This window comes from Hevea brasiliensis, chromosome 11 (assembly GCF_030052815.1).
Source record: "Hevea brasiliensis isolate MT/VB/25A 57/8 chromosome 11, ASM3005281v1, whole genome shotgun sequence".
Taxonomy (NCBI): Eukaryota; Viridiplantae; Streptophyta; class Magnoliopsida; order Malpighiales; family Euphorbiaceae; genus Hevea; species Hevea brasiliensis.
Genome location: NC_079503.1, coordinates 1,232,036 through 1,304,124, shown reverse-complemented (window position 1 = coordinate 1,304,124; position 72,089 = coordinate 1,232,036). Strand labels below are relative to the sequence as shown.

The 72,089-nt window shown below is 36.2% G+C and overlaps 4 protein-coding genes across 5 annotated transcripts; 1 reads left to right on the top strand and 3 right to left on the bottom strand.

Annotated features, from left to right (window-relative positions):
* Positions 1–32,788: 32,788 nt before the first annotated feature.
* LOC110668963 (cytochrome b561, DM13 and DOMON domain-containing protein At5g54830) lies at positions 32,789–36,502 on the bottom strand. The gene has a single exon (XM_058129585.1). It carries the CDS (start codon positions 36,485–36,487, stop codon positions 33,458–33,460), a length of 3,030 nt encoding a protein of 1,009 aa, XP_057985568.1. The 5' UTR covers positions 36,488–36,502; the 3' UTR covers positions 32,789–33,457.
* Positions 36,503–37,968: 1,466 nt separating this feature from the next.
* LOC110668975 (probable CCR4-associated factor 1 homolog 7) lies at positions 37,969–41,067 on the bottom strand. Of its 2 annotated transcripts, XR_009141233.1 has the most exons (4): positions 40,889–41,067; positions 39,849–40,767; positions 39,053–39,138; positions 37,969–38,351 (listed from the first exon to the last, which is right to left on the bottom strand). XR_009141233.1 is itself a non-coding variant. In XM_021830399.2 (2 exons), exon 2 carries the CDS (start codon positions 40,616–40,618, stop codon positions 39,794–39,796), a length of 825 nt encoding a protein of 274 aa, XP_021686091.1. In that variant the 5' UTR covers positions 40,619–40,767; positions 40,889–41,066; the 3' UTR covers positions 39,582–39,793. The 2 variants fall into 2 exon arrangements, 1 of the variants encoding a protein (XP_021686091.1); XM_021830399.2 differs by lacking the exons at positions 37,969–38,351; positions 39,053–39,138 and having other exon boundaries at positions 39,582–40,767; positions 40,889–41,066.
* Positions 41,068–49,596: 8,529 nt separating this feature from the next.
* LOC110668964 (U-box domain-containing protein 12) lies at positions 49,597–52,010 on the top strand. Its single transcript, XM_021830385.2, has 2 exons — positions 49,597–50,431; positions 50,897–52,010. The coding sequence occupies exons 1-2, from the start codon at positions 49,824–49,826 to the stop codon at positions 51,825–51,827; spliced, it is 1,539 nt and encodes a 512-aa protein (XP_021686077.2). The 5' UTR covers positions 49,597–49,823; the 3' UTR covers positions 51,828–52,010.
* Positions 52,011–57,899: 5,889 nt separating this feature from the next.
* On the bottom strand, positions 57,900–60,807 carry LOC110668965 (stromal cell-derived factor 2-like protein). The gene is made up of 6 exons (XM_021830386.2): positions 60,388–60,807; positions 60,087–60,227; positions 59,588–59,728; positions 58,940–58,989; positions 58,729–58,858; positions 57,900–58,188 (listed from the first exon to the last, which is right to left on the bottom strand). The coding sequence occupies exons 1-6, from the start codon at positions 60,526–60,528 to the stop codon at positions 58,108–58,110; spliced, it is 684 nt and encodes a 227-aa protein (XP_021686078.2). The 5' UTR covers positions 60,529–60,807; the 3' UTR covers positions 57,900–58,107.
* Between the last annotated feature and the right edge of the window lie 11,282 nt (positions 60,808–72,089).

Genomic DNA, 72,089 nt, shown 5'->3' with positions numbered 1-72,089 from the left:
GCGATCTTCTTTGCAGGATTCTCAGTTAACTCCTACAATCGTCCTAACCTTAGGTTAGCTTCGATTCTTTCACTAGCTTGGATGATATCTAAGAAGCTGTTGGAGGCATTTCCAATCATCAGATTGAAATATGGGGCCTTTAATGTTTCAATGAACAGGGAGCAGAGTTCATTGTCAGTCACTGAGGGATTCACTTCCGCTGCTTTCTCTCTCCATCTCTGGGCATACTCCTTAAAGCTTTCTCTTTCTTTCTGCCCCAAATTTTGGAGGTCTCTCCTTATGGGAGTGACGTCACAGTTGAATTTATACTGTTTTAGGAAAGCGTCGGCTAAAACTTTCCAGGAGCGTAGCTTGCTCCTATCTAGTTGAATGCACCATCTCAGGGCTGCCCCAGAGAGACTCTCATGGAAGAAGTGGACCAGGAGTCTATCATCTTTCGTAAGGGCGGACATCTTGGCGATGTAAGTAGCTAGGTGAATGTGAGGGTCTAAATTCCCGGTGTATTTGTCGAAGTCTGGGACTTTAAATTTGGGTGGCACCACCACATCCGGCACCAATCTTAGTGATGAAACATCAACCGAACCATACATATTCAGAACCTCTATTGCCTTTAATCTTTCTTCAAGAGCAGAGAGCTTCTCATTCTCTCTTGTTCTGCTCTCTCCTGCTGCATGAGCTACTCCCGCTGTTGGGAGATAAGAGGCAGGGTGAACTGGAGGGATTGGGATAGAAGGGTGCAGATCGGTATTAGAGACAGCCGGATAGTAGGAGAAAGGTAAGTCATTATTTAAGAGGGTCAAATTGACAGTGATTATCGGATCTGGAATAGGCGGCTGAAAAGTAAAAGAGGTTGAAACTTGGTGAGAATCAACCGTTGTAGGAAGTTGGGAGAGGTAACGACAAATTTGGTTCTGAGGGAGGCTTGTTCTGGGATATCTCTTTCATTAATTTCATGAGCTCCGAGACTTGATCTCTCAATTTGGAAACTTGTCCCTGTAGGTTCTGGACTTGTTCCTGATCTTCCATTATCTTCTTCGTTCGTGATCTTGTTAAGTACACTCGTCTCGATCGAACTGCTTATTTGGTCAGGCTTGCTTTGCTTGAAGCAATGTTGATTTCCTGTGAGAGAAATCATTAGATGAATTTCAAATTTTGTTAAAAATTAAAGGTGCTAATTTGGACAAAGGATACGGTGGCATCTGCAAGCCAAGAATGGGATCTATAGAAGGATAATTGCATTAATTTTATCATGGCATCACTCAATAATCTAACGGTGAATGACTAGATCGAACGTGTGTCTATGATACTTGTCCATATGGCGCATTTGTCTTTTCGCATAACCCTAGCGAGGATAATTCCTATGGGAGCCACACTATTCATTCACAATTTTGCTAAACAACAGTCCAAAGTGATTTTATTGATCGAATAGTTCATACATAGCATTTTACAATTGCCTAGGCTCAGGAAGAATTTTTAGAATGCAATGGCATCTTTTGAGATACTCGCAGAGCCTTTCCTCTTGTCGGGCGGGGTTGAATGTTTTCAAGGCATATTTGGATTCTGGCAAGAGCTCTTGTTTCCCTCGAGCTATCATTCTCTCCAGCTGGTCAATATTTTCTCTCAGCTCCTGATGGAGAGTAGCTTGTCTTTCTTTTTTCTTTCTTTCCTTAACATACCCCTTCAAAATATCATTGATAAGCTGTGCTTGCTCTTTTAGTTCGAGCTTCTTCTTTTTGCTTTCTTGTTTATACTCTTCGATGAGTATCTCTTGGTATTTCATTTTCTCTTGCAATTCATCAGTCCGAACTCCTGCCTCCCGTACTGCGCCTTGGAGGGAGATCTTTTTCCTTTCCCATCGCATTTCTTGTTTCTCAAATTCTCCCTTTTCTGTCATTGCTTCTTCCTTGAGCCTTTTTACCTCCCTTTTAAGGATTTGCTATCGGTCCTCCGACTGCCTTATCTGTTCTAGCAATTGCTAATTCTCGGTATCCAATTGTCGCAAAGAGCTGACCAACTGAGCATTAGCTTCTCTTGAAAGAACATTTTGATGGGGGATGCTATTTTCAGGTTCTGTTGGCTCGGCAGTTGGGTATCCTTGCTCCCTGTTGGCCCTCCATCTAAGGTAATCTTCCGTGGCACCTGGCCCTTTAGGCGATCTTTCCATCATAGTGATGCTTTCCTAGGATTTGCAAAATACTTTCAATTCTTCCTCGCTACCGAGTTGATGATAAAAATGACCTTGATGGTATTCTTTAATACTGATTGCGAACTGGGTTAAACCGAACTGCCTTATTACCAATGCCGGGACGTAACTCGTGTATCCGGTCACTCCGATCAAAGATACCGAATAAATACTCCCTGTGCTGAAAAAAATAGGAAAACGTGACGTCCACAATTTCCTCCAGCAGTAGTTGTGACTGTTAAAGCATAGAATCCACTCTTGCCACTGCAGCTCGTTCTTTGGGCTGATTACTAATCTGGCTATTTTCTCGATAAGAGGCTGGTTGGGGTACCAAGTTAACCCCTTTGTCTCCAGAGGACACATGTGACTGAGAACCCAGAGGTGTAACAATTGAGAGTAGCACTTAATAGATCCCCTGCCCTGTTGTCAACAATAAGTAAGAGTCAATAAAGTCTCTGCAAGGATCACTGGTATTGGGTACTGCCCAGAACATCTCCGTGACACTGCAGGTTATAATTCCCAAAGGCCCAGGGAATAAGATCAGGCCATAGATCCCCAAAGCTAGTGTTAATGAAGCTTGCTCCCACTGTTCATCCTGGATGTACAGGTCCAACCGCTTCTTGAGGTGGGTCCAATACCACCCATGTGTGCTCCCTTTGATAGTTTCTCTTGCCTTTGCTTCCTTTAGGGGGATCCCCAACATATGCGCGAACCGTTTCCAAGTCTGCCTATGCTCGAGGTGTAGGTAGATCCGATTCTGTGCCACATAAGGAATTTTTAGCAGCGCCTATGTCACACCTTACCCCTCTGTAAGGCATAACATGATCCCGTAGAATACCTAATGAATTACCGAACTTCACCTACCGATAACTCATTAAGTATCCTACAAAGGATTTTAAAATAATTTTCTTATTTTTGGTAAGTGGTGAGCATTTTCTAATAGGTATTTAAAACATTTAATTGAAATTAAAAGCTAGTTAAAACTGTTGGCCCATTTTATTTTTTCGCAAATTTTATAAAAATTTTGACAGAGTTTCATTTATATTTTGAGAAAACAGTTCTTCAAATACCTGTAAAAAAAGCACTTCCAAAAATTTTATCAACCACTACTTCAATTTCACAATCAATCTCAACAATTTCTCAATACATTTATCAACTTTCAAAATTCAAATCCACTATCCAATGATCATCAAAATACCAGCAATCCAGTTCATTCAAATTAAATAAAGTAGTTCCATTCATAATTCATTAAGGACAAAACAATTTATAAACATCCTTACAAATTTACATTAAGAGAAATTCAACTAAAATTTATTACAAACTTTACACAAGCTTTATACAAGCTGCTCAAGACCGAATTTACATGTCCATACATTTATGTGCAATACATACATCAAAATAAATATTTATAGGCAGAGTATAAATTATACCCGATAACTTCAAGCTGATAGATCCTCAATCCTCAGCAGCTCAGTCTGCTGCTCCTCTAGTCACTAAATCTGCGACAGCAATAAAAGCTATCGCTGAGTACTAGGACTCAGTGGTGCACAACATACTAAATTAATCTTTATGCAGAACTTAAATCACATTTATTCAAAATTTGAACTGAGCATGCGAGTTAAACACAAAACATAATTTATGAGATTTTAATCCCAAACAATTTCATTTTGAAGTATCAAATCACATTTCATAAAACCCACAGTTAGATCATACCATTTGAAACAAATAGAATCTCAATAGCCAGAAGCTAAAGAGAAATCACATCACAAGGCTAGCTAGCTCAAATACATGGATATCCATTCACATCCTCTTCTACTGGCACACCTCAACACTTCTCCAGAGAAGGAATCAAAATTCGAAACTGATTACCCCCACTAGTCGTGCTAGTGAGGTGTTCAAATATATGGTCATGACACTGTGGTTTCAAAACTTATCTTAACAATTTGCTAAACATTGTCATTTCAAATATACACAATAACTTTCAACAATTTAAATCAAATATCATAGATAATGTCACAAATAAACTTTCACAATTCAAAGCAAAAGAAAAATGCATATTTCATTCACTTTATCAATAAATTTTAAAGCATAGTGATGTTGTGCACAAACCTAAAGCGAGTCGCCTCTTGGCCTTGACTCGACTCCTCGGGTTCTTTCTTGGTATTCTTTTCAACTGAAACACACAATTTTACAGTGTTTCAATACCATAACTTAGCATAAATCCAAAAATAAATTTAACTTTACTTTTACCTAACTCTAACATGCTAAACTCGACGTTCTTGAAATTTTGTGTTTCGGAGTTACTATTCACTACACTATTCAAGTCAAATTGTTGACTTTCTAAGACTTAATAGGTATGGGAATTCCAACTTCACTCACATACCACATTTTGGTCACTAAACTTGTTGGTTTTGGTCATTTTCTCAAAACTTAGGTCTTTTAGGCAAAATTGCCAAATTTTCAGTTTTGATGTCCCTAGTTACACTGTTCCATTGGTCATCTTTCCGTTGGAATTTGTCAAAATTTTTTTCATAGAAAATGTTCCCTATTGTCTTAAGTTTATTCTCCTTTTTGAATCACTCCAATTGAAGTTTTGTAGCTCAAGTTATGTCCAACATACGGTTACTGTTCATGCTGCAGATTTTAGTTCTGGCAGATTTATTGATCCAACTTCGTTCAGCAATATGATCAAGTTAAGTCCATAATTTGGTCTAATTTTCTCATATAAAATGTTTTACTATGTCTTAGGTTTCCATCGGTTAAAGAATCGCTTAAATTGGAGTTTTCTAGAGAGAGTTATAGCCATTAAAACTTTACTGTTCATATGGTAAATCTGCAGTCCTGCAGATTCAATGATTCAACTTTACTCAGTAATTTGATTGGGTTAACTACATCATATGGCTCATTCACAAATTTTTCTCCCTCTTCAAATCTTCTTTCTTTCCTCTTCTTTTTGTTGTCAATATGCTTGTCAAGATTCAAGAACAAGATTTACTTAAAGGAGTTAGGGAGTTTATAAAATAAAATCAAGCTTTGAAAGCTTGAGATGGGTGTTAATGGTGGTAAGGAAATGAGAGAATTGAGAGAGAAAAGGGGTGACGGGAAAAGAACAAAAGAAAAAGTAAAAAATGTTTTTTTTTTCTTTATTCTAGATATTTATCTCTTAGAAAGACCCAAAAATCCAATTAATTAAATTCACAAATTCTTATTTTTTTATGGCATCATGCATGAGGTCATGCATGATGTCATCACCTTTTGACTTTTCCATTTTTTTTAATTTATTTTTCTATTAGTTCTTTAATTTAATTCTCGATTTTGAAGTTTTCTTTTCTCCGATTTTATTTGACAGTTAGGTCAGGAGTCAGCTCTCGGGGTCAATTGACCAAATTGCCCCTCGCCGGTTCATCCCGATTTGCAAATAATTCAATATTTCTTTCGGCTCACTGACCTAATTATTTGACTGACCTAATAGTTCTTTTTCGTGATTTCTCTTTTCCACTATGTTTATAAGGGTCCTAAGGACCGCGGCGTCACATTTTACGGTTCGAAATTTGAGTTTAAAATGACTTCACAATCCTTCCCGAGAAAGTCACCCATCGCTATGACTCTCGGCTCGTTTAACCTCTTATGTTCTCTTTTTCTTATTTATACTTAACTAATTGACAATTACTAATTATTTGTGTTTATGGCTTTTCTGGTTGTCTTAAGTGTGGTTCTAATCTCCTTAATTGTCCGGACCGACACCGGTCACCAGAACAGTGAAATATACCAGGCTTTACAACTTGGGGTGTTGATATTCTTCCATAGTGGGGGTCGTATCGATGTCGTTGAAGGAGAACACCCCATACTTGAGATTCCAAATTGACAGCATGGCCTTTAGCGTCGGAATTTGGACTTTGATCGTATCAAGGTCGCAATCCCCTCATATTTTTCCTCGAACTTCGCCTTCACGTGATTGGGAAGCGATTTCCAACTACTGGATAGACCCTCGATACCGGTCATTCTAATTTCAACCTTGCTTGGGTCTAATGGAGGTAGTAGGCCAGTATCTGCCCCGGTGACATCACTTTGTGGGGACACTGAACTATGAGGCAGTCTGGACCATGGTCTAGCATTCTGTTCTTGTCTAAGAACTTCTTTCGTTGACTGACTCGAGGATGCCATGTTAAAATTGATGATTATTCTTTTACAGACCCTAATTCTGTGATGCCTATGGGAGAAAACTCGTTATCAGGACAAATTCATGTAATTTCGAATTATACCATTAGCAGGGCGATACCTACACATCTATCAAAGTAGGAAGATGAGTAGATCGTTCTAATATTATAATTCAAAATTACCCTCAAAATTAATAAACACAAGAAAACACAAATAGAGTAGGGTGAGAGCAAGTATGTCCCTTTTGTCCTAAAATAGGGAGAATCCTAGTACCGGGTAAGTGCCTCCTAATTGAATAGTTCTATCCTATGAGGTAGTTTGCTACAGCTTCCAGTTATTGTGATAGTTTAGCTCAAGGTCTAATTTTCTAAAAGCCACAGGTTTCCAAACTGCCCTTACTATAAACAGTAGAGCCCCATTTCATCACCATGATACTAACGGGAGAATTTCACGGGTATCGCAGTAGATGGAACGAGTTTCAATCTGAGCAGAAGTCTTCACGGATACTAACGGGGTAAAACCCACAGGTACCACTACATGACTCCCTCCTACTTCCCTAAAGGGTCAGAAAGCCCGGGTATAGGGCTGAAGTGTGTGAGGATATTATGTAAGTACTCAGTGTGTGAAGGGACATATTTACCTCTTCCCTTCGTGGGGGATTTTTACACTTTTTTTTTTATGAAAGTTGCTGTGGGAAATAAGATAATAAAAAATGGTTAGAATAATAACAAATCAACATATTAAGATTTTCGAATTTCACAAATTAAACCCCCCCCCCCTAATTACAAATTCAATTTATATGAGCATATAACTAAATCTATTCTTGGACCTCTTAAAACAGGGTAAAAAAAAACCAAGCAGTCCCCAGTGGAGTCGCCAAGCTGTCGCAAGGTATCTTGTCGTCGCCTGGATAAAACTCTTCACAGAAGTGGGAAAAGTAAAGAATCGCCACTCTAATTTTGAAGAAAATTAAAGAAAACCATTTTGTGAAAATAAATTAAAAGGAAGCCACTTCAAAAGAAAAAAGAGATTCTAGGTTCGGGGTCTGTATACAGGCGGGGAAGGTGTTAGGCACCCCGTCTTGTCCCTCAGTGAGGGTGAACAGATTTAATGTTATGCTCCTTATAAATTAAAAAGATAATTAGAGGGTTGGGATAGGGGAGGTGTTAATCCTTTATGCATAATAAAGGAGTGTTCGATATTTCACTTATTTTGGGTTGCTCAAGAACACGAATTCGTGAGACGGCCCTTTAGTGAATAGGTGTCAAATAGAGTTATCTTGTATATTGGAGTTGTATTATTTTAATTTTGATTTCGTTAAGAGAGCTCGGATAAGAAGTTTCTACTGATCTTTAGGTATGTTTTATTAAGAGTTTTAGGCGGGAGATTTCGGATAAGAACTCTCCTCCGATCTCCACATATTTTATTGAGGTTTTGGTTGAGAAACAGGTAAGAACTCTCCCCCGATCTCTTAGAGTGTTTGGTTCAAAATTTTAATGAAGGATCTCGGATAAGAACTCTCCTCCGATCTCCGTATTTTATTTAAATGAGAATCAGGTAAGAACTCTCTCCCGATCTCTTAAAGTGTTCGGTTCAAAATTTTAATGAAGTATCTCGGATAAGAACTCTCCTCCGATCTCCGTATTTTATTTAAATGAGAATCGGGTAAGAACTCTCCCCCGATCTCTTAAAGTGTTCGGTTCAAAATTTTAATGAAGGATCTCGGATAAGAACTCTCCTCCGATCTCCGTATTTTATTTAAATGAGAATCGGGTAAGAACTCTCCCCCGATCTCTTAGAGTGTTCGCGATATAAGATCGAACTTTTCACCGATCTCCCAAGTGATTACCTTGTCAGAATTCTTTGGCCAGCTATATCCGATCTCTTTCTGTTACTAGTCTAGAATCCAATTTTATCTCCATTCCCGCTCTATTATGCTATCTCCTAGACTCATTTAGGAGCTCGACCTCATAACTTTTTCCTCTAATCTTATAATTTAACCTTTGGTTATTTTTATTTGTTCGAAAAAAACTTTCACGTTAAGATACTTCTACCAATATTTTATTAAGTTACCTACAAGTTGCCCACAACCAGAATACCTATTTTCGAAGGAAATGAAAACTGAGGAGGAATAAATAAAGTTTATGGATGAATAGAAGAAGTAAACATCGGAAAATAACTATTGGCCTTAATAATCTACATTGGGACTTTAATGCTGCTGAACTTGATGGAAAAATAAAAAAAAAAAATAAACTGAAAAATGAGCATTCAGTGAAATAATAGTATAGACATTTACCTGTGGGAGGTTGAGGATCTTGAGTGAACTCTAGTGTCCACAAATCTTATAAAGGTGGAAGTTGATGGTCCAGGGACTAATGCTTACTTTGAAATAATGAGAACCAGGTCAGAATGCAATTGAGCATGAAGCGACGGTAATCGAGTCAGAATGAGATCAAGCTTGGAGATTAATATGGTGGTATTAGGGTGATGAAGACGAAACTAACAAATGGTAGAGCAGAGTAATGAACAGACTGAAAATAAAGAATTCCAGGGTCCAAAGCTCCTTCAATGGAGATACTTAAGAGAACTTGTTTCTGAAGTTTCTCGAAAGCTCAGAATGGCAAAGTAGCAAGACTGAATTAGATTTCAAAGCCTTTCCACTATAATCACCACCCTTTTTTTTTTGCCCGTCCCTTCTATAATATTGCATGCAGGTATTTATAGGGAACAGGTGCTTCTAATGAAGGGTCAGGATCTCTCCTGGGGAGACGAAGGTCTGGATTTCAAAAGACATGATCTGATGTCTGAAAATTAAAGAGAATCAAAATGGACGGTTGGGATCCTATTCAGAATATTCGTCCTTTATCTTCCTAATCCAACACCTCAGAATCTTGCCTTACAAGACGGATTCGATGGCTGAGAATGAAAGGCGCTGGACTTGTCATCTGCTTTGATCCAAGGGCTCCGGGTTTGTCCTTGCAAGTATGATCAACAGTGGAGATTATGATGTACAGAATTGCAATAACTGTTTTTGGCATCTCTCAACAATGTGGGCAATTCTGTAAATGAGGCGTGCAGTGAAGATTTAATCATGCCTGCAACGCTTTAACTACCTTGGCTCTGATTATGTAGAGAGTTATTGGAAGCCATCTCATCTTCTTCATGCTTTTCGATCTCTATTCCTTCCGATCTCTCTATTATGACCCTCTTCTTTTCTGATCTTTCTCATATTGGGTCCCTCGTTGCTTCCCGATCTCTCCCATTCTAGAGTTTTCCTCTTTATTTGACCTGCCTTAGTCAAAGTAATTAATTCTTCAATTACCAATGCATCCGCCTCAGTTTCTGTATGCAATAAATGCTCAGGCCCTTATTTATATGCACCAACGAGAAAACTTCTCCACACTTTATTTCTCTTTCTTCCATTTCTCCACTTCTCCTATTCTAACTTCTCCGGTAATAATTTCGACTATGGTGACTGCATTTGATCTTTTTCCAGCTGTTTTCTTTGCCCCTCGCCTGAAAATTTATGATCCTGACGATCGAAGAATCATGAGAACAATATCTGATGACAGTGAGGGAACCGGACTAATTTACCGACCAAGATCGAAAATGATGATCGTGCTGATCTCGAATCGGTCCACCAATATAATTGGTAGGCGGATCTAGGGCAAGAGTACTGCTAATTTCGATCTTAATGTCGGTGACCGCCTTTTGAAGTTCATTTGGCTCTTCACCACATCGGGCGTCCCGACTGCAGCTCGATTCTAGTCGATGACATCAACGATGTCTCCGTTTACCATCATGAGAGTCATAGTCACCTCATCTGAGCTACACATCTATCCAACACTTGTGGCGGGCTTTCTGATCAAACACATCTTTTGATTCAGCCACAAGACTAGGCTTTGACATAGGTCCTTACTAGGTAAGATGTAGTGCTGATCTTTAGAGATCGTCCAAATGATGTAATCTGACCTTTAAAGGTTTTCTTAATGATGTAATCCAATCTCTTGAGATCGCTCAAATGATGTAATCTGACCTTTTGGAAATGAAATGAAATTTTATTTGAAGATTATTATTTAATTATTGCATTGGTTGTTTTTCCTATCTCTGATGTGCATATCCAATCTGATCTCTAACTAAATCATCATTAGCCGATCTGCGGCTCTGAAAATTCACACAATCTGATAACCCTAACTAGCCAATCTCATTTTATTCGATTTTATTATTGTGTTTCTGGAACTTTCCCGCGACGTGTCAAGAAAGCGGGTCGATTCCGCTAACCGATGCGCCGCTTGGGACTTCGTGAGCATTAAATGCCCAGACGGATATAAAATTTGGGAGGGCCGATCAGTTGCTTCCTTATGTCACTTTGAGCATTTTGCTAGAAATTTCAAAATTCTCTCATTTCTTCAAGTATTTCAGGCACCGATCACATTTCGGTAAGGGTTTTGATCATTTTCTTAGTTAAACTTCTTTGGTTTCTTTGAAAATGAGCGGCACCAAGGGTTAGAGAGCTGCGAGTCTGTCTTCTGTCCATGTTTTGTGGACCTCGAAAGAGGGCGACGTGATTAGATTGGGTGGTCAAACCAGCACAGCCCTCGTTCTGGTAACTGGTTCGACTGCCAGACCGAGGTGAGGGGCATCTTTGAGGAGAGACAACTTGCCAATTAATGAGTTGCCTGCAGTCTTGAGAGAAACCAATCTCCAATCTATAAGCCAGGAGTAAAATCTGCGGATCGACTCCTTTGAATTGATCAAATGCCAAGGCGATCATCGAGCCGACCACTTCTTTGATGAGGGCGATCTCTTCATGGTGTATGAAGAGCAACTGAAGGCTAGGCTCCGTTTTCCCTTAGACGAATTTTACAAGGCCGTCCTAAAATTCCACCATGTCTTGGTAGCCCAAGTGCATTTGAACTCTTAGCGGACTCTAATAGCCTTCCGGGGCCTCTGCCGAGCTAAGGGACTAGAACCCACGGCCAAAGTCTTTGCCGAGCTGCATAGGCTCAGCCGAAGGAAGGATGATGAGTTCTGGTTCTTCCAAGCTAAGCCCCATTGTTCTCTCTTTACTGATCTCCCTTCTTCATTGAAGAATTGGAAGAACTGGTTCTTCATTTTGAGAAGCAAGATTCGGAACGGCTTTGAGGGCATCCCACGGAGTTGGCAACACCTGGTCGCTCCGATCCCAAAAAAAATTACCTTAAATAAGGACAAAGATGCCATGGTGAAAGAGTTTAAGTCTCAGGCGTCCACTCAGAAATTCTCTTACTTAGACACGGTGATGGCCAAACTAAAGTATTAGATGATGCGGCTGATCACTGACGAAGAATACAAGCTTCAACTCTCTGACCTCGGCCCTGGTACTACCCATATCTCTGGTCTCTGAATCTTAGCGAACTCACTGACTTCTTTTTTGTGCAGGTATGGCGGGTGGTGATGCTTCCAAGGAGAGCCTCAAACAAAAGAGGAAAGTCTCCAGAAAAGTGAGGGCGATGAAGGGGGCCACCACTGCTGATGCTCAGACCCCTCATCGTGAATCAATAGAGGAGCCAAGCTCTCCTCCCCGATCTCAGAAGCAACCGATCCCTGAGGTAGAGGTCATCACCCCGGCTCCTCAACAAATCGAGCTTCCACCTCCCCCTCCTCCTCCGACCTCTTCTAATATAGAAGGGGAGTCTTTCGCTCCCACGGTCAGGACACTTTCTTGGATGAACGAGCTCGCCCCAGAGGCCGAAGACGAGAGCGACGAGGAGCCCAAGAGAGAGATTGTCACGACCCAACCTATGGGCCGAACCGGCACTAGGACCTGGGCCAGCCTAAAGCCCCCGAGGCCCATAGTAAGCCTAACTATTCATTTATTTAACTCTAAGGCCCATTTGGGCCCAATTTCAAGAAATCAACCGGACAGAGTCCGGCCATAAAGTGGACCTTTCAACCGGGAGTTTTTGACTCACCCGACCTGTAAACAAAATATATCATCAATTGGGGAGCTCAGCTCACCCTCCACATACTCAAATCAACATAAAGATAAATGGGAGCTCAGCTCTCTCATCTAGTCCATCAAACATGCATATAATAATTTTACAGGTCCACATAACAATTTATATTACAGACCCGAATCATTTAAATATTTCTAACACATGCGGAAATTCTAGGAGTAAATAAAATTACACAAATATTGATAAACAACCTGCGAAGGAGAAAAGCAGGTTAATCACAATAAAATCCTCCGGTAGCCTGAAAAAATATTGAACAGGAGTGAGCGTTCGACTCAGAGAGTAAAATATCAATTTTAACCATAATCTCTATAACTGTCTAAAACTAATGCACCCTGTAGAGTAAAATGCAACACCAACAATAATTTCATATCATAACATCAAAAAGGTAATTTGGAGCACTCACACACCCAATAATATTAATCATAATATATGGGAGCTGATCCTCTATACAGCTCTCTTAATTCCATCTGTGCCAGCAAAGAACTCAGCTCGGACTTCCACTTAATAACCAAATCGGGGTCCCAGCGAAGAACTCAAGCCGTGTCTACCCCGAAGGACCTAGTCCCAGCGAAGATCTCAAGCCGTGTCTACCCGTCCTATCCATAGTCCACACCACATCACACGCACGCCAACGCACGCACACTACTCCAAATTACCACAACAACATACATGGCACTTTCACAGTTATGAATGCAACATAAATCGTGCCTAAAGTTTATCTACATAGATATATGCATATAAGTGATGCATGGGCATGCTTGAACATATAATAATAGTGAAATTACAATTAAAATTAATATTTTACTCACAGATTTGACAACGGTCACTGTGGCGGCTTGGCGGAGGAAGAAGGCTGTCCCGGCTCACCTGATAATTACATTACAATTATTTAATACAAATGACTCAATACAAATCAAGAAAAGACCAAATACGTCCTAAGTCGTGCCGAAAATCCGGCAGAGTTTCCCCTATACCTAGGACCTACCCAACCTGCAAAAGGGCTCAAAATACACTTCTATATTCGCAACTCATATAGCCACAATTCAATCACATCACACAGCCCCTCCTGGGCTCATCAAATCAGTCATCCATCACAATATGTAAAATTTTAATTTAGTCCTTATAATTGATCATTTTTGCAAAAACTACCCAAACAAGCTCTAAAAATTCTAAAACTTTGCCCCGCGGTCCTTAGCAATATTAATAGGCTATTGCAAAAAGAATCATAATTTTCTGACCTACCACGAATATTTTATGAATTTTTAATCCTATATAAGCACTAGAAAATTACGAAAAAGCAAGGTTCGGGTTTACCTTTGCCGATTCCGACTTCGGGAACGCACTCGGGATGTCTGACAATGGTGGGGTGGCCAAAACCTCGATCCAATTCGGAGACTTTTTCGGTAGCGGGTCTGTCTGGCCGGAAATTCACAGACCCGGACAACTGTCGAATTTTCGCGAATTGAGGATACCTACACGAAGCCCACAACACGGGGGTTAGTCCATAAATTTTACAAAATTTTCTAAGCTCATTTAATGCTCGGAAAAACACTACGAAATTCCATGGGACCCACCGAAAAACGGTATCGAAAAAATTCAAAATTTATGTCGCCGCGAAGCTCTCGATGAGTGGAGCGCTCTGGTACTCTCGGTTTTCTCGTGGGGTTCACGGTTTGTGAGAAATCAAGCCCAAAAGTCAAAATGGGCTAAAATTTCCCAGGCAAAAATTGGACAAACCGCTCGATGGATTTCGGTGTTCTTGGTGTCTATGAAAAGCTCTCGACGAGTAAATGAGTTTAGACACAAGTAGGGCTGAGCAGAATTCGGTTCAAACCGAAAAATCGAACCGAACCGAATCAATTCGGTTCAATCGGTTCGGTTTTAAAATTAAATCGATTCGGTTCGGTTTTAATTTATAAAAATTTTGGTTATTTCGGTTCGACTTGGTTTTGAAGAGAAAAAAATCGATTAAACAGAACCGAATAGTGATTTATATAGTCAAATCGAGCCGAATTGATTTTTGAATTAATTTATTTTTATGAAAAAATTATGTATTATATTTAATTTTATATATATTAATTGTTTAATTTCATTGATTAATGATTATTAGGTTCAAATCAAAGTTAAAATTAGACCAAATAACTTGAAAATCAAGTCTAAATTAAAAAATAATCAAAAATCAAACCGATCGGTTTAAACCGAACCGAACCGAAATAAAGCTGTTCGGTTCGATTCGGTTTTTCACCAATTTCGATTCGGTTCGGTTTCGAAAATTGACAGTTCGGTTTTCATAATTTAATTCGGTTCGATTCGGTTCGGTTCGGTTTGAACCGATTGCTCACCCCTAGACACAAGACCCAGTTCGATTGGTGGCCGGATCTGCCGGATTTTGGCCGGGAAGACGAACTGTCGCGCGCGCGTTGCTTCAGGAGCCGTTTCCTGCGTTCAGTCGCGGCCGTGGGAGGGGTGAGAGCACGGCCGAGTGGCAGGTGGGAGGTGGCGGCGCTGCAAGGGGAGGAGGGAGGAGAGAGAAAAAGAGAGAGAAAGGAAGAGGGTTCGGGACGCGCGGGGAGGAAGAAGGAAGAAAAAGAAAAGGCCGGTTCGATCCGGTCCGGTCCGATTCGGCCGATTCGATTCAGGATACAAAATTTTGAATTTTTACTCTGCCTCGGGACCGAAAATGAGGTCCAAAAATTTTGAAAAAATTTTAAAAAACTCAAAAAAATTCGTAGACTCCAAATATATTTTTAGTTTTGCCACGTGGTCTTTAAATAAATTTTTAAAAATCATCAAAGTTTATATTTTTGGAAAATCGAACCCGATTTTTAAAATTCGAAAAATCTCAAATAATTTCTTAAAATTTAAATAAAATTAAAATATCAATAATACTCATAAAATAATAAAATTTAAAATTTTGGGGTGTTACAGAGATGATGATGTACTTAGAGAACAGGCTGGGGGAGACCCTCCAGTCGAATGACTTATAAATTTTTATTTTGAAATGAAATGAAGTTCTCTCTTTTGTTCAATTTCTTAATGAGATCGGAAAGCGTCCCAATTGTATGAGTACTTGATTGTTTGAATGTATTAGAACATCGAACTTAAAAGCAACTATTAATCTAAGTATAAAAGGTCGGAAAAATATTGTAAGCATGAGATCGGACTAAGCTATGACCAAACACCGAGTATAACTTTAGAACATTAGAATTGGAAAGACTTGACTCGAATTCTTAAGATCGTAATCATCATTAAATCGGACAAAAACCTTAACTTTGTTTTAAGGAATATCTAGGATATACAAGTGAGGAACCTGATTCTAGCATTAGCTAAACGACTTTCCACAATATTTATAAAGAGAGAGATCGGGAGGCAAGACTGGAGGGTATGGAGACCTGAAATTGGTTCGAACCTCTCTAATAAGAGATCGGAAAACAATTTATTAAGTGTAGGATCGGTTTATTTCACGATCGAGCAATCAATGTGTTTGGAAAAGTCATTTATTGATCGAAGGACGTCAGCTGGGAGTCAATTTAAAGTCCCTTGACCTCGGTGATCGACCAAAATATGGTGTCGACAGCTATAGTTCTCTTGAGATATCCAAGTTTGGTTGTCAAAACCTAGGACTTCAACAACCATAGTCGCCACTCCCCAAATAAGGCATTTCAGGATTAGGATGTCAGCAGCTGAAGTTAGTTCTTCCAACTTTATTTTCCTTTTTGTTTTAAGGCTTGAAAACTAATTTTTATGATCCAAAAATACCTAGAATAAGTTGTTTAGCATGTTTTTAGAGTTTTGAGCTCCGAATAACTCTTTAAGGTCCAATATTTATAAGAAAGGACTTGAGGGACTCGAGCTATGGATCCAAGGATAACTATTGTTCGTGTTAGGTAGTTAATAAGCTACAAAAGGTGAGTAACTCTAACCCTAATGAATGGAACTTATCTAATTGAAATCATAATCATCTTCTTGTATCTTTACATTATTTATTAGGATGTTACTATTGATACTGATGGATGTTGGATGACCCACTAGTTTCCCCATGATGCAATTATGATATATGTTTATAATATGCAAGATATGATATAATATGATGTGATAAGACTAGGTAAGGCCTAATAAGCCCCTGGCTCACTATGTTTTTAAGTGGAAGTCCTGAGGAGCCTCTATATGAGTCAGGCACAATGAAATTGTTATGTATTCAAGCGGAAGTCCTAAGGATGCTCTGTATGAGCTAAGCACATTGGATATTGGAAATCATTAGCGACAAGTCCATCTTACATGAAATGAATAATTTATGTTTGGTTGGGTTACTCATTAAGCTCTTTAAAGCTTACCCCTTTTCCCTAATCCCAAATGTAGAGTTGCAAGGATAAAGGTGTCTTCAAGGAGAGCTAGCAATAGCAGAAGCTTTAGCAAGTTTTATGTATATTGAGTTTATAAAATGGACATGAAAATTATAATAGTTAGATATTATGCTTGACTGTAAAGAATTGTGCTATGTCTTGTTTAAGTTAAGATATGCATGTATGTTTACCTTAATTTATAAGCACACTCAATAACTTTTCATAAATGTACGAAAAGATTACACTTTAGTAGTTACGAATGATTTGAAAGGGTTCAAATTCTGAACCATTTTAAAAGAAAATGAATTATGTTTCAATGTAAATGCTAAAGTGTGATTGGATATGAGTTGCGTAGGTTTTGGTATATGTATGGAATTGTCGGGGGTCGTAGTAAGGTGTAAGGTGAAATATCATCAACTAGAATTATATAAAATACACTAGGTAATAAGTACAAATATATAAATACATGTAATTAATATATGTTAATATATCTTAACTTATCTTATAATGATAACTACTTATTATAATATTAAAAGGTAACTATTAAAGAACTTATAATTTACATATACAGTTGGGAATTAATCATTTAATTATAATTTAAGGTGATTAAATAATTAATTATTAAAAAATAGCGAAATTTTAATAGAAAAAGTTACATGGCAATATAATAGAAAATGTCATATGACAATATCATAAAATAGAATGCCTGTATTAGTCTCTTAACAATTAAGAAAATTTAATAGAAAAAACCACATGATAATATAATAAAAATATCGCGTGGCAAACTATTTGGAACACCTTCCTACTTTATATAGATTTATAGACGTAGGACAATTGATGAGCAGAGGATTATGTCTTTTATGAAATTATATATATATAATTTCATATTAAAAATATTTTTATTTTGAAGTCATTTATGATTTTAAATTATAGTATTTAAATTATAATGTGTACAAATTATCTGTATCATAGTTAAGTGAATAGAAAATATTTCATTTCATGTTTTCATTGTCAAGTCAAACGATAAATTGCCTTTCTCTTAGATGTAACATGTGGTAATTTAGGGAATGTTGGGCTTAACTTGAGAAAATTATCTTATAAGCACCTTGTGTTTAGTGTTTATGAGCTAATTTAAATTTATAATTATTTAAAATTTTAAATAGTTAGTTAAAATGCTTATAAATGATTAATAAATGGTTAATATATTTAGTAAAAAATAACTTATAATACTAAAAAAAAAAAATAAGATTAGCAATAGACCGAATCGGTTGTTAATCTATTAAAATCGGTTGCCAATCAATTTAGCAACTGAATCGGTTGAATGCAACAAGTCTACATGCAAATATCAACCAACAGCCAAATTGGTTGCTAAATTAATTAAACTTAAAAAAAATAAAACTTTTGGTAAAAAACTATTAATTGCTAGTAACAATTGATTTAGCAACCCAAATCGGTTGTAAATAGCAATCAATACATAATCAATTGTAAAAAATTTGATGTCTTTAATTTTATAATTTTGCAATTATTTTATAAATCATTTGCTATTTGCAACTAATTTAGCGATCGAAAAGTCGGTTGCTATTTTTAAAAAATTATAAAAAAAAAATAAATTTTCAAATAAGAAATAAAAAATTCAAATAAATAAAATTTTTCAAAATTTTTAAAATAATAAATTATTAATGAAAATTAGTGCTAAAAATTAATATAAAAATATTATAAAAAATTACTAATAATAACTATTATAAAAAATATTAATAAAAAATTAAATATAAAAACATATTTATAAGACAAATTACTAAAAAAATTACTATATATATTATAACAAAAAAATTACTAAAAATTAATACTACAAATAATCTACTAACGAAAAAATATATTTGTACAAAGATTTTTGTCACGACCCAACCTATGGACCGGACCAGCACTAGGACCTGGGTCAGCCTAAAGCCCCTGAGGCCCGTAGTAATCCTAACTATTCATTAACCTAACTCTAAGGCCCATTTGGGCCCAATTTCAAGAATTCAATCGGACAGAGTCCGACCATAAAATGGACACTTTCAACGGGGAGTTTTTGACTCACCCGACCTGTAAACATAATATATATATCAAGTGGGGAGCTCAGCTCACCCTCCATACACTCATAACAACATAAAAATAAATGGGAGCTCAGCTCCCTCATCCAGTCCATCAACATGCATAAAATAATAATTTTACAGGTCCAAAATAATAATTTATATTACAGACCCAATTCAATAAATACTTCTAACACATGCGAAAATTCTAGAAGTTTATAGAATTACACAAATATGAATAGATGACCTGCGAGAGAGAAAAGCAGGTTAACCTAAAAAATATCCTCCTGTAGCTTGGAAAAATATTGAACAGGAGTGAGCGTTTGACTCAGAGAGTAAAATATCAATTTTAACCATAATCTCTATAACTATCTAAAACTAATGCACCCTGTAGAGTGAAATGCAACATCAGCAATAATTTCACATCACAACATCAAAAAGGTAATTTGGAGCACTCACACACCCATTAATATCAATCATAATATATGGGAGTTGATCCCCTATACAGCTCTCTTAAATCCAACCTGAGCCAGCGAAGAACTCAAGCCGGACTTTCGCTTAATAAACCAAATCGGGGTCCTAGCGAAGAACTCAAGCCGTGTCTACCCCAAAAGACCGGGTCCCAGCGAAGATCTCAAGCCGTGTCTACCCGTCCTATCCATAGTCAACACCATATCACACGCACGCCAACGCACGCACACTGCTCCAAATTACCACAACAACATCCATAGCACTTTAATAGTTATGAATGCAACATAAAACGTGCCTAGAGTTTAACTACATAGATACATACATATAAGTGATGCATGGGTATGCTTGAACATATAATAATAGTGAAATTACAATTAAAATTAATATTTTACTCACAGACTTGACGGCAATCACTGTGGCGGCTGAGCGGAGGAAGAAAGCTGTCCCGGTTCACTTGACAATTTTATTACAATCATTTAATAAATTTGACTTAATACAAACTAAGAAAAGATCAAATACGTCCTAAGTCGTGCCGAAAATCCGGCAGAGTCTCTCCTATACCTAGGACCTACCCGACCTGCGAAAGGGCTCAAAATATACTTCTATATTCACAATCCATATATCCACAACTCAATAACATCACACAGCCTCTCCTGGGCCCATCCAAATAGTCATCCATCACAATATGTAAAATTTCAATTTAGTCCTTATAATTGACTCTTTTTGCAAAAACTATCCAAACGAACTCTAAAAATTCTAAAACTTTACCCCGCAGTCCTTAGCAATAATACTAGGCTAATGCAAAAAGAATCATAATTTTTTGAGCTACCACGAATATTTTACGGATTTTTAATCTCATTTAAGCACTAGAAAATTACGAAACAGTAAGGTTGGGGTTTACCTATGCCGATTCTGACTTCAGGGACGCGCTCAGGACGTGTGACAATGTTGGGGTAGCCAAAACCTCGATTCAATTCGGAGACTTTTCCGGTAATTGGTCTGTCTGACCGGAAATTCACAGACCTGGACAACTATCAAATTTCCATGAATTGAAGATACCTACACGAAGCCCACAACACGGGGGTTAGTGCATAAATTTTACGAAATTTTCTAAGCTCATTTAATGCTTGGAAAAACACTACGAAGTTTCATGGGACCCATCGAAAAACGTTGTCGGAAAAATTTGAAATCTATATCGCCGTGAAGCTCTCGACGAGTGGAGCGCTCTGGTACTCTCGGTTTTCTTGTGGGGTTCACGGTTTACGAGAAATGTAGCCCAAAAGTCAAAATGAGCTAAAACTTCCCGGGCAAAAATTGGACAAACCGCTTGATGGATTTCAGTGTTCTTAGTGTCTATGGAAAGCTCTCGACGAGTAAATAGATTTAGACACAAGACCCAGTTCGATTGGTGGCCGGATCGATCAAATTTTGGCCGGGAAAATGAAGCGACGCGCTTGAGCGTCGCGTCGCTTCGGGCGCCTTTTTCTAGCGTTCCAAGCGGCGGCCGGCGAGCTGGGGCGGCTAGGGACGTGCGCCGGCGGGCTGAGGTGGCAGGGGAGGCGGCGGCGCGGCAAAGGGAGTAGGGAGGAGAGAGAAAATAGGAGAGAAAGAGAGGAAGGTCAGGACGCGCGCAGGTAGAAGAAAAAGGAAGAAGCCAGTCCAATTCGACTGGTCCAATCCGGTCCGATTCGATTTGGCCGGTTCGATTCAGGATACAAACTTTTGAATTTTTACTCTGCCTTGGGACTGAAAACGAGGCCCAAAAATTTCTAAAAAATTCAGAAAACTCAGAAAAATTCATAGACTCCAAATATATTTTTAGTTTTGCCACGTGGTCTTTAAATTAATTTTTTAAAAATCATCAAAGTTTATATTTTCAAAAAATCGAACCCGATTTCTAAAATCCGAAAAATTTCAAATAATTTCCTAAAATTCAAATAAAATAAAATATCAATATTTACCCAAAAATAATAAATTTAAAAAAAAATTAGGGGTGTTACATTCTTCCCCCCTTACAGAAAATTCATCCTCGAATTTTACACAACGCAGAATAAAGTACAAGATTACACATTGAACAGATAAGGATACTTGCTACGCATGTCCCGTTCTGACTCCCAGGTGCACTCCTCCACTGACTGGCTCCTCCACAAAACCTTAACCATAGGGATCTGTTTTGATCTTAACTGTCTCACTTGGTAGTCCACTATGGCTACAGGTTGCTCCTCAAATGTCAAGTTTTCTTTTAGCTCTATTACATTCGGCTGTAGTACATGAGAAGGATAAGGAATGTATTTCCTGAGCATGGAGATGTGAAACACAGGATGAACATGAGAAAGGTTGGGTGGTAGCTCCAACCGGTAGGCAACTGTTCCAACTCTATCAATAACCTCAAAAGGTCCAATATACCGAGGTGCCAACTTGCCCTTCTTTCCAAATCTCATGACTCCCTTCATCGGAGAAACCTTTAGGAATACGTAATCGCCTACTGTAAACTCCACATCCCTCCATCTGGGGTCTGCATAACTCTTCTGCCTACTGAAAGCTATTTTCAATCGTTCCCTGATTAAAGGAACTATCTCTGAAGTGTACTTCACTAGGTCTACATCATGCACCTTCGCTTCTCCCATCTCCGTCCAACACAGAGGAGACCTACACTTTCTTCCATATAGTGCCTCATAGGGTGCCATCCCTATGTTGGAATGGTAACTGTTGTTGTAGGCAAACTCCACCAAAGCTAACTAATCATCCCATTAACCTCCAAAATCAAAAACACTCATGCGAAGCATGTCTTCCAGTGTTTGGATTGTCCTTTCGGACTATCTGTCTGTCTGAGGGTGGAAAGGAGTACTAAAGTTCAACTATGTGCCAAGTGCCTCCTGTAACTTCCTCCAAAACCGAGAAGTGGCCCTCTGTCAGATATTATGGAAGCCGGAACTCCATGCAATCTGACGATTTCTCGAATATAGAGTCGGGCGTACTGTGCAACAGAATATGTAGTCTTCACAGGTAAGAAGTGAGCTAATTTGGTTAGGCGGTCTACAATTACCCATATCGAATCATATCCTCGCGTGGTACGAGGCAACCCAGTCACAAAATCCATAGTAATCATTTCCCACTTCCATTCTAAGATAGGGAGCTCTTGCAGCTTCCCTGACGGTCTCTGGTGTTCAAACTTCACCTTCTGACAAGTCAAGCACTTGGACACAAAATCTGCTATGTCTCTCTTCATGCCATTCCACCAATAGCTATCTTTCACATCATGGTACATCTTGGTGGAGCCTGGGTGGACATTGTACAGTGTATAATGTGCCTCTCGTATGATTTCATTTCTGAGATTGTCCACATCGGGCACACATATCCTAGAACCTTGCATAAGGGCGCCATCATTGGCAAATCCAAACTCTCTGCCTTCACCTTGCTGTACTCTTTCTACGATCTTCATCAATTGTTAGTCTCTGTGCTGAGAAACTCTAACTCTGTCTCGCAAGTCTGGCCTCACTGAAAAATGAGCCAACAATACCCCCTCATCTGAAAGATCTAGGATTAAACCTTGATCCATCAACTCATGTACTTCCTGAATCAACGGTCTTTTCTCTATTGAAATGTGCGCCAAACTGTCAGAAGATTTTCTGCTCAAAGCATTTGCTACTACATTGGCCTTCCCAGGGTGGTACTGGATAGTGCAATCATAGTCTTTCAGAAGCTCCATCCATCTCCTTTATCTCAAGTTTAAATCCCTCTGTTGGAAGATGTACTTCAAACTCTTGTGGTCGGTGTATATCTCGCACGCTTCACCATACAGGTAGTGTCTCCAAATTTTTAGTGCAAAGATTACAGCCGCCATTTCCAAATCATAAGTGGGGTAGTTCTGCTCATGCCTCTTCAGTTGCCTTAAAGCATAAGCCACTACTTTTCCATTCTGTATCAAAACACACCCTAAGCCAACTCTGGAGGCGTCACAGTATACTGTATATCCTTCACCACTCATCGGTAGTGTCAACACCGGGGCGGTGGTTAGACACTCCTTAAGCTTCTAGAAACTCTTCTCACAGTCATCTGTCCAAACGAATGAAACATTTTTCCGAGTCAATTTAGTTAGGGGAGCTGCTATCCTGGAAAAGTCCTGCACAAAACGCCTATAGTAGCCAGCTAGGCCCAGAAAACTTCGCACCTCAGTGACTGTTGTAGGCCTAAGCTAATCAGTTACAGCTTTAATTTTCTTGGGATCCACTTGAATACCTTCACTAGAAACCACGTGTCCCAAGAATGAGATACTTTCTAGCCAAAATTCACATTTTAAAAATTTGGCATATAGCTGGTGCTCCCTTAAAGTCTGCAACACCATCCTCAAGTGCCATACGTGTTCCTCCTCGGTCCGAGAGTATACCAAAATGTCAATTATGAATACGATGACAAACGGTCTAAAAATGGCGTGAACACTCGGTTCATCAAGTCCATGAAAGCTGCTGGTGCATTAGTGAGTCCAAAGGACATCACCAAGAACTCATAATGACCATATCTTGTCCTGAATGCTGTTTTGGACACGTCCTTATTCCTGATTCTCAACTGATGGTAGCTTGATCGCAAGTCTATCTTGGAATAGAATCTAGCCCCTTGGAGTTGATCAAACAGATCATCGATCCGAGGAAGTGGATACTTGTTCTTCACAGTCACCTTGTTTAGCTGTCTATAGTCAATACACAACCTCAATGAAACATCCTTCTTTCTCACAAATAGAACAGGAGCACCCCAGGGTGAAGTGCTCGGACGTATGAAACCCTTGTCCAGAAGCTCCTGTAGTTGCTCCTTTAACTCTTTCAATTCTCCTGGTGCCATCCTGTAAGGCGGCATTGATATGGGGTTCGTACCCGGCACAACATTAATGCAAAATTCTATTTCCCTTCCTGGTGGAAACCCTGGAAGCTCCTCAGGGAAGACATCCATGAATTCTCTGACAACAGGAACATTCTCCATGTTGACACCTCCTATAGATGTATCTCTCACCAATGCCAAATACCCTTGACATCCACGCCTCAACATTTTTCTAGCACTAATTGCTGACACCAAATTATATGGAGCCACGCTCCTGTCACCATCAAAGCTAAACTCTTCCACACCAGGTATGTGGAAATACACCTTTTTGTTCCTACAGTCTAAAGTGGCATAATGTGTTGCCAACCAATCCATTCCCAAGATTACATCAAAATCCATTACTGGTAGAGGAACCAAGTCTGCTGGGAGGATCTTTCCGTCCACTACTACTGGGCTACCTGGAAAAACCATATCCACATCTATGTTGTCACTAAGCGGGGTAGCTACAGACAAAGGGTATTCTAAAGTTGTAGGGTTTCTACCCAATCTCATGGCAAACACAGGGAAGACAAATGAGTGCGTAGCACCCGGATCTATCAAAACACGAGCCTCATAGGAACAGACTAGAAGAATACCTGCCACAACTGCATTGGAAGCCTGAGCATCCTGAAGGGTCAGTGTGAAAACCCGAGCTTAACCCCTACCCTGAGTGGCAGAACCCTGATACTGACTTCTACCTCCTAATCTGCCTCCAAATCCATGTCCCCCTTGTCCTCGGCCCTGTTGGCCACTAAACTGACTGCCTGCCATGCTGGAAGCACCAGGATACAACTGACCAGGAACATTTGCAACAGAACCTTGTGACCCCATCTGTGGCTCGCTGAACACGGGGCATTCCCTAGCAAAGTGACCTGGCTGGCCACACCTGAAGCATACTCCTGAATCTATCATACAAGGTCCTGAATGTCCTCTTCCACACTGTGCACAAGGTGCCAAGGAAGATCCTGACCTGCACCTAACTACTGTACTCGAACCGTGACCATCACTTTGGATCGGTACCACAGTGCGAACCCTCGGGATTTGTGTCTAAAACCACTCTTCTTATTCCTACTTCTTCCTCTGTAATTACTCTGGCCACCACTATCTGGAGCACCCAAATGGGGAACACCTGAAGAACTCTCTGCTCTATTTTTCTTTGCCCTTCCACTGTCATCCACAGCATAGCTAATCTCAATCTGTCTGGCTCGATCAACTACCACATCAAAAGACTGATCAGACATCATGGCCAGGTTTGCATACCTCCTGTCAAGCCCCTTTAGGAATCTCTTCACCTTTATAGTTTCTGTAGTTACTGCTGTAGGGGCATACCTGCTCAATTCTAGAAATTCTGTAGCATATTCATCTACAAACCTGCCATTCTGCCTTAAGGCTTCAAAGGCCCACTGCTTTTGATCTCTGAAACTTTCTGGTACAAACTGGTTGATGAACAGTTCCACAAACTGAGTCCACGACAAACCCTCCATCCGAGGTAATGTGTAGTCATTCATCCATTGTCTTGGCATAGGCCCCATGACATGCTGCATACACTTTATAAGTCTTCTGTCAGTCAACTGTAACTCTGTTCTTGCCTATCTATAGGAATCCAAAAACCGATATGCATCGTTTGACACATCATAAGTACCAGGCACCAACTTCTTAAAATTGATTATCTATTTGTAAGGTTCTCCTCTTAGTGCGGTGGACTGCTGCTGTTGTGGAGGGTAGACCATATACTGCGCCATAATATTGATGGTTCTCTGCAACCCAGCTAAAGTAGCTGCCATTGGGTCCATGGGACCCAGTGCCATAAACAACTGATTCTAAACTGGTGGCAGCTGCTCTTCTACTTGAGCAGCTTTTGGCCTCCTACCCCGCCTCCTCGGGGCAGGCGCCTCATCCTGTGCTGATACCTCGTCAGGCACATCTGGTTTTGGTGCAGTGACAGCTCTCCTGCTTCTATGCATTTTCCTGAAATTCAGCAGCATTAGACCACAATATTCAAAACAATATGTTACACAGCTCTATAGACTCATATTACACACAATTATATGAAGCAGAAACTAGAAGCAAAGATGACAATGCAAGACGAATGTGGACCCTATTTTCTGCATGTGACTCCTAGTAGACTCGTCCCAACACTTTAGACAATTATTCCCTATGAATCTGGAGCCTAAGCTCTGATACCACATTTGTCATGACCCAACCTATGGGCCGGACCGACACAAGGACCTAGGCCAGCCTAAAGCCCCCGAGGCCCGTAGTAAGCCTAACTATTCATTAACCCAACTCTAAGGCCCATTTGGGCCCAATTTCAAGAATTCAACTGGACATAGTCCGGCCATAAAATGGACCTTTCAACGGAGAGTTTTTGACTCACCCGACCTGTAAACACAATATATATATATATCAAGTGGGGAGCTCAGCTCACCCTCCACATACTCATAACAACATAAAAATAAATGGGAGCTCAGCTCCCTCATCCAGTCCATCAACATGCATAAAATAATAATTTTACAGGTCCAAAATAATAATTTATATTACAGACCCAATTCAATAAATACTTCTAACACATGCAAAAATTATAGAAGTTTATAGAATTACATAAACATGAATAGACAACCGGCAAGGGAGAAAAGCAGGTTAACCTCAAAAATATCCTCCTGTGGCCTAGAAAAATATTGAACAGGAGTGAGCGTTCGACTCAGAGAGTAAAATATTAATTTTTACCAATCTCTATAACTATCTAAAACTAATGCACCCTGTAGAGTGAAATGCAACATCAGCAATAATTTCACATCATAACATCAAAAATGTAATTTGGAGCACTCACACAACCATTAATATCAATCATAATATATGGGAGCTGATCCCCTATACAGCTCTCTTAAATCCAACTTGTGCCAACGAAGAACTCAAGCCGAACTTTCGCTTAATAAACCAAATTGGGGTCCCAGCGAAGAACTCAAGCCTTTTCTACCCTGAAGGACCGGGTCCCAGCGAAGATCTCAAGCCGTGTCTACCCATCCTATCCATAGTCAACACCACATCACACGCACGCCAACGCACGCACACTGCTCCAAATTACCACAACAACATCCATAGCACTTTAATAATTATGAATGCAACATAAAATATGCCTAGAGTTTAACTACATAGATACATACATATAAGTGATGCATGGGCATGCTTGAACATATAATAATAGTGAAATTACAATTAAAATTAATATTTTACTCACAGACTTGACGGCAATCACTGTGGCTGCTGGGCGGACGAAGAAGGCTGTTCCGGCTCACCTGAAAATTTTATTACAATCATTTAATAAATTTGACTCAATACAAACTAAGAAAAGATCAAATACGTCCTAAGTCGTGCCGAAAATCCGGCAGAGTCTCCCCTATACCTAGGACCTACCCGACCTGTAAAAGGGCTCAAAATACACTTCTATATTTACAATCCATATATCCAGAACTCAATAACATCACACAGCCCCTCCTGGACCCATCCAAATAGTCATCCATCACAATATGTAAAATTTCAATTTAGTCCTTATAATTGATTCTTTTTGCAAAAACTATCCAAATGAACTCTAAAAATTCTAAAACTTTGCCCCGCAGTCCTTAGCAATATTGCTAGGCTAATGTAAAAAGAATCATAATTTTCTTAGCTACCAAGAATATTTTACAAATTTTTAATCTCATTTAAGCACTATAAAATTACGAAAAAGTAAGGTTCGGGTTTACCTATGCCGATTCCGACTTAGGGGACGCGCTCGAGACATTTGACAATGGTGGGGTAGCCAAAACCTCGATTCAATTCGGAGACTTTTCTGGTAATCGGTCTGTCTGGCCGGAAATTCACAGACCCGAACAACTGTCGAATTTCTGTGAATTGAAGATACCTACACGAAGCCCACAATACGGGGGTTAGTACATAAATTTTACAGAATTTTCTAAGCTCATTTAATGCTCGGAAAAACACTACAAAGTTCCGTGGGACCCACTGAAAAACGGTGTCGAAAAAATTTGAAATTTATATCCCCGCGAAGCTCTCTACGAGTGGAGCGCTCTGGTACTCTCGGTTTTCTCATGGGGTTCACGGTTTGCTAGAAATCTAGCCCAAAAGTTAAAATTGGCTAAAACTTCCCGGGCAAAAATTGGACAAACCGCTCAATGGATTTCGGTGTTCTTGGTGTCTATGGAAAGCTCTCGATGAGTAGATGGATTTAGAAACAAGCCCCGGTCTGATTGGTGGCCGGATCGACCGAATTTTGGCCGGGAAGACGAAGCATCGCGCTTGCGCGTCACATCGCTTCAGGCGCCTTTTTCTGGAGTTCCAGGCGGCGGGCGGCGAGCTAGGGCAGCTGGGGACGTGCATCGGTGGGCTGGGGTGGCAGGGGAGGCGGCGGCGCGACAAGGGGAGGAGGGAGGAGAGAGAAAACGGGAGAGAAAGAGAGGAAAGTCGGGACGCGCGCAGGGAGAAGAAAAAGGAAGAAGCCGGTCCGATTCGATCGGTCCGATCCGATCCGGTTCGATTCGGAATACAAAATTTTGAATTTTTACTCTGCCTTGGGATCGAAAACGAGGCCTAAAAATTTCGAAAAATTTTCAGAAAACTCAGAAAAATTCATAAACTCTAAATATATTTTTAGTTTTGCCACGTGATTTTTAAATTAATTTTTTAAAAATCATCAAAGTTTATATTTTCGGAAAATCAAACCCGATTTCTAAAATCCAAAAAATTTCAAATAATTTCCTAAAATTCAAATAAAATAAAATATCAATATTTACCCAAAAATAATAAATTTAAAAAAATTAGAGGTGTTGCAATTTTAATTTTATGTCAACGAAAAATAAATTAAATAAAAATGATGAGAAAGAAAAAGAAAATGAATAAGAAAAAAGATGAGGAAAAAAAAGAAAATAAATGAGAAAGAAAAAAATGATGAAGAAAATATATGATAAAGAAAAAGATGATAAAAAGGAAAATAGATAAGAGAAAAAAAATGAAGAACAAAATATATGAAAAATAAAAAGATGAAGAAAAAAAATAAATGAAAAAAAAAATGATGAAGAAAATAGTTGAGAAATAAAAAAATGATAAAGAAAATATGTTAGAAAAAGAAAAGAAAATGAATAAAATAGATGATAATGAAAAATATTATTAAGAAAATGAGAGAAAAGAGAAAAAAGAGGAAAAAAAAAATAATAGTAGGCAAAGCAAATGAGTAATAATTTATATAAGCGAATTAGCAGCTGATTGTCAGTTGATAATTTCTTTTAAAAATTGGGCTGGAATTTTTGGAGGGAAAATTTTACAATCAATTTTAATTGGTTGCAAAATTAGTTACTAATAACAATCTATTTCAATCAGTTATAAAAATCAGTTGTTGTTAGCGATCGATAAGCAAATCGATTGCAATTCAAAATTAAAAAACAAAAAATCGATGGGAATTTTTTGGAGAAAAAAAAATTGGTTGTAAAATTAATTGCTAATAGCAATCAATTTAATCAGTTTCAAAAATCAGTTGTTACTAGAAATCAATTCGCAATTCAGTTGCAAATAAAAGAAAAAAGAAAACAAAAAAATTGGTGAGAATTTTTAAAGGAAAAAAATCGACTGCAAAATTGATTTTAATCAATTGTAAAAATCGGTTGCTAATAACAACCGATTTGCAAATCAGTTTCAAATAAAAGAAAAAGCAAATAAAAAAATTAGATAATAATTTATGCAGGGGAAAATTGATTGTTGTTCGCAACTGAATCATAAATCGGTTGCAAGTCGAAAAAGAAAAAAAATAAAGCAAAATTTTTTGAGAAAAAAAATTTAGCAACCGATTTACAATTTATTGTAAAATCAGTTGTTACTAGCAACTAATAAAAAATCGGTTGTAAATAACAACCGATTGCAAGTCGGTTGCTAATTTTTGCTACCGATTGTAAATCGATTGTTGACTCTAGAGTCAATTAAAATAATTTTTTAATTTAATAATTAATTTTCTAAATCGATTATTGTTAGCAACTAATTTTAAAATTGATTACTATTACCAACAGATTTTAGTAACTGATTTTTTAATTGGTTATTAATAGCAATCAAATTTAAAATCGGTTGCTAATTGTATATTTAAGATTTTTCTAATATCGATTAGCAATCGATTTAGTAACCAATTATAAATTAGTTGCTAATAACAACCGATTTAGCAACTAATTCTCGAATCGATTGCTAATTTTTTTTTGAAATTAACTGTTTTATTAAAAAAAACTAAAATCACAAATTGGTTACAAAATTGATTGCTAATAACAATTGATTTCAGTTAGCTGCAATAATTGATTATAAAACTAATTGTTTTTTATAGTGTAAGCATATTTATTATTTAAATGATAAAAAATATATATTAAATGAGATTTATGATGAAATTTAAAAAATTAAATAAGGATAATATTATAAAATATTTAGTCAAACTGACTTACAAGTACTAAAATAAAAGGTTAAGTCCACAACTTATTTTTAGTTTACAAGCTCAACTTACAAACCCAGAAATTATAATAAATAAATAAGTCAATCTATTTTTAGCGTTTATAAGTTAATTTGATCGACTTATAAGTTATACAATCACTCTCTTAAATTCATTTGCCAAGTATGAAGAAAATTTTGGTATTTTATTTATGTCTTTATTTAAAATTTTTATCTAATAAAACTAAACAATTATAATGAGGTTATTATAATTGAAAATTATAAGGAAATCATTGTACATACATCTGTTTTATAATATAATTTTTGTTTAATTCGAGTATTTATGTTTGTATTGCTATTAATATAAAATGTGAAAATCTCAACTATTACTATGGAATTAACATTATATGCTACGTAAAACCATAATTATATAAATTTAAATGGGCATTTAGTCTTTAAAATAGCACAGTAAACTCGGATCATATTGTGATTTACATTATTGAATTAAAAAAAAAAAAACCTATTAAATAGCAATGTAATTGGAAACATTAAAAACTAGCATTGCATTACACAACACCTTCAAAATAAAAATATTTTAATTTTTAAATTAAAACTTTATTTTCTTAAATTCCTAAAATACATCTCAATTTTCAACTTAAATCTAAACAACTTTAGTAATGTCATCAATATTTAAATGACTTATATTTTGTCACCCTAAAAGACGTAGTACTCCCATGTTCATTAGGGTATTTCATAAAATTTCTCTTAATTATATTATTCTTTTTAAAAATTTATTAAGTGTATATAAAGCATTAAATTTTAGTATTATTTATATTAGCATAACTATGAGTTCTTTCATAAATCATGAAAGTGAATTCCACTTTTTTCTACAAGTGAGGGAGTACAGAGTGTTAAAGTCACATACTATACTTATATTTAAAATTTATCTTTTTTTTTTTCTCTAAATTAATCTTAAGAATTACTATACAAATAATGTTTCGATATGATTTTAAAAATATATGAAAAATTTTAAAAATATATGAAATTCACAATCATTAATGATTATAGTGAAATCATTGTATTGGAGTATTTATATCCCTGTCACTATTAATATAAAATGTGAAAATCTAAATTATTGTGTCAAGTCTAAAGAAAGACTTTGTTATCTATCTTTTAAGTCTAATGCTTGTGTTGTTTTTATTGCTATTATACAATAATAGGAATTAGTTTTAGTTTGCCACGTGTGGGGAAAGATCTGATCTCATATTTTTGTTATTATCGATATAAGATGCAGAAATCTGAATTGGTTTGCCAAGCGCGACTAAAGATTTGATATCTTGTTTGTTTTCCTAAGTCGAATATTGATGTTTCTGTTGTTATCTATGTAAGATGTGGATATCTGAATTACGTGCCAAGCGTGAAGAAAAATTTAGTTCCCTGTTTCTTTATCGAGTCATACATTCGTGTTATTGACAAGGGAACGGCAGCTTGTCGGAGACGCAGGAGGCGGAGCAGCACAGGAGCTACAAGGGAAATAATTCATAAAAAAAAAAAAAAAAGGCGTTCAAAATCAGCAGGTGAGACCGGAAAGCGATGTAACCTAAGGCTCCTCTTGTCAGAGGTTTGCTGACTAAGAAGAGTCAAAACGGTTGAGCTCTTGCTCTAGACCTAGACCTCCTCTTTTCACAAGCCTTAAGGGCAATCCAATCGGTTTGACGTTTTCGGTCAATTTGATAAAAATGACTGAAATAAACTGAAAATCTCATTAAAAAAATTAATGGAATCGAATATATTAAAATAGTTTGATTTAATATGATTTTTCAATCATAATCGGAAAACTGCTCACTTCAAATAGAAGCAAGATTCCGCCTTTGAAGAATATCAACATTACCCATAAATTTTTTAACCATCGAATTCTACTAAATTTGCAGAAAAGCGAAATCTTGAAATTGAAGTACAGTTCCCAATCCCAGAGAGGAGAATGTGAACCAAACCCTTCCGATTGATACAAAAGCTTTTGTTGAAAAGAGGACAGCATTGACATGGGTACCAGAGAGAGTTTTCATGATTGGAGGAAAATGTAATTTTCAATCTTTAAACAGATGATCAAGGTAGCAAAATTGATATGGGAACAACCATTGGTTAATCTTGTCGTCACAATTAATAAAGATCCGAAGGAACATAAAATAATTGAAAAACAAAATTTTAAGTCTTCTAATATTTTACTGCTAAGGAAAATGCAGTTGCAACTTAAGAAGATAAGGAAGCAAATATATTTTATTTATACAAATTTCTTTGACAATTGGACAACAAAAACAAAAAATTAAAAACAGAAAGGATACCAAGCAGGCCAAAATAACAAAGCAAAGATAAAACAGCAGTCAACCGTTACAGATACAAAACGGGTAAACCATGATGAGAATTAGCTTTCTTTTACACCAAGTCTGAGCACGTCTGCACGCCTATCAAAAGTCAGTTGCTTAACTTGCACGAGAATAGCTTTGCTATGATGAGACGCTAGCTATGAAAATTAGATCAAAAGCCATTCATCTTTGATCCGCATCTGGTAATCCATAGCAAAAAATAACTTTACCAAAGAGACATACTTCTGCAAAGCCAGTAAAATGTCACCCAAGCTAACACAGGTGGTGGACAAAATCTGATTTAGCTGAAGACAAGAGAGATGGAGAAATTGATAAAATCTTCCACTGCGTTAAGTATCAAGTATACAAAATACAATGTTTTAGGGTAATTACTCTTCAAATTGAGTGGCTGCAGGGAAATACATTGATAAGTGAGTAGACCTCCTTGTGCCTGAAAAAGTATTTTCAAGCAAATAAACAAGCCTGCCATCCCCATACGAATAGGAAAATTTTCAAAACTGGTGAAGAGCGGTGAGCTTATATCAAAGTTAATTATTTAAAATATCTATGATCTGTTTAAAGGTTCTAACTGAACTTCCATTCTTCCAGACTGTTGCACATCTTTTTGTGCCGCCCTAGTTGGACTTAAAAGATCAACAGAATCCTCTTCTTCAAGGTTACCCAACACCCAATTGCTTCTCCCAAATATTCTGTCCCTCCTCCGCTGTTTCTCTTGATATTCCAGATACATGACAATCAGCAGAAGAATCAAGAACCAAACGATTAATGCTCCATTATACCCATGAAGATCTTCACTTCCATATCTATCTCTCAAATGCTTTAGCCCGCTGAAAAGTGCGGCAACTCCCACAATGATTGCACATCTGCCAATAATAATGTGAAAATACTCCCAAATCAGTCTCTTTGAGGATACCTCCTCCCCATTTACAGGTTTCTTAGGCCTCATGAAAGCATTTACTGGTTGCCCACAAGCCAAAAATATAGCAGTGAGCCCAAATTTAACATGTAATGAGCTGACATATAAGCCCCGAAGCTCAGCCACCGCAAAAAGAAGGCCAAGTAGGACAATTGCTAAACCCGAGTACTGCAAATAAACATGAATCTGATACCAGCCATCCCCTTTCACATGCTTCAAATATCTAGCTGCCAAAATTCCACCAGGAAGCAAAATACCCCAAGCAAGGAACATCATGAATCCATGCACAGCTAACACAGGTCGTAGATCTTGCTCAGCCTCTGCAGAACCACGCATAAGCAACACTCGGACAGGCCTATTACTGGTAACAGAATGCATATTTTTCTCACTTAGATGTTTGTCTGACCATTTGGTACCCATTGCCCATATAACCTTAAGAGGGCTAGTGGGATCAATGATATTCTTACACTCTGGCTGATCATTGTGACTACATGTTGGTTTAAAGGGCCGTGTAAACTCAAAGGTAATGATGCCATTTTCTGATTTGAACCTTATATCAGTCAAATTCTCATTTGTTGGATGAACACTAAAGGCATCCTTCCCATCAATCCAATATGTGTTTACATGCCCTTTGCTGCTCTCATCCACCCAGCCAACATAAGCATAACTATTCACCATTCCACTACCAAATCCTATTGCAATATAACCACTCTTTTTCTCACCTCGAGCTGCAATAGATATAGAATCCTTTGCCAATGTCCAAAAGAACGTCACTTGTTGATCGTCCAAAACAACACTATTATTATACATATCAGATAAACCCCCATCAACAACCTGAACTCTCCAGCCCATCTTCTGCTGATACAAGGATTGATAGTACACTTGATCTGGAGTATTCCTATCTGGTTGCCAAACCAATTCCATTGGACTAGCCAAAACACCCTCGGCTTCAGGGCCTCCAGCATAAATAGTCTCTGTCTTATTCCTCAGTGTTGCATTCCCACCTATCAAATCTGAAGTAATGTACAACGCAACATCATGTCCAGCTTGCACTGATAACTTCACTGGCACCCCTCTTTCAACTCTCAAAACTGGAGCCTCTTTCTTATTAATGTACAAAACCTTAGAAGGATTCGGCGGATTAGGATAATGCATTGCAGGACCAGTAGTAACAACAAGAGGCACGTTTGCATCTGCAATAATCAAATCCTGATCCTCCTTGTCTTCAGCATCCAAGGGCCCCAAACAATCATTCACCTGCTCAGATACATTAAGCACCAGATGGCCATAAGTCACCATTTTTGGGCCTCCATGATACTGAGGAAGATAGTAAGGCCTAATAGTGTCAGGTGGCCTCATCAACCCCAATGCCCAAATCACTGTCATATTAGCAGTATGACTCACAGGCAAATCATATTTCTTGTCAACTGAAACCAACGGCCTCCTGTACCTTACAAAGGACACCCCATCCCTTCTATGCCCATAAATCAGTTTTGTATTGTTCACCAATCCAACTGGGTCCGACCCTTCATATATGGTATCTGGGCAAACACCGAAGGCTGAACCATCCTTGTTTATCGTACACTCACTGTATTTGGTGATGAAAAAATCATCAGCAAACGGCTTTCCTTCCTCTGTGAACCCAGCCACCGCTACATCAGCCTCCTGCATTAGATCGGCGTCAGAATCCAGTTGCGCCCACCCGAATGCCATGTAATTCTGGATCCCAGTGGCGGCCTCTAATCCTATATCTATGAAATTATTTTTTATACTCAAACTCCATCTAATCCTATAGTTCTTAGACAACACCTTGCAGTTATCAAACATCGTCGGCGCAGTAAAAGTCAAATTTTTCCCTTCCTCGAGCGTAGTATCGTTATCAGAGGGCGAAGGTGCCAGGCCAGGGCTTAAGGCTGACTCATTTGCGAGAATAATGTGACCGAAATCGGAAGCCGTGGGCAGGTCCCAGACAGAGAGGACTCGGATCCGATCCCACGTCATGTTTTTGTACAAACGAACAACAAAAGATGTATTCTTGTAGGTCTCGTTAAGCTTATGATCGGAGATGATAAAACCATCGGTCAAATTACCGAAATCAGGGGCGAGCGCGCCCAACCAGTGCACGTCGGATCCAGAAAGCATGTCAAATTGAGAAACACTAAATGAGCAATCGTCGATTATGGTGAACGCTCCACGGAGCTGGTGTTGAACCATGGTGAATTGGGATTGGAATCCGACATAGGAGCTCGTCTTTGAACAGGGTTGACCGGGATCCGCATGGCAAAAGTGAAATAAGGAATTGAAAAGAAACCCTAACACGACAACGAGACGCTTGTTGTGGTACATGAAGGACGTGAGATCCGATCCGGATCGGATCACCAAAGGTAGGATCGGAATTCGTCGTTTAATCAGATAGGAAATGGAGAACAAAAGGAAAAAATGATCTGACCTGCAGTGAGTTGGCGATGGAAAGGCACCAAAAGAAGAGGCGAAGCGAGCTGACTCAATAGCAAAAGCGAGTCGCAGGTTCATGAAACACTTAGATTTCCAATTTGGCGGAGCCGATGGAAGTGAGAGAAAATGGGATTGCGTCAGAGGAGTGGCATTTCCGTCCAAAACCCTTTGATAAACCGATGAATAGGGGATGCGGCTTCGCATCTAAGCCAACCCTTACACGTAACGAGGTGGGGTTTTTTTTTAATTTTTAATTTATTAATTAATAATGTATTAAAAAAAATATAATAATTATTTAAATTTTATAGTGTTATATTTATATACTTTTTTTTCAACAAATAGAATTATAATATGTCATAATCATATTAATTATAGATAAATTTGATTAAAATTAAAATATATTTATAAATAAAAAATAAGTTATAGAACAATCTTAACTAACAATAATACGATTTGAATTTAGAAATTAAGTCAAGATCTCAATTTTGACATTTTTGATTATTACATTTACATGTTTCCTTTTTCAAATGATAATTTTTACTCACATTAATATTTTATATTAAAATTTTTATAATTATTTTTATTTACCTTTATATGTACATTGCCATAATTTATTAATTAAATAAATTTATATTTAAAAAATAAAAATAAAATTAAAGTGTTTAATGAATCAAAATAAAAATTTAATGAGAAAACTATTCCAAGAAAATATTTGTTTGTTCCTTGAAGAAAAAAGATATATTTGTTCGGTACAAGCATATTAGCTTTGGCCTTCCAGAGAAAAAAAAATGGTACATTGCCTTGGAATATGCTTTCACAATGGAAACATTGTAATAAATTTACTGTTTCTGATAGGCTAACATCCCTATAATTAAGATCTTTTAAGGGTAAAGGATGGTGGAGCTCCATCAAACATAAACAAATGGGCAGGGAGTAGTCAATCAAATTAAGCCAATTTTCCATCCAATAATAAATTCAACCTCATGCCCAAAACTCCACTAGATTCATCCAGCAAATGCATTCCACTTCCCACTTCCATGAAAAAATGCGACGGTCAAATTTCAAATGGGTTTTGGCATCTCCAACTTTTTAAGAGCTTCCCATTTTCTACACGTTTTAATTCTTCCTTTTCTTGACAAAATGTGTTGCCCATGGCAGAAAAGGTTTGCCAAATGCCAAACTTTTGGTGGGTCTCCTACTGATTTTCTTGATTATTCCATTTCATTTCTGGCAAAATCTGGAAGCGAAAATGACCATTCTGAAAAAGAATTGGCCTGCCCGTAGAGGAATCTTTGAGGACGCGAAGGCCGACCAATGTTACGTCCCCCCCACATACACGTGGATCTCATATGACACAGGAACCATGGAGCACCTACCCAATATTTGCTTGTCTTATTTACAATGAGTCGAACAGCTCAGCCCTGAGCACACTTTGAACTTCCATGTCTTGCAAGAATTCATCTTTCTAAGCTCCACACTCTGGTAACGCACAATTTGACCTATCCATAGGCATTACATTGCTTCCTTCCTAGCCTACTGATCCACCATAGCTGATGTGTTCATTAAGCACTTTACTATGACAAATCTTCCATAGCAACAAGCAGGTCAACTGGTGGTGACTTGAACAGGGTTAGCAATAACACAACATGCAGGCACGTTGAACAGTCAGATTAACATCAATCAAATGAACTAGAAAGAAGCATTTCTTCAACAAAAGAGCATGCACTAGCAATCGTGTAACGCCATCACCAACAACAAAGCAAAAAATTGTCAGGTCAGAGTTTAAAGAACAAACCAGGCAACCATGCCAATTGGCATTTTACTCGCAAAGGACTAAAAGATAACAAATTTGTACTTAGCCGTATTAACTGATCAATAGATTTTGAAAAAAAAAAATCATAGTAGAGTTTAGCCCTTAAAGTTTAGTAAATTCATAGTAATGTCTTTAAATCATAACATTTTACTTCAGCATCTGCATCAAGAACTCTACTGCCAAAGCTGAACCACAAGGAGGCTCTTGGGTCATGCAATTACTGAAAATCCTCAACAAACTGCGTCAGTAGAAAGCCTGCAGCAATCAAGTAAATGGAGCAATAATCAAAAGAAAAAAAAAAAGGGACTAGGAGCTGAAATTTTAGTTTCAAAAGCGGAAATAATGTCTACTACACCAACTATTAGCATCCAATCACAAAACTAAAATTGCAGATTTAAGCTGTTCCATTTGAAAAATATTCAATTACGTTAAAGGAACTTTTGGTGCTGAAGTTCTGCTTAGAGCTCATTAACAAGAGAGAAATTCACAGCTAGCCTTGGATTTTATGTTCAAAGAAAGGTTATGTTAATTATCATTATTATGAGAACTACTACATGCACTTACTGACAAAATATGAATACAAGAATGTATAAAAACCAAGGACAGAAAAGTTGTCATTTTAGATTGTGGGTCTCTTGATGGGTCCTATGCTACAATGATCAAACAAAGGGCAAGGGAAAAAAAAGTTACAAAATAGATGAAACATCATAAGCTATTGGAATACACAGTCAAGACAACATTTTCATAATATCAACACTTACTTGCAAGGCTTTGGAAATTGGAATATAAGTAGAAAGTAACTCTGATCATCTAAAAAAATCATGAACGATTCTTACTATAAATTAGTTTTACAAAAATTTAAGTCTTGCTTTTATACCTTTATCCTTGCACTAGACTCGCCTCAAACAATTAATTAGATTTTACAAGTCAACAGGAAATCGTCATATTGTACATACCTCTTCTAAATTTGCATGTATCCAGGACCGAACCCATTCACTTTGCTTTCTCTCATTCCATTTCACATTCTCCTGAAGCCATGCCGCTGAAAAAATGACAAAACCAAATTGAACATTGGAAGATATATATCATAACTCATGTAGCACTATAGCACTTCAATTCTGTTATCTGCAAAGATTAATGAGTTGTATGTGCAAGAAGGCAAGTCAGCCTGATCATATAAGAAAGTTTTACAAACTGCATCCTTCCTTTGACACAATCAAATAGTTCCACGTATGAGGAAACACAAAAGCCAATATAATAAGGCTTTAAGACATTAAGTGTTAAACACAAAAGGCAATATAAATAAGGCTTTAAGCCACTAAGTGTTTAACTAACATCAAATAACTGGACTTAGATTTTCAGAGTAGATAAATACTGAACATGAGAGAGAGGAAGAGGGAGATCCATGTATTAGGTTTATCCTCACAGGGAGGCAAGCTAAGAGATAAACATCCAGACAATTACAAAGAACATCCACAGAATAAATTGCCAAGAACTAAAATTATTATTGAAAAACTAACTTCAATAATGTACAAGGATGACAAGCTACAAAACCAGTCAAGGTTTCAGTCACAAATAAGCAAATGAAAGTCACTACTAGAACAACAATCTTTTTGGCAAAGTATACAAGAGAATTAAAAGTCTCACACTCAGGTAGTCTACAAATATTCATCAATCATTTTCCCAATTATTTCTTTTCAATTAGTATTTTGTCCATTCTCGACACCAAGACCGTACAAAACACCTGCGTACTTCTCTGTGGAGCCGCTGAAAAAGTTGTCTCTCAATTTCCTAAATGTGCAAGACGTGAGCAAGCTATCAGAGCCTGCTTGATGGCAGACACCAACTCTTTCCACCTCCAACAACTCTGCAAGCTTGTTCAACCCACCATGAAGGCTATTGCAAAACTTCATTAAATGCTTGATATCATACACAATGGGAAAGTAAACATTGATCAAGTCGAAGAATCCAGCTTGTGTATCAGGCAAACTCCTGCAAGTCAAAAGCTTAAGCAAGTACCCAAAATCATACCCGCTATGAAATGTAACCCAATGCACGCCGTCATTCAAAACAATTCCTGACGACATCAGAAGCTCACCAAACCGGTTTACATCAATACCCTTCTCATTATTCTTCTTAAAATCAATTCCGCATTGGCGCAACAGCTCAATAGAATCACTAGCAAAGATGTCCTCACTGATATTGAACTCACGGAAATTAAACTGCCAAATGCAGAAGTTGTCGGTCCCACAAGTTGGCAAATTCCCGTTCTCGTCAGAGAACGTAAGACCCAATTGGATCAATTTCAACATATCAACGTTATCTTTCAAAGTTTGATAGTTATAATCGTTGATGTTCTTAAAATTCCCCACAGGACGTAAAACCACGCCTGGGAATTCAGTATCCATAGCTACATAATTGAATCGATCGACAATTTCGCGAATCAAAGCGAATTCCTCCTCAAGATTATCATTCCACACCTCTCGGATTTGAATGGAGTCGCCTTTAGGTACAATTGACATTTCCAACACACGGATTCAAAAAGCAATGGAGCAACTAATACTATAAACCCCAGATCTGAAGCAAAATAAGCATAATCACTCAAAACCTGAAACGGGTCTTGTTGTGAATTTGATTTCCAAGACGGCGTCGTTTTCTATATTAAGTAGATCTGCATCGAAACAAACCCAGGAAGGAAAAGAAGGATTAGAGACTGCGTAAACAATCCCGTTAAAACCCTAGAAAGATTAAAGTGAACAAACTGAGAAGTGCAAAATAGAAAGAGATCTAACCTTAAATTTGTGAAATCAGGGCTTGTAATGAATAGATCTACAACTGGTGATCAGTATATTATGCTTCGTTGAACAAAGATTTGTACGTCAACGAAGGATTGCCACTGGCCAGCGAGAGATAGAGAGAGAGAGAGAGAGAGAGAGAGAGAGGCTCTAGCCCTTCACTTCTGGGTGTCTTCCTAAACAACTGAAAGGACAGTGCAATAAAAAGGGAAAGTGATGTCCCAAAGAACGAGTCAAAAACGAGGGCGTTTACACGGTGTTTCCAGAAGGACCAGAACGACGGCGTTTCTTGTTTTGCTTTCGGTCTTCGCTTGCGAGTTAGACTCGGGTTAGGCAAATTTTGACCGACATGTCATAATTAAAAAAAAAAAAAAAAATCATCTTATGCTATAATTGAGCCCACTATTACTCTGTTTTAATATAACAAGCTATGTAATTGATGAATTTTAAGCAATTAAATATTATTTAAATTTTTATTTACATAATAAAACTTTTAAAAAATTAAAAATAAATAAATAATTAATCATGGTATTGTAGTTCAATAATTAAGCATGCTAAATTGATGTTAATTGAATAAACAAGCAATCAAGTGATGGTGACATAAGCTGAAAAATAATGGTATGGTGGTGGCTCCCATAACTTTAGGTGTTAGCAAATAATTGTAATCATCAACTTCACAATATAAGCATCAAAAATAAAAATAAAAAAAAAAAATTCAATATTTTAAAAGTTGGTTTGAGACTTAAAATCTATTTAACATATCAAAAAAATCATTTTTTAAAATATATTAATTAAAAAATTAATTTAAAAATTAAATTTAATCTGTTTTAATAATAAAAATTTTAAAATTATTTTAATATTTAAAATGATTTTTTTTTATTAAAAGTATTATTGAGAAAATAATTTAGAAAAAATATTTTATTATTTTGAATATTTTATAATTAAAATGTATTAAATTTAATTTTAAGTCAAACGATGTGATAATCCCAATCAGATTCAACCAAGGATGAGGAGGTGACGCAGACGCTTTCAAAGGCGAGGTTCTGTGTATGGTGCGTGGTCTGCCGTGTCACTCTTGGGCAAGTGCATTCACCAATCGATGCATATGATTCCCATTGTTCATGTGTTGGACTATTTCAATAAATAGAGAATTTTCATTCAAAATTAAGGAAAAAAATTTACTTTTTAATGAGTTTTTCTTTCACATGTCCAGTGCTATTGCTTTTATGTTATTAGAAAGAGCAAAATTCATGAAAATTATTCGATTTAAATATATATTTAATTAATATTTTATACCCTTCAAATTCAATTATTATATTACTTAATACTATTTGATTTTATTTAATTGTATAATTTCAATTAATAACTTAAAAGTTTAACACGATTTCAATACAAGCAATTATTAAATTTAAAACTTATTTTAAATTTAATTATATATAATTAAATAATCCTATTAAAATTATATAAGATTGGATATTTTAAAATATTATCAGATTAAATATTTTAAAATATTTAATTTATTATCATCTTTAATTGTTATTACTCATAAAAAATAAATACATGCACATACATACTTAGAAAAAAAAAAAAACACATTTCTCAGTGACTATAATAATTTTATCAAGACACTCTAATTTTTATAAACTTACATATAAATTCATTCACAATCGATAGGAGGTACCGAAAGATTAACCTATTAACAAATAGATCATCTATTGTTCAGGAGTTATTTGGCATAATTTATAAAAATTAGCATATAAGCACTAGTGCTTATAAATATTTAAAATTTTAATAAATTATATTTTTATTAAAGTATTTATAAATAACTAAAAAGTAATTAATAAATATATTTATTATTAAAATGATTAAAAAAAATATTAAAAATGGCTAAAAAATATAAAATGAGATTTATAATAAATTTTAAAAATTAAAAAATATATATATAGTAAAGTATTTAATCAAATTGATTTATAATCACTAAATATCATTAAGAGTCACAAATCTCTTCCTAAAAAATCATAACAACTATCAATCCTTCATTTCAATTCACATAATCCAACCTAAATAACATAATACATGTTTGAACATTGTGCTTAATAAAATGTATATGAAAAATTAAAATTGAATCAAATAGGCAATTGGATATATTAAATATTATGATATAATATTATAAAATAAATCCTAACAGTACTATGTTCCTTGTAGCAGCTGGTTTGTTTTATTTTAATAAACCCAAAAAGGATGTTGGGGGACATTTGCCATGTATTCAATGATTTGAAAATTAAATGGATCATATGATATGATTCTCAATTATACAAACTTCAAAAAGAAAAAGATTTGCCATTATTGTCAATAATTCTAATCATATTTAGAGCTAGCAATAGCCGTGCCCCCCACTTGTTTTTCTTGTATTATTCTTTGTTTAATTTGGAGCCTATTTGACATACCCATTAAAGTGATTATTAAGAAAATTATCTTTAATTAAAAAATATTAAAAATTAAGTTACCTCAATCAAACGAACCTCCTGTTACGAATCCAGCAAAAAGCCCAGATGAGATTTATTTAAGCCCAGCAAAACTCAAGTTGCATTGCAGAAGAAATGTAAAAGGCACATAAGGTTCTGGAGCTGTTTTATCTGCTAATATAATTCTACTGGAGAAATTCTTGGACGGAAGGACACAAGTTTGCTATCTTGCTGGGGCGGGGAGAACTGACTTTTAGTGGTTTTCTTAGTTATTTTCCTTTTCCTTTTGATTTGGGTTCTGTAATTCTGTAAGGCGCAGAGAAGAGAGTTATTAAGTGAATTAGCAGAAGGGGAGCAACCAGTCTTCCTAGAAGAGACACTCCACGAGAGGATGGTTGGTCAAGACATTGCAGTGAAATTAGTGGCTAATGCAATCCGACGTCAAGGATAGGATTATCCAACAGGCAAGACCCTTTACATCCATCCTATTGAGCAAGAACTCCTCCCCACAACAAAAAGCGGAAACTAGCCAAAATGACAGCAGCAGAAGCAATGAAAAATAACTAGGAGAAAGAGAGCCGCAAAAAGTAGAAATGAAACCAGCAGCAGAGCATTACTCAAAAGCAGCAGTAAAATCAGCACCACGACTCAACCCTTGCTTAGCGAAAGCAACCAAAATTGAATTTGTTATGACAGGTACACAAATTTAAGACACACATACAAATCATCACAGTATATAAAAAAAAATAAGAGTAATACAAAATTTAAGTGGTTCAATCATAAGGACTAAGTCCACGGGCAAAATAATAGAGAAAAGTTATACCATGATAAAAGAGCGAGATATAATTACTCAGAAAACTATAATGTGTTTTTTGAATATCTCACAATTTCATAAATGACAGAATATTTATACAGTTGCCCCCACACATCCAAAGGAGATGTAGCTGAGGGCATGAGCCGATCCGCAACCCAAGGATATCAGTGGTGCTTCAGGCCTGGGTCTATCGGCTCGTGCCCTCGGATAGTGCAAAACTTGGAGGTCAGGTCACAATTCGGACCCCTGAATACATGTTCAAAATTCAAGCCACATACAAATAATAGAATTAATTCCGCGAGGAAAAAGTTGAACAGAAACGATTGGGAGCTCCTATAATTATCTTTGACAACAACTTTGAATTCTCTCTGCCTCTAAAAGCATAAGAAGGAAATCTCATGAAATCTCCGAGCTTTGATATCCATAAGAGAAAACGAAGACAACCCAGAAGGAGAAATGGACAGATTGAAAGGGCCACTAAAAGAATGGAAGCAAATCCAAGCACCTGATTAAAATATTAAGCGTACAGCTTTTGCTATTTCATTCAGATTCAGCTTTTATGGTTGTTTGCTGAGGGTTCTTAGACACATTAACAAACCTATCTCTGTGGCTTTTTCTTTCATGTTTAGTGAAAAATATACGCGAGTTAATAAATTTCTGTGATTATATGATTGTAACTGCTTTGTTGCCTAAATATAACAATAGGAAAAAATCAATTATAATGTTTTGTTGCCTAACTTTTGTATTCAATTGCTTGGTCTGTAACTGGGAGTCTTGAGGGTAGAGTTCAAGGACGAAGATTCAATTATCTTGGTGCATCCTTGTACCTATCACCCCAGAGCAGGTTGCAAGAAAGGAAACTAGAGAGTGGCCCTCCATTGGAAGCCATGGTTGCCAATGACTAATATTTTTGTTGTGAAAACGTTCAACAAATGAACCAAAAGCTTTGCTTTGGCCTTTGTGAATATCATTGTGCAATGACAATGATTAGGGCTGTTCTTTCTTCATGCAATTTCAAGCATCTCCTGACATGATCGATTACGATATAAAAATAAGTGTACTGAGTGGCAGCTTTCAATTACGAAGCTTTTGCAAAGTGTCTGTTGACGCACTCTTTTTTTTTTTCTTTTCCTTGTCACTTTTTGTTGAACAGATTGAACAAATCAGTCCTAAAGATTCCCATGTTTAATTAGTCAAGTTACTTCTCTATCTTAACTAATGCAAGACGTTTAGCAATCTGTATAACACAGTATGACTAGATTAGATGATTCCCTTTCACCTTTAACTTTCTGCTTTTTGCAGTCCTTTCCAGTTTTTCTAATAAAATTCTTTCTCGTGAACCCATCAATTATTTCTTCTGTTTTAATCATTTTCAATAACCTTGATTAGAAAACTACTAATGAGAGGTAGTGCTACTTTTTTATTAGCATAATAATGCACTGTAGATTGTTGAACCAGGTGGTTAAGAACTCAGGAGTCCAAAAAAAAAAAAAAATTGCCTCCATCATCAAATTACCCAAAATAACCATCTTTTCCTCATAATCCATTAAATTAAGACTTATCCTTCTGTTAGGCCACCAGGATTTTATGGGACTGACTGGCCAACTACTACATAAAGTCCTCTTATAACAAAGGTCTAAGCCTTCTAATATTTGGAAATCTAGGAAGAAAGACTTTCTTTATTTGGAGAGCTAAGATGAATCTAACCATGGAAACAATAATCAATACCATGAGTGCCCTATATCTTAACTCATTGCTTCCCTTTTCAATGAAATAGCTCTAAATCTCTAATTATATTTATTATCCAGCACACAATATTATCATGAAAGGGACACACAATAGAATGCTATTATTATAAGCTTGTTCTTATATAATAACGAATTTAATAACTTTTAAATCAAATATTTACTATCAGGTATGCAAATAATAACTCCACCTAATTTCTTCTTTGCCTTGAAAATTTCTAAAATTGCCACATTAATTTCAACCATTTACTAGGGTTCTTACCCCGCTGAGGTTTCAGGTTTTCTTGCATAAAAAGGCTTTGGCCTTTTTCTTGCAACTGCCAAAATTACTGAACTTTGCGCAACCGAATCATTTCTTGCTTACCCTTTTCTTTAATTTGAATATATTCTAACTTCCTTTCAAATCAAAGGCAAAGAACATGGAAAAAAAAAAAAGAAACTACAAAATGGTCACGCTGAATTAATGTGGACACAACAAATAGACCCCTAGACTTATTTTAATGTTCTAAATTAATCCATTGGCATCTACTATATCATATGTGATCATGATTTTACAATTTTTATTGAAATATTTTAAATTATCTACAGTTGATGTAGAAGGAGGTTAGACCATGGTCGAAGCCTATTCTGTCTTGCACGACTAAGATAAAAAGAAATTGATATATACCTAACAAACATGGGTTCTAGTTTATTAAATGCAATCCTTGTTGCCATACAGCAGATCTGCACATGAGAAAAAAAAAAAAAAAAAAAATATATATATATATATATATATATATATATATATATATATATATATATATATATATATATGAATTTTTCTATGCTAAATATAAAACATTAGTAAATCTTCTCTCCTATAATTAGCCTTTTGGATTGAGTTACATCAATTTATTTTCTCTATGATGGTAGGACTTGGGAGCCAAGGGTTCAAGAAGAATACGACAATTACAATTCACAACCACGAATGAGAAATAGAATAATAAAGTTAAAAACCCAACAAGACATTCCATGGACCCCATATTTTAGAACAGGATTGATGGATTAATTAGTAATGGTTAGGGAAGAAAATGAAGTTAATAAGCAGCAGACCCTAATAAATTAATGCACTTTTTGACAAAATGTCAACACCATTTTCCTGTCAACCATTTTTCAATCAACAATTTGATGGGTTTCTTTGTCTAAGTATAATTTGATTTGTTAGGTGGTTTTGACATTTGCTCCTCAATCAAGAGAAATTATTAGGTTTGTATTGTGAATATCTCTTATTTTTTATAATTATGTGAAATTTATTTTTTTATTATAAAAAATTTATTTATTTATAAAAAAATATATTATTTTTCAATACTGGTAGTATATCTAATAATTAGCTCTTAATCAAAGTAAATAATTTTGTTAATTTCATGTCTTTCCATTTTCAATCACAATCCAATAATTTATAAATAAAAATAATATAGCAAACTCACCATAAATTTCAATCTAAATTAAACACAATAAAATTGTAAAATAACATATAGAAATTAAATAATATAATATATATGATGAAAAAGACATTAATTTAATATTCTTTTAATTTATATTAATATAATTATTTTTAAGAAAGTCACATAATTTACTTATGAAATATTAAAGAAATGATTATTAAAGCGCATATTGTTGTTTGCTCTATTTCAGAAATAAAATGATTTAGCCGACACTTTTATGCAAATTTAATGAATGATATCAACATCAACAACATATATAAAATACCAAAATAGCTAATATACAAACAATGAATAATGAGTATATATATATATATATAAATAATGATGTATGATAAATGTATAAATAATAAAATTAAATTATTATTTTTTTACGTTTATAAAATTTTAAAAAATAAATATATATATTTTCACAGATATTATGATTTAGTAATATTTTAAAAATAAAATTAGTCCCACACTTATATTTTTATCAAAATCAGATATATTTTTATTTAATATTATTATTAATTTAAGTAAAAAAATAAATACATTATTTATTCACTTAAGAAAAATTCAGTATTCAATCCATGAGTTTTGATTGACATAAAAACTTAATTCTTATATTTTGAAAATTAAATAATTTAATTTATATATTTGATTATTATTGAAATTATTAATTTTTTTTTCTTATTAACTTTGCTCTTATTTAATTTTTAAAATCTTTTTATAGGAAGAATGAATTAATTTATTTAATAATAATTATTTTTATTAAAAAAATATAAATAAAATATTTAATCATTTAATTTTTAAAATATAAGAATTAAATTATAATATCGATTAAATTATAGAAGTTAAATAATTTTTTTTAATTAAATAAAATATATATTTATTTTTTTATTTAAATAAATAATAATATTAAATAAAATTATCTATAATTTTAATAAAAATATAAATAAAAAATTAAATTATTTAATTTAAAAAATATAAAGAATAAATTATAATTCCAAATGATGTAGTAAATTCCTCATAAAGTAGGAAGCAGATCTGGTCAGACAAACATCCTTAAATAGTGGTGATGTAATGGATATTGGTGGCAATAGGGTAATTACAGTGAAAGTGAAGGGCACAGAGTCAGTTGGTGATCTCGGGCATCCATCCATCTCCATAGAAATCAGAGAAGTATTGCACATACTTTGACACGCACCATACATCGCTTGCCTACCGTGTTAACACACTCCAACGAATCACATCGAGTGGGCCCACAGGATCAGCAATGGTTGTTAGGTCCCACACGAAGTTTCTCTGATTGAGATTCGTTAGCTGGACGGCACAGACTAGAGGACGGCAATGAGGGGTCAGTGCTCAGTACTATTAAATGCACTGTAGTTACACATTAACACATTTCCCTATGCCAACACTCGAATTGTTAAGGCTTGTTTGGTATTAGAGTATTGTACAACTTAATCACTGAAGTATAATAAAAATTATATATTTTTTTATTTTTCTAAAAAATAAATTAATTTCTAATAATATATTTTTATTAATAAAATAATCATTCCGCTCTATGATTAGAACGCATAGAATTAGATATATAGAAGTGTAATAAATTAATAAAAAAATAAGAGCAGAAAAGAAATTCTTAAAATGATATGAATAAAAATATTATCAAATTATTTATATGTTTGGAGTATTAATGTAATTTATTTTCTAATAGAGATTTTTTTATTTAAATTAAATTTATTATAGATTAAAAGATGTGTTATGAAATTATTTATAAAATATATAAAACTCATATATTTATATATTGAGTTAATAATAAATTTTAAATAAAAATTTCTCAATTTATTAGAGTTTAATGAAAAAAAAATTTATATATGTAATTTCAACTAATTTAAAATTATGAAATAATTATTATTCATTAAAATTTATTATTAATCAATTATAATTAAATCAGTCAACTAAAATTTAAAAAACTAAATTATCAAAAATATTAAAATTACAAAAATTAATTTATTATAAAAAGTAAAATATCGGCTAAATAATTAATTTTAACATAAAAATTAGAAATATATTTTAAAGAATAATTTTTTATATAAAATTAGAGAAAATAGACCGTAATTTATAATATATTTTAAAAATTAAATTACAAATTACTTTTATTTAAACGGAGTCTAATAATTTCTCCCCAAACTGACCCAAATGGGCGGCTCTCTCTCTCTCTCTCTCCAAGTATCTCTGAAAAACTCTGATCAGTTATAAATAAACAAGAAACAGAAAATATATAATACTTGTTGCTCTCTCTCTCTTCCGCACACAGAGGAAGAAGAAACCAAGAAACAGAGTAACGCTAACTCACAAACACTCTCTCTGGAAGACTAGAACTTTGTTGTCTCTGTTGCTTTTTTATCTCAGCAATGTAGCTCCCAGACAAAAATCTGTTTCGAAATGGCCAAATGTCACCGAAATAACATCGGATCCTTAATCCTTGATCACTCCTCCGCCACCAATGCGTCCGCTGGCGGCCATTTCAGATTTTCCACTGCCTTCTCCCCTGCTGCATTCCGCCGTAAAATTTTTGACGCTGTTAGCTGTGGTGGCAGCTCCCGCTATCGCCACCATGATGACGACTTTTCCTCCACCACGACAACAACAACCACCACCACCACCACTACCATTGCAAGTATCATGGCGATGTCAGGTAACAATAATGCCAGTGTGAAAAAGACAGGGAGAGCGAGAAATGGAAAGTCGGAGAAGTTATCGGATCTGTTGAGTATTGCAGAAGTGGAGACTGAAATCGAGACGAAGAAGAAAGTCGAGGCATTGGAAGAGCTGAAACGAGTAGTGAAGGAATTGCAGGTTGAGAGTGAAACGAAGAGAAAAGAAGCAGCTTGCCGTGTAAGGTTGCTTTCTAAGGAAGACTCGGGAATGAGAGTCACTCTCGCTATGTTAGGAGCCATTCCTCCTCTAGTTGGAATGCTTGATGTGGAAGATGTGGAGTCTCAGATCGCTTCTCTCTATGCCTTGCTCAATCTTGGGATAGGAAATGATGTGTGAGTTTCCTCCTTTTTCCAGTTTTTTTTTTTATTCTTAAAATTTTTTAAAATCAGTTTTAGACGTTAGTAATGGAATTCTCTTTTCTCTGAATTTTGGTCTTAATTTGTGATTTGCTGTAGCTTATACTGTGTTCCACTGAGAAGTTGTTGGAGTATAATTTGGAAGGTGTTGTTCCCTTCAATTTTGCATGATTGAATTTTGTGGACTGATTTGCATTTAGATCGAGGATGTGGAGTCATTTTCTTGCTTTTGTTGTTTTCTGCTTCTTTATTATTAGTAGTAATATATCACTTTCCATGTTTCCGTTTCGCGTTCTATTTTCTTGAAACAGTTACATTTGCATTTAATCTTCTTCAGTTAATCCATTTACATTTCTTGTTTGGTATGTATGTTTTTTTCTTCTCTTAAATACGATTCTGTTATAGAGGGTGGAATTAAATTCTTTTTGGAAACTTTTGCAGGAACAAAGCTGCAATTGTTAAAGCAGGGGCCGTTCACAAAATGCTGAAGATCATAGAATCTCCAAGTCCTCCTAACCCATCTCTATCTGAAGCAATAGTGGCAAATTTTCTAGGCTTGAGTGCATTGGACCCAAATAAGCCCATTATAGGTTCTTCAGGTGCAATCCCTTTCTTGGTAAATGCTCTTAAGGATTTTGGCCATAAAAGTAGCCACCAAGCGAAACAAGATGCTCTTAGAGCTCTGTACAACCTTTCAATATCCTCATCCAATGTTTCATTTATTATAGAAACAAATTTGATCTCTTTTCTGATGAATATGCTGGGAGACATGGAAGTAAGTGAAAGAATTCTTTCGATTTTGAGCAATGCAGCTTCCACTCCTGATGGTAGAAGGGCCATTAGTATTGTACCAGATGCTTTCCCAATTTTGATAGATGTTTTGAATTGGACTGACTCGCCAGGATGCCAAGAGAAAGCATCTTATATATTGATGGTGATGGCGCACAAAGCCTACGGGGATCGACAGGCCATGATTGAGGCAGGAATTGTATCATCATTGCTCGAGTTAACACTTTTGGGTAGCACATTAGCACAGAAAAGGGCTTCGAGAATCCTAGAAATTCTAAGAGTGGACAAGGGGAAGCAAGTTTCAGAGAATTATGGTGGGAATTTGGGTTCAGCAGTGTCTGCTCCTATTTGTGGGTCTTCATCATCTTCCACAAACCCAAATGGGGCTTCGAAAGAGTGTTTGGAGGAGACTGAAGATATGATGAGCGAGGAAAAGAAAGCGGTGAAACAATTAGTCCAACAGAGTTTGCAGAATAATATGAGGAGAATTGTCAAGAGGGCCAATTTGCCTCAAGATTTTGTACCATCGGAGCATTTTAAGTCCCTCACATCAAGTTCAACCTCCAAGAGTTTACCGTTCTGAGGAGATTGGATGGATCTAGATTGGTGTGGAGATTGAAGAGGAGCATCTTGAAGTTAGTCTTTTTATTATTGTTCTAGTTGGTCTCGATCTTTGTAGTGGCATTGTTAGCACATGAAATAGTCGTCTTGTGTTAGATTTTGTATAATTTCAGAATCTTATGGTAAATATTTTCAGTTTTTGACTGATTTGTGCGTATTGACATAATTTCGGATTTTGGGTGATGTTTATTTTGGTTTGGATCTGAACGCATGCACCGAATGCTTGGCAGGTGTTAGGGTCATAGTTGAAAACTTCTGCAAAATGATGAAATCTTTTCCTTGGGATGCATCTCTGTCACACTGTCAGTGGTGTGCTCTGCAAATTTGGAAAAATCTGAGAGTTGATTTTTCTTTTTTCCCCTTTTTCATTTGTCGTGTAGCTATATATTCCCATAATTTAGTTCATTTGCAGCCCACTTGTGCATTCTTGTCTACCTCTTGTAATTTTATATACCTACCACACACCATGTCGGTTTATTTATGAAAGTCATTTTTGCAGTATAAAAATGGGGAGCCTTTGCATCATTTTTCTATTCAAGTCTGCAGGTTTCATCCGGAATCTCAGGATTTACATCGTAGAATTGTATTTATTTTGATGTTTATTAGCAGGAACATGGACGATTAGGTTTAACCCTCGTTCATATTTTATTTGATGAGTTTGAAATCTTTGTTTGTAACTTTCTGTATAACGCGTATTGACCTGTTTCACTGATATGCTTTGTTCTTTATTATCTAGCTACAGGTGAAAAGAGAGGAAGAAGAACCTGAGATGAGCTGTCTGCTTATAAAATTTATGCACCTTTTCCCCCACGAGGTATATATTTTCAAGTGATGTTACGTAGTGGGGTATGCTCATTTTGTAATCTTTTAGAACTTACCATTTTACTATTACCTCTTATTCTTTCTCTACTATATTTTTGCATGTCCCGGTGTAAATATTGATGCAGACCCGTCTAATAGATCTGAATGAGGATGAAGGATTTATAGAACCAACCTCAACTAATTTGGAATTAAGGCTTTGTTATTGTTATTATCCTGATGTATATATTCTATTGTATTCATGGCCTCAGTGGTAAATAATTTAGTGATTTAGGATATCATTTGTGTTTTTTTAGATCTAAATTTGGTTTATCTAGTTCATTTTGTGGTTCCTACTTGAACCTAAGCATTCATAAATAACTTCAAATGCTGGGGAGTCTTATATTTTGGATTATGTGAAACTTTCTTGTACCTGGCTTGGAGGAAGGTAGTTAAACAATAAAAACCATTGGTACTGTAGTCAATATGTTTTTTTTAGGAAAGGACTGATACTGTTATTCTAGTTCTTCACCTTACAGGAGTAATAGGAATTGGTGCTTCCACCTAATACCGACGCAAGCAATAAGGATCATTTAGCCCTGCAGAAGCATATAAAGAGTGAGATGATTATTGGGAATAATGGTAGCAGGTTTACCGTAAGTTCTTAATTACAGTTCCAGTCTCATATTTATTACTTTAATCTTTATATAGGCAGCTTTGCTGCCCCTTATGATACTGAAAATAACAGCTGACCATATAAATAATGTAGGCCTCTCCTTTTACTTGTAGGATATAGAGAATCTCCCAAGTCCCAACGGGCAGATGAAAAACTGAGAAGCGGGTGCTTATCTTAACAGGACAGAACTAAATAATTGTACTTTGCAGGAACTACCATTTGTAGGAGACTTTATGAGACTGGAACTTCTTAGTTGAGCCACACTATTGAGCTAATAAATAAATGAAAAAGTTATTTCAAGTTATAATAAACGATTATTCATTATTGCAAAGTAGATTTAAGGGAAATTTTATCAAGGATTGTGCATGCTCATCTAAGTTACAAGGCACAATAACAATAGAAGGTAGTTCATAAATAAGATCCAAAACTGAAGCCATAGGGCTTAGCTAAGGCTCAGCCATGCCCAACTGTTGTGTACATCTAGCAGGAATCCATAAAAAAGAAAACAAGCAAGTGTAGAGGGGGAAGACATGAGGCATAATTGTCCCTAACCTAAATCGCACCTAGACGGGGCCAACTCCTCATGTGTAGGTACACATGATATGTCAATTCGCTGATCCAACCATCCAATTTGATGGGCCCATCCTTTCCTTTGTATTGAGAAGCTTTCGATTCCTCCCCCCCCACCCCCTTTAATTTTTAACCGTGCTTGTGTAAGGTATGTGCTATGTGGCCCAACGGCTCTTAAATCGGCGAACGTTAGCATCATCATGGCATCCTCAACACCCTCGCGCCCGCAAACGACGAGGAATACGATTTTTTTTTTTTTTTTAATTTTAAACAACGAAATTTATTTTATATATAAAAAGAAATTTATCAATAATTTCTCAAATAGAATAATCTCATCTTTTTATCATTAAAGCATGTTTAAATATAAAGCTGAATTAATAATATGGATGATTTTTATTTTGGTGATTTATTAAAAAAGTTATAATAAATTCTTAATTGAATTAAACCAATTTTGGAATTTCCAATTCAAATTTTCTTGGACATCCTATTATAGCATCAACATGGCATTGAAAATATACATACAATAATCAGGTATGTCTCCAACACTCCTTCTAATTTCCTTTATATATTTAGGAAATTTTATTTCATTTTACTTGTTAATCCCTTCAAAATAATTTATGTGAAATCTTAAAATCATTTATTTCTAATTATATATTTAATAAATTTTTATAATATCTTTAAAGAAATTGACTTAATTATATTTTATTATGATACTTTTAAATACATATTATTAAAATTTTTTTAAATATATAAATATTAATTATAATTAATTATATTTAAATTTTATTATGATCAATAATTATAATTAAATATTATATATATAACAGGCTCACCAAATAAATAATCAAATTCATGTCTCTGAGTACAATAACCCAGATTTCTTACTTCTTTTACTCGAGCATTGGTTCCATTCGTTATACCAATCCGTATTCTTACCTATTTATTTCACTTTAACTAACATATAAAATGTGGTTCTCTTCTTCTTTACATTGAAACTCGAGAGACACAGAGAGATGGAGAAACTTTTTTTTTTTTTTTTGTCAATTTATGGCCATGGGGCCATGAAAATTGAATGAGAATATCTGAAAGAGCAGTGAGAGCCTGGGAGGTGGTAAGTTGGCTGGTAATAATAGCAATGATCAAAATTCCAAAAAAAAAAAAAAATTGCTGAATTGGCAAAATATTTTACTGCTTGTCCACCCAGCCCGTATCTTACGCTCTGTTGTAAATGCAGGCAAATCTGCATTAAATAGGGCAATAACTTCACCTGCCAGAAAAAGAAAATCTATAGCTGTACGGATTTTGATTTTTTAATAGAAAAAAAAAATTGGTGATGACAGGACTTGCCCATACACTGAGATTTAAAACTAAGCTCAAGGGATAAATAATTAAAATTATGTTAATTTTATTAAGATATATTAACTCTTATAAATTTATATATATACCCTTTTATATACCCTTTTATATATATATATATATATATAAAAAAGTCAAACCTTAAAAAATTAAAAAGTTTTATAAGAATGTGTCACCTACTTTAATAAGGTGTTTAAAATGTTACTGAGTAGCACAATTTTCTTTTTTATCTTTAATTTTATATTTTTATATAAAAAATTAACTTATTATATTAAATAATATTATTTAAATATTTTTAAATTTCAGTTATTAAAATTTTATTTTATTTTATATAAAAAGTATTAATTATTTAAATTATTTTTTACTATATCTTTTAAGAATTTTAAAATTTTAAAATTTATAAATTCAGATATTATAAAACCCTCTTTATCATATTATATACATATGAAAATCAAAATTTTTTAATTAAATTTTGATTAGGTAAAATAAGGTGAATTATTTTGTAAAAAATTATAGTAATATATATTTAAATAATTATTCAATAAAAATTATTTATAAAAATTTTTGTTTAATAAGTGCACTTAAAAAATTACGAAGTAGGATAGTCTTTTTTTTTTAATCTTTATTTTTATATTTTGTTATATAAAAAAAATTAACCTATCATTTTAATTATTAACTTCTTATTTAAATGTTTTCAAATTTCAACTATTAAAATCTTATTTCACACAAAAATACTTTCTGTAATTAAAAAAAAAAATAAATTCTTAAATTTATATTTTTAAACATTAAAAAGGGTGAATTATTTTCTAAAAATTTGTAATAGTTTGTATTTTTAATTCAACAAAAATTATTTATAAAATTTTAAAAATTAAAAAATTTCTTATCTTTAAGGTCTAAAGATTTTAATAATAATATTCTAAAATCATAATGTGGAATATTCATTTTTTTTATTTTATTTTTTGTTTTATTCATTTATGACTATTTCAATTAATTTAAATAATAATAAAAAATATATTAATGAACTTATTTATTTATTAGCTTTGAAATAAATTTATAATTAATTAAAAATTTTATTATTAATAAAATTTTATAATATAATAAAAAATAAACTAATAAAAATTATATTATTAAACTAAAATAATAAATAATCAGACAAAATGATTAGTTTAAAATTAAAATTGAATCTTTTTATCACATATTTTTAATTAAATTTAAGCAAATTGACTTTTCTTTTAAAAAGATGAAAAAAAAATTAATTGTTAAATTGAATCGAAATTAGAAGCAGAACTGATACCAAATCTTTAATTTTAAGAATCAAAACCATGGCCAACCTGCGAGCCGACCAAAGTTTTATTCAAAATTAACATTAATGTTGGGCCATAAAAATCAAGAGATTATCCTCTCTGCTTCTACAGGATTTTAAGCAACAGTGTGTGGGCCAGCTGTTTTGTTCAAAATTAAGTTCATTTTCCGACCGGCCAGTGCGTAGATGGCCGTCAGGTGTTTGATGAGTGCGCTTTCACACCAATATTCGATGATCCGGTGGCGGTATGAATGATATTGAGAAAAATATTTTTTTTAAAATTTGTTAATTTTTAAATTTTAATTATAAATTTTTTAAATAATAAAATTATTTTTCAACAAATTTTTATAATATTTTTTAGATATTTATTTGTTTTCAATTCTTAAAATCAAATCAATAATTAATTTAATATTTTTAATTAATATATTTTAAAAAATAAATTTCAAATGCCAATCAAACTCAAAAACCAAAGAAAATGAATTAAGCAGAAAAAATTGCTGCGTAACCAAATTCTAGTGTTCACCTATGGACACTATCAACTATGGGTCTAAAAGTTGATGAACGCATAGACTTAAATTAAAATCGAATCAGACCATAAGATAAAATTCTGTATAATAATATTATTAATCTAATACAAATTATCATATTTAATATAAATATTCACAAATCATGTTTTACATTATATTTAATTAAAAAAATAAATATAATATAAGCATCCATATAAACTATCTTCAAAATAAATTATCATAACATAATAACTTTAAAATTAAAGAACAAAAGAGTTAAGCACTTTGAATTATATTTTTCGATTTTTTGGAAGTAAAGGTTTAACAAAACCACATCATTTTAATAAAATTGACTAAATAGAAAAACAATAATAAAAACCCGCCAAGCCCATTAAACCTGCAACCTGTTGAACAGGTCAATGGATACCCCACCAATCCGTTAAATTTTTCCCTATTTTAGTGATATGGAGATTTTGAAGATAAACCAAATTATTTGATGAACCAGTTCACAATTTCACGATCCAACTGACCGTGTCAGGGTTTCAAAACCATGCTATCAACAGCAATTGGATATGGGAACTTGAATTATGATTATGGTAGAGGAAGAAGAGCTATCCACTTTTGTTTGTTCGCATTAAGTCATCAATGCTATTTCCATTTACTTTACAGCAACTCCAAAGCTGTGTTGAATTATTCATGTTGCACGTACAAGTGACACAGAACATTCCCAAAATGATGAACAAGATTTTACTTTATTATCAAAAAACCTCAGAATGAGCATAAAGTAGTAAATGCTTCTCACTGTTAATCCAAAGTGTTAATATCTTCAGGTAAATAAAGATTTGCATATAATGCATGAAAAAGAAACAACAATTAGCAATGTTGCATTCTGGCCTCTGAAACATATTTCTTCAATTAATAGAGCATCTATAGCTATTAGAACAAATAATGACAGGCACCCGCCACCGCTAAAATTCAAAACCCATGCACCTGTTTTTGCAAATTAGAAGTCAAATAGCATAACTCTGTTCTACTAGCTCTGGTTAACAGGGAGGTACACGCCTTCTGCTGCCAGCCAAACATTATCAGCACGCTTTTCACGGATACCACAAACCTATGTAAGCACAGATATCAGCAAGCATAAATAAGCAATGCCAATGAGATGCAACTATTATAAGCTTGATCTTATTTGATAATGAACTTAACAACCATTAAATTAAATATTTGCATTTATATTCATGCACTCATTATTCATACTTTAATTGATTCTGCATAAATCTCGATAGAAATATTTAATCTAATAGTTATTAAGCTTGTTTTCATACAAGGTCAAGCATTTATTAGATACATCCCATGCCAATGAGGTTAAAAATTAAGCAGCAGCATAATGTTTGTACTGCAAATATTTTCATGACAAGCATTCACTGCTGTGAAAGAACAACGAGAGTTACCATGGTTGAATTTTACCTTAAACGGAAACCTAGCCACCTCAAGTTAGCTACAGTAGATGATTTTAAGTAAGGAAAGTATACTGGACACACATAATGCCATAAAAAACCACTAGGAACAAAATAAATTGGCTCTAATGCAATTTTTTTTTTCAAACTTCAAACTTTCTTAATATTGCTAACAGTAAAGCAGTGTGCTTCCTCACCTCTTGCTGCCCCCCAGCAATTCGTTGGTATTTCTTGTCATGACTGTGCAGGTAGCCTCCAGTGTCAACATGTTGCAGCCGAATCCTTTGATCTTGCTTCCAAGTCTTCCCACTTCCTTCAATCAGCAGCCTGAAGAAAAAACCCAACATGAATTGCCAAACAATAAGAAGATAGAAGACAGAGAAAACTGAAGGATTTTTAAAGTCTTACCTCCAGTAATCCCCAGTGTCAGAATCAGTCTCTCCTCCAAAGCAGCTAACCTACACCCAGAAAAGTATTTGGCTTGCGTTGTTAGCACAATCAACAGCTTCCAAAGCTGAAAGCCCACAAAAGACAGCTTTTTGGTCACTGAAGTAAGATTTTTATTGCAAAGCAAACTGATTATCATTAGCAACTGCATCAACAAACCAGCTACCTTGTTTACAAAGCCATTTCACCTTTCACTACAGACTTCTCAAAACAACATAGTAGAGTTTCAAGTCAAGGTAATAAATGTCTGAAAGGAGAGCTGCACCACGATAGAAGCAAATTCCCCGGAGGAAAATGCTCAGGAAACTCAAAAAATTCTGACCTAAAGATCATTGAAATCCTTTCTTGATATAAATGCTCAAAATGAATTATGACATCCATTCCATTTATTTGTTTGAAAGTTTATCCTGAATAATCATGACAATGTTTCTTCTAGGTCACTGAGCACTGAGCATATATTATATCTTAGGGAAGCTTTCAACTTTATTCCGTGCATACACCAAGTCGGTCAGAATTCTCTGTCAACTTACACATTAAAGATATATTTTAGATTTAACATGTTACGAAGTGTGGAGGAATTAAGAGCAGAAAAGTATAACTGGTTCTAACCTCTAGGTTGCCTGATATTGGTGATGAATGCAAATGACTGTGCAGCCATTTTCTAGTCCTCATGTGTTGCAGGCGTATGATTGTCCCAGTTTTGATGGCATCACCTTGTTTGGCATCTGTGCCTGGTTGAGGCCTAACAATCTACGAAAAGAAATGCCATTTCAAATCTATAGCAACCTTCAGATGATAAACAGTCTTTTTTGTAAGAAATAGTAAGTTACAAGAAATTTAGTAACTCCACATTTCTTTAGCATGCAATCAAAATTTATGGAAAAATTGTGTGTGCCAACCAACCATATCTACAATACTGGCTTGCTACTACAAAGAACCAAGTCAAGGATTAGAACATTGTAAAAGTGGCACAGATGACTGCTTACTCAATTTAAACAACCGTTAACTTCCTAGTAAACCACATACTTTGAATTCAAGCTAATTCTAGCTAAAATGTTGATAAAAAAAAATATAAAAACCAGTATCTAAAGAAATAGAAGAGAGTTACCCAATAACTATTAGAATCATCAACATTAGGAAATCCTGTAACAGATTGCTGCCCACTGCCAGAGCCATATGGCACTTCGTGGGAATGAAGCCGAAATTTTGTCCTCTCATGCATCAGCTTGAGAACCGTTCCATAGGTGATCTGAACAAAAAAAAAAAAGCACAGCACTTGAAATCGAAAGGTTACATTTTGTGCGTTGATTTTAAAGTCAAGAGATATAGAAGTAAACAACTAAAATAAGAAATTGATCAAATTATTGAAACAATTAGGGTATTAGGTGATAGTGAAATAAGGAAGGAACCTCAAGGCCTTCAGAGGAGGAGGAGGACGACGACGACGACGACGACGAGGAGAAGGAGGCGAAGGCGGAGGAAAAGGAGCCCTGTTCAAGATCAAGGTTGAGGAAGAGGAAGATTGAGAGACCAAAAAAGGCAAGAGCCATCGCGAAAAGCAATCCAATGAACCAATTCTGCTGCCAGAAAGGTATCGGTTCTCTATACACGATTCTCGTCGGAGTAACTCTAGGAGGCGAGGAGGATTGCGATGAAGAAGAGGGTTTCCTTCGAGAAGGGGCTTGTGTAGCTGAAGGAGCCACGGTTAGAGGAATAAGAATTTCTAGAGGTTATATTGTTATAGTTTCTCTGGATCTGTGAATTGTGGTTTGGTTCAGAGACAGACGTAGATCAGAGCTCAAAGGAAAGGAAATGAACTCATTGGAGGGGTTTCATTTAGACTTAGAACCTCGAACGCGTTCGGTGACATCCTTTTGGCCAATAGAAGGCCTACAGCTGGGCTTTGGGTGACGTGGATATTTTCTATTTGACATGACTCGCTCTTGACTCAGAAGGTCGTGTTTGGATGAAATGGAAAAAAAAAAAAAGAATGGCGGATATTTTTGTGAAAAAATTACAAATTTTTCTCGTCCTTGATCACACTAATGTAAGGATTCATGATTCGTCCTTGATCACAAATTTTTGTATAATTAAAATATTAAATAAATTATTTTTATATTATATTTTAATATTAAAAATTAATATTTTTATTAATTATATTAATTTAAACATAAATTAAAATTTATAAATTAAATTAGATTAAAAATAAAAAATAAATTAAATTGAACCTTTCTCAATAAATACATAATCAAATTGAACCTTATTTTTTTTATTATTTATAAAATATTATATAAGTAAAATAATAAATTAAATTTTAAATTAAATTTTAATTTTATTTAATAATATATTTTAAATTAATAACAATTTATTTTTATCATTAATTTTTATTATTTGTCAATTATATATATATATATATATATATATATATATATATATTAAATACAATTCTTAAAGCTCCTAAATCTACGATGAATTGGGCCTCCTATGCTCGTCCAATGGACTCATCTTAACTCATCTCTTCTTTTTTTTTTTTTAACTCATCTTTGAATTGAGGAATCTTGTGCTGAAATTAATAAATTTTTGCGGATTTGGGGTGATATGGTTAATCTTTTTTCACTTTTAAAGTATAAAAAATAAAAAGTTTTGAATTTAAATATTTTCAATTACTATTATACAATAATTCTCCCTTTGTGCAATCAGTTTGCAGATGATGTAGTTCTGATAGATAAGACGCTATAAGGAGTCAATAGAAAATTAGAATTTTGGAGAAGTACTCTAGAGTTAAATGGCTTTAAGTTAAGTAAAACGAAAACAGAATACATGCATTACAAATTCAGTAAAGATCGAACTGATGATAGAAAAAGAGTTAATTTGGATGGAGTGAACTGATGATAGGAAAATAGTTAGTTTGGATGGAGTGGTACTATACCAAAGTAATCACTTTAAATATCCCGACTCAGTCCTTTAAGTAGATGGGGGATGTAAGGAGTATGTTAATCATAGGATTAAAGCCAAATGTTTAAAGTAGAGACGTGCTACGAGAGTTTTATATGATATAAAGATTCCCAATAAATTGAAAGAAAAATTTTATCGTACAGCCATACGACCGAGCATGTTATATGGTAATGAGTGTTTAGCACTGAAGGAGTCGTATGTGTCTTCAATAAGAGTTGCAGAAATGAGAATGTTAAGGTAGATGAGTGGCCATACTAGACTAGATAAAGTCCGTAATGAGAGTATCAGAGAAAATATAGGATTTGTGCCAATTGAGGATAAGTTGAGAGAAGAAGGATTGAGGTGGTTTGGTCATGTAAAGCGTAGACATACGGAAGCTCCAGTTAGACAAGTAGAGCACAATAGGTTAAAGGATAGAAAGAAAATAAGGGCTAGACCTAAATTGATTTTGAGAAGAGTAATACAACGTGACCTAGAAGCATTACATATTTTTGAGAATTTAACCCAAAATTATTAAGAGTAGAGAAAGAGAATCAATATAGTCGATCCCAAATTTTGCGGATAAAAACTTAGTTGAGCTGAATATTATACAATAATTCATTAAAAAAAATGGCTAACTCTTATTATATAGTTCTTTTATTATTGCTTGTTTTATTAAATATTTATTGAATTAAAAAAATAATTTTATTTTATTTTAATAAATATTGTAGACACCATATTTTGGTCGACCTCCGAAGTCAAGGAACTTTTAAATTGAAACTTTATCATTCGCTCTCAACCGATGTCCCCAATCACAAATAGCTTTTCCCGACTCACCAATTGCTCGTTCCTGGAATAAACCAATCTCACGCTTAAGTTAGATTGCTTTTCGATCTCTTGGTATTTGTCAAATGAGTTCGAGACAATATCGGGTCTCCGAACCATCCAATCTTGCTTACCAATGTTTTTCGATCTCTCTGTGTACATATATCGCAGAACTATATTTGACTAATGTTATGATCGGGCTTCTCGCTTGGACGCCCAAGACATTCCCTAAAATAAAGTTTAAGGTTTTTATCCGGTCTAATAATGGTTTCGACCTTAAGGTCAAGCCAGTGTCGAATATTTGCAATTCTAATATTCTAAGGTTCCATCTGGTGTTTGGTCATGACTCAGTCTGATCTCATATTCGCATGTGATGCTTTTTCGATCTTTTATTTTTTGGTTAATAGTCGATCTTAGATTTAATGTTCAACTACATTCAATTAATTAAGTACTCAGATAATTTGGTTTGGACGCTTTCCGATCTCATCAAGAAATTGAACAAAAAAAACTTTAATTCATTTCAAAATAAAAATGTACAAGTCATTCAGCAGGAGGATCTCTCCCAACCTGTTCCCCGGGTACATTATCGGTTCTCTCATCCTCTCTCTCTCCCTCGGGCTCCTCATCACTGTCCTCTACGACCTCTGGGATGAGCTTATCCATCTAGGAGAAGTCCTCCTCAGGATAACGCTTCTTCAGTTCGGCCAGGAGGTCATTATGGGCGTTCACATATGCCCCAGCCTGTTTTGTAGTATTCTCCTCCTCCTTGGCCTAGAGCTCCTCCTCCTTCGCCCGAAGTTCCTCAGCAAAACAAGCGAGATAGGCAGATCGACCAGCTTGGGAGACTTCAAGTTCTCGCTCCACCTCAGCTATCCTCTCTTCACAATGTTTCACCCGATCTTCCAGCTGGACGATGTAATCATTGGCAGTGGAGAGCTGAGCCTTTGCAGCTGAGGCATTCTAGACTGCCTTAAGAATCTCCCTCCTTAAGGCGTGGGCTTTTTCTCTTATCACTTGTTAATTGGCAATAGCCTCCAAGCCCAAACTCATCGTTTGAGTTAAAATATCATCAATACTCTCCTCTGCCAATCTGTTCCGATCTTTTTGGAAGTAGATAAAAGCTCCCATGACTTTGGCCAGACCGGGATTCCCTCAGGTGGAACGGTTCCTTTCTAGTGATTGAATGAGGAGTTGAGCTCCCCGGGAAAGTGTCCTAACAGTAGGGCCAGAAGACTCCCCTTCCACATTGGAAGAGATTAGAGGAGGCGGAGGAGGCGGACATTCAATCTACCGAGGTGGAGAAACGATGATCTCCACTTCAGAAACTAGCTGCCCTTGAGGTCGAGGAGGGGAGCTCGGTATTTCTACCAAATCTCGATGAGGTGTCTGAGCAGCAGTAGCAGTAGCCTCTTTTATCGCTCATACCTTTCGGGAGACCTCCCTCTTTCGCTTGCAGCTCTCTTTAGAAGCGTCACCACCTGCCATACCTGCACAAAGAAGAAATCAATGAGTTTGCTAAGATTTATAGGCTAGAGATATGGATTATACCAGGACCGAGGTCAGAGAGCTGAAGCTCGTAGTGTTCGTCGGTGATCAGCCGCATCATCCACCACTTCAGTTCGGCCATAACCGCATCTAAGCATGAGAATTTGTCATGGCGTCTTCACCATAGCGTCTTCGTCCTTGTTTAACGCGAGCTTCGTAGGGAGTTGAGGGACCAAATAATTCCAATTATGTGGGATCCCTTCAAAGCCTTTTCGATCCTTAGTCCTAAGGATGAAAAATCGATCCTTCCAGTTCTTCAGCGAAGAAGGGAGATCGATAAAAAGCGCGCAGTTCGGCTTTACCTAAAAGAACCAAAATTTGTTATCCTTCATTCGGGCAAGCCTATACAACTCGGCAAAGACTTTAGCCATGGGCTCCAGTCTCTTGGCTCGGCAAAGGCCCCTAAAGGCTACTAAAGGATGCCAGGAGTTCAGATGCATTTGAGCTACCGAGACGTGGTGGAACTTTAGGACGGCCTTGTAAAATTCATCCAAGGTAAAACGGAGCCCGGCCTTCAGTTGCTCTTCGTATACTATGATGAGATCGCCTTCTTCAAAGAAGTGATCGGCCCGAAAGTTGCTATGGCATTTGATCAGTTCAAAGGAGTCGATCCGCAGATTGTACTCCTGACTTATAGATTGGAGATCGGTTTCTCCCAGGACGGACGACAGCTCATCGACTGGCAGGTTTTCCCTTTTCGAAGAGGTTCCTCGTTTTGGTCTAGTAGCCAGACCAGTAACTAGAATAATGGCCGTGCTGGATCGTCTGCTTGATTTGATCACATCGCCTTTTTCTGAGGTCCACAAAATATGAACGGAAGGTGGGCTCGTAGCTCTCTGACCCTCGGTACTGCTCATTTTCAGAAAACAAAAAAAAAATTAACCGAGAAAAGATTAAAATCCTTACCGGAGTGTTATCGATGCTTGAAAACTTTAGAAAACAAGAGGAAATGCTGAAATTGCTAGGGGAAGCTCTGAAATGACATAAGAAAGCAAATGAGTCACCTCTCCCCTATTTATACCCGTCTGAACATTAAATACTCACGAAGTCCTAAGTGACGCATCGGTTAGCGGAACTGGACCGCCTCCTTGACATGTCCCAAGAAGGTCCCAGAAACATAATAAAAATTAGATAAATGAGATCGGTTAACTAAGGTCATCAAAATTGAATAAATTTCCAAATTTACTGATCGTCGAATAGTGATTCGTTTAGGGATCAGATCGGATACACTTATCAGAGATCAAAAAAATAACTAATGCAATAACAAAATAAAAATATTCAAATAAAAATTTCATTTCATTTCCAAAAGATCGGATTACATCATTTGGGCGATCTCAAAAGATCGGATTACATCATTTGGGCGATCTCTCAAAATCAGCACTACATTCTATCTAGCTTATGACTAATCCGAGGCCCAGAATGCTAGCCTATGTCAAAGCCTAGTCTTGTGGCTGAATCAAAAGATGTGTTTGATTAGAAAGCCAGCCACAAACATTGGATAGATGTGCAGCTCAGATAGGGTGACTATGACTCTCATGATATTGAGCGGTGTGACGCCCCTCACCGGTCTTTTGTATTTTGGTAGGGCCCATATATAAACTAGAATGTAATGGCCCGGCCCACTAGTAATATTGTCCACTCTGGGCCGAAGCCCTCACAGTTTTAAAATGCGTCACTAGGGGTTACGAATCACCAACTTATAAACCCAGCATCTCTCTCGTGTTTTGCCGATATGGGATTTGCCTAGGATGTTACAATCCACCCCCCTTATGAGACTCAGCGTCCTCGCTGAGGTTTGGCCCACCATCACTCAAGGTTGCACGCGGAGCGGCTCTGATACCATAAATGTAGTGGCCTGGCCCACTAGTGATATTGTCCGCTCTGGGCCGAAGCCCTCACGGTTTTAAAACGCGTCACTAGGAGTTACGAACCACCAACTTATAAACCCAGCATCTCTCCCGTGTTTTGCCAATGTGGGATTTGCCTAGGGTGTTACAAGCGGAGTCATCGCCGATGTCATTGACCAGAATCGAGCTACAGTCGGGACGCCCGATGTGGTTGGGAGCCAAATGAACTTTAAGAGGCAGTCATCGACATCAAGATTGAAATTAGTAGTCCTTTTGTCCGAGATCGGTCTATCGATTATACCGATAGATTGATTCGAGATCAGCACGATCGTCACTTTCGATCTTAATCGACAAATTGGTCCGGTTTCCTCACTGTCATTAGGTGACGTTCTCATAGCTCTCCGATCGCCGGGGTCATAAATTTTCAGGCGAGGGGTGAAGAAAACAGTGGGAAAAATATCAAAAGGGCCATCATAATCAGAATTATCACCGGAAAAGTTAGAATTAGGGAAGTGGTGCATCAAAAATAAACTGAAAAAGGAAAAGTGAAGTATGAAGGTGATTTTCTATTACTGCATATATATAGGGCCTTGGTATTTATTTCATACAGAACCCGAAGCGGATGCATTGGTAACTGAAGAATTTATTGCTTTGACCAATGTAAGTTAGATGGGGAGGAAAGATTGGAATAAGAGAGATTGGGAAATAAGAGGGACCCGATGCAAGAGAGATCAGAAAAGGGGATGGTCATAATGGAAAGATCAGAAGAAACGGGAGGCGACCTATAGAGATCGGAGAACGTAGAAGGGTTAAACAACTTCCAATTAACTTTCTTCATCGTCAGATCTGAGTTAGTTAAAGCATTTGCAGGAGTGATTAGATGGGGTTGATTAGATCCTCACCACGCCCTCTTAGCCACCATACGCCAAAGCAATTAAAGCAGCCTCGTACATCCTTATCTCCACCGTTGAACATAATCGTAAGGATAGATTCGGAGCCCTCGAATCAAAAGTGTCGCAATGGGATTTTGCGGTCGCCCGGACGATCACTCACCGAAGTGGGAAAGAGTGAGGAGTCGCCACCTTAGTTTTGAGGGGAACTAAAGAAAACCATTTGAGAAGATAAATAAAGAATGAAACCACTTCAAGACAGAGATTCTAGGTTCGGGGTCCGTAAACGGGTGGGGAAGGTGTTAGGCACCCCACCTCGTCCCTTAATAAGGGTAAGTAGATTTAATTTTGCGTCCTTTATAAATTAGTTAGAAGGGCTCGGATGGGAATGTTAGTCCTTTTGGTAAAAGGAATGTTTGATTTTTCACTGATTAGGATCACCCAGATACATAAGTAAATGAGACAACCTTAGTGAATTACTTTTGCATGTTAATTTTACTTGAAAAGGAATGTTTTATTTAAAATTTAATTTAGAAGATCGGATAAGAACTCTCTTCCGAACCTCTTTTAGATATTCATTAAAATTTTGGTTGGGGATCGGATAAGGACTCTCTTCCGATCCCTATTAAATATTTATTAGAGATTTTAATTTGAGATCGGATAAGAACTCTCCTCACCTCTTTTAAGTATTTATTAAAATTTTAAGTGAGACAGGATAAGAACTCTCCTCCAATCTCTATTAAGCATTTATTAAAATTTTAAGTGAGACCAGGATAAGAACTCTCCTCAGATCTCTTTTAAATATTTATTAAAAATTTTGAATTGAGGTCGGATAAGAACTCTCCTCCAATCTCTATTAAGTATTTATTAAAATTTTAAGTGAGACCAGGATAAGAACTCTCCTCCGATCTCTTTCGGATTAGCGAGGAGCACGGAAGGGGCTTTGCCGATCTCCGAATTTCAATTTCAGCTACATGTCACAAGAACCTAAAACTAAGGTTTCGGCATTCAAAAATGCTGGAGATAAGGTTTCTTGATACCCTATGACTAAATGGGTAATACTAAACTTGATTTACCGACCTTCCATGTAGTCATTTCACGCATACCTATTAATGTCCGATCTGTTATCTAGTTTATTTTGGTTTTATTCCTCTTCATGGTATCTTGCGAATTCCGTTCACGTCGGCCTAATAGTTTGGCTATTTTCTGACGTGTTATTCAAGCTTTCTCTTTTAAAAGAGGCCCTTAAGTTGCAGATACCTATATTTTGCACGACCACTTACACGCTACTAGGAGCTAAAAGCTCGTATTCGAAATGACGAAAATTGATGAAATGATGGACCGATCATTAAAGAGATAATTCGAGAGTAACGTTCTTTGAGATTTTTTTGCTTAGAATAAACTTAGAAAACCGCGTGCGTAAAGAGAACAAAGAAAGTGCGAAAAGTAAATGCAAATACTTAATAAAGCGATAATATGAACTCTTACTGAGGAGCCAAATATATTGAAATAAGCGTGAGGTGGTAAATAGTGATGAAGATGGCGGATTGATCGGCTGAGGTTGATGTCTGTGAGGAGCCAAATGTATTGAAATAACTATGAGGTGGTAAATAGTGATGAAGATGGCGGATTGACCAGCACTGAGAGTTGATGTGCATCGTGAAACCGAGAGATGCTTTAGCTAAAAGGTAACGGTAAGAACCGGTGGAAGGAAGTTGAGCTTGAGCAGAGGAAAAGAAAGCGAGAGATGGCGAGAGTATGACGGATAATGAACAAGCTGGAAATGTAGAGTTCCAGTATTCAAAATCTTTTCCAAGAAAACACTCCACGAAAACTAGTTTCAAAAGTCTTTTAATCACTACAAAGCAGAGTAACAAAGTGAATGAAGTTTGAGTTCCTCCACGATAATAGCGACCTCTTGTCTATATTTTTATCCGTCCTTGAGCAGTTTTCATGCGGTATTTATAGGAATCGGGTGCTCCCCATGAAGGGTCGGGATTTATTTTGAGGAGATGGAGGGTCAAGATTTTGAAGTACATGATCGGATGTTCGGGAATTAAAGAGAATCAAAACAAATGGTGAGATCGCTTCTCGAGAATATTTGTCCTTTTCCTCTTTTAATCGGCGGTCTTGAATCCTCTTGTCCGAACGATCGAGGGCTAAGAGTGAAAAAGCTGGTATTGTCGTCTTCTCTTTTGATCCAAGGGTTCGAATTCATCCTTACAAGTGAGATCAACGGTGGAGATTGGGATGTCAGGATCATGACATACCACGCACTGTCAAGATTGCGGGCGATTCTTAGGCGTGCGGTGGAGATCTCATCGCCACGCTTTAACTACCTCGGCTCACGATTCGGCGGTTATTGGGATTTGTCTTATTCTTTTTGTCTTCCGATCCCTCCCCTAGCTCCTATTCCGATCTCTCATGCTGATCTCCTATCTCCCGATCTCTTTTATCCCTTGATCAGTCTGGATTCGGTCCAAGCATTAATTGCATCTCGATTCTCGAAGCGTCGCCGTTTCATCGACATTAAATGCCCATTTCCCCCTATATATACCCCTGTCGACGGAGACATTTTCTTCATCTGACTTTCCTCTCTTCATTTCTTACTTACCTTGTTCTAGCTGCTCCGGTAGAAGTTTTGGCTATAACTGAGGCTTTGATCTTTTTCCGATGGATTTCCTTTCTCACCGACTAAAAATTTACGATCCCGGTGATTGGATGATCCTAATTGACGATGGTGAGAGAATTGGATTTGACCGATCCGTATTGCGGGCCTCGGTTGTACCGATCTCGAGTTGCTCAACTGAGTTCATTTGGCTTCTCATCACATTGAGTGTTCCGACAGCGATTCTGATCCACATTGGGTGTTCCGACAGCGGATGAAGCATCCGGTCGGCAATATCCTTGGGATCAGTTATAAACTGATCCTTAGATCGGCTGGTGGTATCCTTGGGATCAATTATAAACTGATCCTTAGATCGGCCCCTTCATATAGGATTTTTCGTCGGTCTCTAGAGATCGCCCAAATGATGTAGTTAGACCTTTATTGTAATCCGATCCCTAGAGATCGCCCAAAGGATGTATTTTATTTTCAATGCAATCCGATCTCTAGAAATGATGTGATCCAATGTTAGTGTAATCCGATCCCTAGAGATCGCCCAAATGATGTAATCCGATCTTTTGGAAATAAAGGCTTCATTTTGTCGGTTATCATCTTATTGTTTTTGCATTGATTATTTTCCGATCCCTAATGTGATTATCCAATCTGATTCTTTACCTGAATGACACTTAGCTGATCCTTTATTCAAAATTTTTAACTTATTATGCCGATCTCTAATAAACCGATCTCAGAACATTCGGATATTTGAGAAAAGTGTCAGAACAATTTGTCGAGTCCCACCAATCGATCTGTTGCCTAGAACCTCATGAGCATTAAATGCTCGGACTAGTATAAATAGGGGTGGGAGGGTTAGCGGTTGTTCTCTCATTCCATTTTCAATCCCTGCTCACAACTTGAAGTTCTCTCATTTTCTCCGGTCTCTCACGCCGATCGGACTCGGTAAGGACTTTGATCTTCTTTCTTGTTTAAGTTCTTTGTTTCTTTTAAAAATGAGGTGTCAGAAGGTCGAGAGCGGAGCCCTCCTTCCATTCAGTTCTCATGGTCATCGTCGACGAAGAAGAGGCGATCGGGCCAGCGTGCAACCTAAACCCCTAGGGTCTGCTCCAGTCGGGTCGGGTCATACCATCAAGGCTTGCACCACCTTCAAGGAGAGAGACCCTTCCTATAAACGAGCTTAGTCGGTTCTTCGAGAATCCGATCTGCAATCGTTTGTTCAAGAATACAATATTTGTCTGATTCATATGAGTGATCAAGTGCCATGGCGATCTTCGTGTCGATCACTCTTTTGAAGAGAATGACATGGTCATGGTGTACGAGGAACGATTAAAGGCGGTCTGAGGTTCCCTCTAGCGATTTCTATAAGGAGGTCCTAAAACTTCACCGAGCATCCATTGTTCAAATCCACCCCAACTCGTGGCGGATCTTGGTAGCTTTCCGAGGTCTATGCCGAGCTAAGGGAATCGGACCTACGGCTAAGGTGTTCGCCGATTGCCTGCAGACTAACTCGTAGAAAGGATGATGAACACCGGTTCTTTCAGTGAAGCCTCGTTGCGGACTCTTTTCCGATCTGCCTCATCCCTTAAGAATTGGAAGAACCAGGTTCTTCATTACGAGGAGTAAAGATCCGAGCCGCTTTGAGGACTTTCCTCGTAGTGGTGGTACCGAGGCCCCGCTTCGAAGCACATTACCTTGAGTCAAGAGGAAAGCTCAATAGTGATGGAGTGAAAAGTCAGCCGCCACTCTAAAATATTCTGTCCAAATGCGGTGGCTGAATCGCACCATTGGACCATGCAGCGATCACCGGCGAGATCGCGAACTTCGCTCTCGACCTCGGCATTGGTATTTTCTATATCTCGATTCTCGGGACCTTAGCGATCTCACTAACCTCTTTTACTGCGGTATGGCGGGTGGTGAGGGTTCTAGGAAGCGGAAGAAGGAAAAGAGATCTCGGAAGGTAAAGGAGATGAAGCGTTGGGCGTCTTCAAACACGATCCACGAACACAGGGAGATACAAAGGGACCCGCCTCAACCTTGGTCCGCCGACCATTGAGGCTGTCGAGATCTCCTCCTAGATCGGAAGAAGCGGCCCCGCCTCTCTCGATTATTCCAAGCACGGAAAGGAACCTTCTCAATCTTACGGGAGGACCTCTTCTCGTGGCGCTCGAATCTTGATCATTGCTTGAAGAATAACCGATGTTAGGGAGAACTCGATTTTGCCAAAGTCACGGATCTACCATCTTCTTTCAAGAGGATGGGACAGGCTATCCTGAATGGTCTCGATGATATCTTGACTCGAACCATGAGCCTAAGCGTGGAGTGTGCAGTGAACCGGACCATGATTCGGGAAAAGATTCGTCTGCAGGTAAGGAGGTTGGGAAGAAAAATCAGGAATTGACTTCCCTCGATCCCAACTCTCATCCGCTCGGGATTATATATCTCAAGTCGAG

Bases quoted from the DNA above. Each gene is read 5' to 3' on its own strand.
- LOC110668964 (XM_021830385.2), top strand. From the start codon at position 49,824: ATGGCCAAATGTCACCGAAATAACATCGGATCCTTAATCCTTGATCAC. The intron at 50,432-50,896 runs GTGAGTTTCCTC...AAACTTTTGCAG, and splicing joins CTTGGGATAGGAAATGATGT to GAACAAAGCTGCAATTGTTA.
- LOC110668963 (XM_058129585.1), bottom strand. From the start codon at position 36,487: ATGCGAAGCCGCATCCCCTATTCATCGGTTTATCAAAGGGTTTTGGAC.
- LOC110668975 (XM_021830399.2), bottom strand. From the start codon at position 40,618: ATGTCAATTGTACCTAAAGGCGACTCCATTCAAATCCGAGAGGTGTGG.
- LOC110668965 (XM_021830386.2), bottom strand. From the start codon at position 60,528: ATGGCTCTTGCCTTTTTTGGTCTCTCAATCTTCCTCTTCCTCAACCTT. The intron at 60,228-60,387 runs GTTCCTTCCTTA...TTTTTTGTTCAG, and splicing joins CCTCCTCTGAAGGCCTTGAG to ATCACCTATGGAACGGTTCT. The intron at 58,990-59,587 runs GTTAGAACCAGT...TTCTGGGTGTAG, and splicing joins CAATATCAGGCAACCTAGAG to GTTAGCTGCTTTGGAGGAGA.